This window comes from Schistocerca americana, chromosome 4, assembly GCF_021461395.2.
Source record: "Schistocerca americana isolate TAMUIC-IGC-003095 chromosome 4, iqSchAmer2.1, whole genome shotgun sequence".
NCBI lineage: Eukaryota > Metazoa > Arthropoda > Insecta > Orthoptera > Acrididae > Schistocerca > Schistocerca americana.
This window is the reverse complement of record NC_060122.1, coordinates 124173227-124245315: the sequence shown is the minus strand read 5'-3', so window position 1 is coordinate 124245315 and position 72089 is coordinate 124173227.

Below are 72089 nucleotides of genomic sequence, written 5' to 3'. Positions count from 1 at the left end.
TGCCCCGGCGGCAGGGCTGCCTGTGATTAGCGCGCAGGGCTGCCAACGCCAACGCCGCACCAGTGCTACCGCCCGTGCCTTGCGCGCATTAATTCCTCGGTGGCGCCCGGTAGTTTTGGCGGGAGGGAGGGTGGCAGGCAGCGAAGAGGAGAGGGGTAGGGAGAGGGGGCGGGCAATAGAAGAGCTGGGGGATTTTCGCATGATTGCAGGATTTAAATTAACATGTTGCTGCTGGTGGCGAAGCGTTTGCGCATTTAAATGGACCGGAGGCGACGGCGGCGGCGGCCTCGGTGTCGGTAAATACTGGTATCCGCCAGTACAGTGCACTGTGTGGCGAAGCGCGTTCTGTTGTGTTGTGCATCTGTCCTGCAGGCTGCTACGATCCCTCCTACCGTTGCACGCCACTGTGGTAGCAGAAACTGTCACGTAACAATCGCAATTTAGCACGTTGTGCGATTCAGTATGCAGCACAAGAGACGCATCATTGAGATAAAAGCGAGTGAAAGTTTATTACAGTCTGCACAACTTCCCTCTCATCAATATGTACTGCAATGTGCGTTTAGATAAGTCATATGTTATAGAAAGATTTGGCCGCAGTAGCGTTGCCGACAACATTGCAGCAATGTGGTTGCTATACACACCAATTTAGCATCATAGCCTGGCAGTATTGCTATGTTGCAGGTAGCTGCCGTCATACTGCCGAAGGGCTGCCGCCGTTGTCCACCATGGGTGGACAACATTTTGTATTGCAGGGTAATATCTATCTCTGTCCATGTCTGTAAATGTTTCCCTCTGGATGTCGCCTTTGTTTCCTACTTGTCTCACCGAAAGCACTGCAGTCACGTTGTGAGCTTTCTGAAAAAATATTGTCTGTGTGAGAGAAAACTGAATGTATTGATATTAAAAATACTTTCTTCTCACGTAACGTGCACCTTCAGAACTTGTGGAATTGCTGTGCAGAACTGACTATTGGTTGCAGACGTGAACAGGGCCCTGAAATAAAACTTTAAACTTCATGAAATGCAAAATTTGAAGTAACGGAAATGAATCAAATTAAACGCTGAAGGAAAATAATTGTGTGCTCAATGAAAACTACGTAACTAAAACTCAGTAACGAAGTATGGTATGAAATTTGAGTGATATGAAATGCAGCGTTGGACTAGGAATATCCACAAACATAAATTCCTGCTTTACTCAGAAGAAAATATCTGTTTGAAATTACAAACACTGTTCACTGAAAATTAATGTCCTAGCTACCACGACACCTGGCAATCCTAACTACACATTGTTTGCTCAGTCACGAAGGATGAGATCAGTCCGGAAACGAAAGTGACTTACATGTTGCGTAGCATGTTGTTTTTGTGTCTAGAGTACTGTCGTTCTGGACAGCAAATACAAATCAGCAGATGCAGCAGCTAATGATAAATAATCTACACTAAACTTTTTTTTGTCAGAAACAATCTGTGATTTCGTATGGAGTAAGGAGCAATGCACAGACGACAAAATCTTCACTACATTACTATGTATCATGGAGGTAGGTTTTACCTTAAGCAAAACCGTTTTAAGAGATCAAACTCTGATTACTGACGAAATGAGTGTACAACAAAAGAATATTCTAACAATTGCAAAACTCTCTTTGCAACGAAACTACAAACATCTCTTTAAAATTCCTCCAAAATTTTCTTCATCAGTATAAATAACAACAAAGTATTATTAACGAGATTTCATCTCCATAATAAACTGTTTCAGATAGTTTCTCCCACATTCGCAAACAACAGCTCTTTGTCATTGAAATACTCAATTGCTTCACAACAGACTGACTAACATGTTAACCACAGATAAAGCTGAACACAGAGTCAAGAATCTTATTCAAAACTTATGCAGTGCGCTCATTTATCTCTGTCCCAGTACAGTAAAGGCGAATTATTTACAGTAGCATAAAACATATGAGCACCTTACAACGAGTCTCACCTGCAAGAACATACTTCCGCTTTTGTTCGAAAGATTTTGTGCACAAGTTTTGTAATTTGCTGTATGTTTGTTGTGTTCAGCAATGGACAAGGGGACAAACGAGAAAACTACGAGTTTTATAAATTCCATTGATCTACGAGCAGAATTATGGTACATCGAAAGTAATGTATAAAAGATCGCAACCTGGAAAAAAGACAATTGGCAGGCAGCCTGTTGCCTATGACTTTTGTATAACGTATGATGAAGCATAAAAAAACTCCTAAGTCTTCAGACCTATCCCAAATACGAGGCAAAACAGTTACATAGGAAGACTGCAAGTGCAGGAGGCTCTACATCCACATGGTTTTCATTGAATGCTTTCAGACCTGTATTGGATGATTATAACTGATATGTAGCTACTCACAGAGGTGCAGTACGGGCTGGTAATTATCGAATGGCAGCGAAATTTGGTATGTATTCTAATGTGTTGATGGAGAACCGATTTACACTGAAAAGTAATGTCCAGTTTTGGCCAACAGGCGCAAATCTGGCACTGTGAATGCAAGAAAGCGGTATAAAAATATTTCCATTAGTAAGGGATCACCGCGCGGTATAGACGTGCGGTCTGAGTCTTCTTGTCACGATTCTCGCGTCTCCCTCGGTCAGAAGTTCGAGTTCTCCCTCGGGCATGGGTGTGTGTGTTGTCCTTAGCGTCAGTTAGTTTTAGTTGGATTGAGTAGTGCGTAAGCTTAGGGACTGATGACCTCATCAGTTTTGTCCCATTGTCGCTACCACAAATTTCCAGTTTTGTAAGGGATCTGGAGTGGGATGTGGGCAGAAATGGTCAAGCAGGTGAGAGAGATTTCGTATTGATTTAATTAATAACCGCCACTTACACAATTTGTTCAGTATGAGCACCAGAGACGGCGGTGAGAAGCTGTAATTCGGCAGATTTGTACCTGGTGACGAATATTAGAACTAATTTTGTTCCAGCGTAAGTCGGTTCTGAATTAACCCAATAGAATATCTACCAAGTTTCTTTCATCATTACAGCCGACACTGACCGAGAGAAGCTACATTATAATTAGGGTCACCTGGCACTATCTCTAAATGTACTTGAAGCAGTAACTGATGGTGTAAACAGCAGGTTATACAGGCGAATAAAAATTCAATAAGAATTATATTCTTATTTCAGACTTGCCGTAATGAAATCTTCCCGTTCTTCTCCCAAAGAGCAGCGTATATCTGGTGTCAGGAGACTTACTGATGAATAGCAAAATTTAAACAGGTAAGATACATTAAACTTCTGAACGAAGCAACAGTATCTACACTACTGGCCATCAAAATTGCTACACCAAGAAGAAATGCAGATGATAAACGGGTATTCATTGGACAAATATATTATACTAGAACTGACATGTGATTACATTTTCACGCAATTTGAGTACATAGATCTTCAGAAATCAGTACCCAGAACAACCACCTCTGTCCGTAATAACGGCCTTGATACGCCTGGAAATTCAGTCAAACAGAGCTTGGATGGCGTGTACAGGTACAGCTGCCCATGGAGCTTCAGAACGATACCACAGTTCATCAAGTGTAGTGATTGGCATATTGTGACGAGCCAGTTGCTCGGCCAGCATTGACCAGATGTTTTCAATTGGTGAGAGATCTGGAGAATGTGGTGGCCAGGAATCCAGAAGGCCCGTAAAGGATCTGCAACATGCGATCGTGCATTATCCTGCTGAAATGTAGGGTTTTGCAGAGATCGAATGAAGGGTAGGGCCATTGGTCGTAACACATCTGAAATGTAACGTCCACTGTTCAAAGTGCCGTCAATGCGAACAAGAGGTGACCGAGACGTGTAACCAATGGCACCCCATACCATCACGCCGGGTTATACGCCAGTATGGCTATGACGAATACACGCTTCCAATGTGCATTCACCGCGATGTGGCCAAAAACGGGTGAGACCATCATGATGCTGTAAACAGAACCTGGATTCATCCGAAAAAATGACGTTTTGCCATTCGTGCACCCAGGTTCGTCGTTGAGTACACCATCGCAGGTGCTCCTGTCTGTGATGCAGCGTTAAGGGTAATCGCAGCCATGGTCTCCGAGCTGGTAGTCCATGCTGCTGCAAACGTCGTCGAACTGTTCGTGCAGTTGGTGGTTGTCTTGCAAACTTCCCCATCTGTTGACTCAGGGATCGAGACGTGGCTGCACGATCCGTTACAGCCATGCGGATAAGATGCCTGTCATCTCGGCTGCTAGTAATACGAGACCGTTGGGATCCAGCACGGCGTTCCGTATTACCCTCCGGAACCCACCGATCAAAATCGGAAACGTGATGGTACGCATTTCTCCCCCTTACACGAGGCATCACAACAACGGTTCACCAGGCAACGCCGGTCAACTGCTGTTTGTGTATGAGAAATCGTTTGGAAACTTTCCTCATGTCAGCACGTTGTAGGTGTCGTCACCCTCGTGTGAATGCTCTGAAAAGCTAATCTATCGCACATCACAGCATCTTCTTCCTGTCGGTTAAATTACGCGTCTGTAGAACGTCATCTTCGTGGTGTAGCAATTTTAATGGCCAGTAGTGTATAAAGGAAAGGGTGGTCGCGCGTCAGGTTGTGATTTGTATGCACTCTCTGATACTTGTGTGTGTTGAAAGGATTATACACAGAGCGTTTCAGCTGCCCCTACCGATGTCATTTCATGCAGCCTGCACAAGAATTGAGTCAGGAGCTCTTTGCTGAGTGACGACGGCCCTGTAATCGATATAAGTTCCCTCTCCGAGGTTTTGGTGACTTCACAAACAGAATCATACAGTAAAAAATATGAACAAAGGCTGGCCATGAGTTACATGGTATTTTGCACCAAGATATACCATACTTATGCATACTTATCTAAGTGTCTCCAATATTTCTCTGCGTAGTTTTACATGTTGCCACGCGGGATTAGCCGAGCGGTCTGAGGCGTTGCAATTATGGACTGTACGGCTCGTCCCGGCGGGGGTTAGAGTCCTCCCTCGGGCATGGGTGTGTGTCCTTATGGTAAATTAAGTTAAGTAGTGTGTAAGCATAGGGACCGATGACCTTAGCAGTTTAGTCTCATAAGATTTCACACACAATTTTTTTTCTTACATGTTTTGAACGTCTCGTGCGCTTATTTCCTTTATAGTACTTATTCTTTCGTATATGATTTTGAAACTTTGTCTTGTAAAGAGTGTTCACCGTCGGAAACTACGAAGCTGAATGGAATTATCAAAATGGGGAGTATGGAAGAATCAAGGCAATGAAAATATGAGTATGTGACTTGTCGCATTGATTTGCTAAAGTAGTTTCATAAACAAAATTTGTACGATTGGTCTAAGATGTCTTCGTGTACTTTACCAGTTATTCTGTGACATTTTGACAATGTGATTTACATCTCCAGAGCGAACTGACCGTCATCATAATTCTGTCATATGGGACTGCATAAAACTAAATTGGTAGGGGCAGCTGAATCACCTTTTGTAATGAGAAATTGCTGTTTGTTTAGGATGCTGGCCATTATGTGCGTCCTTGGACGCCCAAAGACGTGAATGTTTTCCTCTTTGGCTAGCAGTCATCGTCAGTGTTCTGCCAAAAGGCAGGTTTTCATATGGCAGCTCTCCAGGTTGTCCGGTCTTCTGCCATCCTCTTCAGGTCTGCATAATTTCCTCCTCCCTTTATGTCGTCTGTCATCTTGTATCTCCTTCTTCCTCTCAGTCTTCTCCCACAAACCAATCCTTCCAAAGCATCTGATGGCAAGCACTTCCTTCTCAATGAATGTCCCAACCAGTTCTTTTTCCTTTCTCTTACAACCTTCGGCAGACATCTTCTGGCACCAACCCTTTCTAATACTCTCTCATTACTCACTCTTTCCATCCAGCTCATTCTCTCCATTCCCCTCCACATCCACATCTCAAGTGCTTCTAACCTCTTCAGTGGTTCTTCTGCTAGAGTACCATCGGCTCCTTCTATTTCCATGTTATTCATCTTTATTTTACGTTCAGAAACTATCTCAGTAGCCAGTGTATACATCATATCATACTTTTCCTCTTTCTCCATTTCTGTTTCATTCTTTTTCCCTTGCTTTTTAAGTTTATCTTCTTAATTCATTATTCAGTTTCCTGTACCTATTTTTGCCTTCTGCAGTTTCTATATTTTTCCACTTTCCCTGCTCTTCCATATTTTTCAACATGTTTTCTGTTATCCATTCTTTCCTGTTACTTTGGGCTAGTAGTACTAGATGACAGAGAGAGTGAATCGGCTGAGAGAGAGTGTGTGCTTTTAGTCGTCAGCGAGTGAGAAGCCTTGATGACAAACGTGTTCATGAGAGAATGCATTTTGAGATGCCCCATAGTGTGTGACTATGGATAAAGGGTGATTTCCGACATGATTTCTTAGAGGGACAACACATTTCGAAAAAGTTAACATGAATTTAGATCTTATTTGCCGCCAGCACTAGCCGACGATTTATTCTAGTGTAAAGATTCCATTTTGTTCGACAGTATCTACATTTCGGTACCCAGGTAGAATTAGCAGTCATGTGTACACAATATTAATTACTATTTGTCACGATCCCCATCTAGTCATAAGTATTTTATGGGAAAAGCAAAGAGAAAATTAGTAACTTAAGTACCGTGTGTGTGAATCATTGATCATTTGTTATGATAACGCAAGAGAAGATAATAGTCTCATGTTAAAATGATTCATTTTCGTCTTATTGAAAGGATCTTAACATCAGTTTAATTCAAAGTAAACTTTTCGTTCATTTGCAAATACGCCACATAGGTTTATTGCCACAGTTTGAATACAAATCGCAACATCAGTGCACAGCCACGCCCTGCACTATTGCGTTGAAAGTGAGTTGCATTTTGGGAACTAGAATGAAATTACGAACTAACGCAATTGGCACCGCTGTGATTTCTTCCAAGATCACGCACTTTAGCACTACATGTTCTTACAGGTAAACAAGATACAGCAGAGCTGAGTTATCGTTCCACGTAAGAAACATTTGTAGGGCCTAAATGTTCTTAGATGAAATAGCAGACAGTATTCCTTTGCAAACTTTTTAAATAATTCAGTGGGTGTCCTTTCTAATAGAACACAGTCTGAATACGTAACACTTCGTATGACGTAATTGTTCGCGGAGGAAGCCATCCTGCGTATCATTGATAGCATATCATTGAATTGTATTTCATTTACAGATAGTTAGATCCAGTTTAGAGCAATTGGCTCCACACACATCGAAAGCAATTTGCGTAATTAATGTTCATGTCCAAAAGAAGGGTAGAAAAGGATATGCAAGAGCAGGATATATATGGGCGACTCTGTAATCGGAACTTAGGAAACTTGACTTCACATTGCTAGCGGTATATTGAGATACTGCATTCTTGTAGAAATACAAAAATAGAAGTTCGTATTACTGCTGAAGTGTACAAACTGTACAGTCATCATAATAAAAAAGTAGTAAGTAGGGGTTTTTGTCACACCAAGTTTAAGATGATTAGTTTCAAGATTTTAGCAATTCTCAGGTGAACTGATAGTACGATATGTTGAAATTCTGAAACAGGTATGTACATTGCGTAAGATCAGTCGTTAAAATTTCTGAACCGTTCCGGTTACTTAAAAAAGAGCGCATCCAGAAACTGCAATTTCCCTTGCTCTTTGTAACCTGATTCCTTATGTGATGTAAAGCTGTAGAGCCGCACTCATTTCCACTGGATCGCGTTCGCTCATTTTGTAGCAATAGAGTGGCCACTTGTAAACACTTCTGGCCCGAAACGCATTGCCGCAAAAATTGCCGGGCTATAATGGTCGGTAATGACATAATACATCTAGCTAAAATTCGTATGGCCGCAATGTTGCAGGACAACACTGTCGGGATGTATACTCAGCAACAATTCATTTTCATGGCACCTGTAAACGCACCTTAACGTCCACAGGGGAGGATCATTTCCATTTGCACTGTAATAATCAAGAAAACTGCTTTATAAATAATTATTTTTAATGATGTTCAAAATTTCTCGCTTAGATTTTTTTAGGAACTAAGATTGTAAAAGACAAATACAAACAGACCAGAAAGAACATTACGACCACCTACTTAAAAGCCGGTATGTCCACCTTTGGCACGGATAGCAACGGCGACGTGTCGCGGCTTGGAAGCAATGAGGCCTTCGTAAGTCGCTGGAGGAAGTTGACCCCACTTCTGCAAACACAAGTCACCTGTGAAACTTACTGGGAGATTAAAACTGTGTTCCGGACGGAGACTCGAACTCGGGATTTTTGAGTAAAATCTGTGAGTAAAGCTGTGAGGACGGGGCGTGAGACGTGCTTGTGTAGCTTAGATGGTAGAGCCCTTGCCCGCGAAAGGCAACAGGTCCCGAGTTGTAGCATCGGTCCGGCACACAGTTTTAATCTGCCAGGAAGTTTCATCTCATCACACACTCCACTGCAGAGTGAAAATCTCGTTCTGGAAACTGAAGTGTTGGCAGAAGAGCCAACACTGTGTTGCTGGAGGAGGCCGAAATGCACGCTTTTAAGCTCACGTAGATTGGCGTGAGGTCTGGAACAAGGTAAAGTAATTATCCTACAAAGAAAAGAACGTAGTTCTTGGAATACTTAACTTTAGTCCACAATTGGAGAACATCGCTCTTGTTTAGACATTAATATAATCTCAATATAACTGGCAATGGCGCCTTACTAGGTCGTAGCAAATGACGTAGCTGAAGGCTATGCTAACTATCGTCTTGGCAAATGAGAGCGTATTTGTCAGTGTAGCATCGCTAGCAAAGTCGGCTGTACAACTGGGGCGAGTGCTAGAACGTCTCTCTAGACCTGCCGTGTGGTGGCGCTCGGTCTGCAATCACTGACAGTGGCGACACGCGGGTCTGACGTATACTACCGGACCGCGGCCGATTTAAAGGCTACCACCTAGCAAGTGTGGTATCTGGTGGTGGCAGCACAGAAACAAGTCACCTGTTTCCCATAAATTTGGGGGCGGGGTGGGATGACGCCATATTCAGTCACATCCCATATGTGTTCGGTCGCGTTCAGATCGGACGAGTTTCGGGGGGGGGGGGGGGGGGAGGGGGGGGCACATCGTCAATTGGAACACGCTACTTTGTCCCTCGAACCATTCCATCACATTCCTGATCTCGTGACATGGCGCATTATCATTTCTGAAAAATACCATTGCAGTCGGGAGACATGATCGTTATGAAGGGGTGTACCTGGTCTACAGCCAGTGTATGATACTCCTTGAACGTCATGAGCTCCACTGGATCCGTGGATGCCTACGTGAATGTTCCCCGGAACATAATGTAGCCGCCGGAAGATTGTCTCCGTCCTGCTGTACGGGTTTCAAAGAGCTATTCCCCTGGAAGACGACGGTTTCGCGCTCTCCCACTGGAGTGATGAAGAAGATATCGGTATTCATCATGCCGTGCAACTCCCTCACTCTCCGCTAACGTCCAGTGGCGACGGTGACGTGCTCACTTGAATGGTAGTTGCCGATGTCGGGGATTTAACATTGGCACATGCATGGGCTGCAGAGGCCCATCCTTAGGAGTGTTGTGTACATTGCGTGTTGAGACGCACTTGTACTCTTCCCAGCTATAGTTCCACCACAGTTCACCGCCTGTCCTATTTTACTAGTCTGCTCAGCCTACGACCTCCGATAACTGTAATGAGGAATGGTCCACCCGTCCGCACGACTTCTGGGTGTGGTTTCACGTACTGAAGACACTACATCACTCGTCGATCACCCGACAATTCGTTAAGTTTCCGAAATGCTCGAGCCGAGCCTCCGGGCCATCACAATCTGCCCACCGTCAAACTCAGATAGATTACGCGCCTTCCCCACTCTACACACGGACAACATTTTCACCGTTACTACACGCACTGTGCGTGTGTTTAACTAGCAGTCATTCCTCCCAAGGTGACGCTGCTATCATTTGATCAGGTTTGATTCGGTAGTAGATCGGTGTTGATAATTTTCTGGCTGGTCGGGGTGTCGCTCTCTGGTATTCTGTTTGTGGCAGTGTGTGTGTTCCAGCAATTGGTGATACATTATTAGTGTGAGGTAGCATTTATGTCCTTCATATGAACAGAGAAATACTGAAAAAGTATCATTTATTAGTCACAAATGCTACGATATACGAGTTACGTGAGGTTCTGCTGTCCTAATATTTGAGTCCTTAAGTTTTACCATCAGCAACCCTATCGGATGTTTCCTTCCGAGAACAACGCGACTGCAGCGAGACGAGAAACGAAACATTAACTCATTTCCACCGAAGTCTGACTGCCTTCATGCAGAATAGCAATCCAGAGTCGCGTGGTTCCCGACTGAAGCGCCTAGAACCGCTCGGCCTCACCGGCCGGCTGATCGACAATCATCTGAGATTTAGGCAAGTAGCTGATCTCATGATATCTATCAAGTCGCCTTAAAAGTAATTATTTTTCTAAAGTGACGATATGCTAACAACCTAATGATGGATTACAAAGGAGAGAAATTGTACCGAAGATCGAATGTTGCTGTGCAAGAGATATTATTGTTTTTCTTCCCCCCGGGTTTAAAGGTTACAAACCAAATAACAGACGTACTTACAGAGACTCAGGTGACCTTCAAGATCTAGACAGCGCCGTTAAAAAGGTGCGTCGGTTTTGAATCGCCAAACAGTTCGAGTCTGCTTCAGTCTCAATTTTTTTCATTTGTTAGTTGTGTATCTAACTATGTGGCAGCTTACTACTGATCTACCTCTGATAACCGTGAGAATATTTTATGAACGCAAAGAAAGTGTATGCAGTATTTGATGTCTTAGAACGATTCTATGGCGCACTAAAACACCGAATGAATCAACAGTTTGCACACATATTGAAAAGTTCAATGAAATTGATTTAACAGTGAAAATTAAGAGTTCTGGTTGCCTCCGCTTTGGCCTATTTGATTAAAAAATTGCTGTTCTTCATCCCATTTTCGCTGTTTATCTATTCTTCGTCGTTTCCAACAATTGGGTATAGGATATTCTTCAGTATGGAGGATGGGCTGTTTCCGTATGTCAAAAATATGGTTCGGATAGTTGTTATTTCGAATAATTATAATATTCAAATAGCACTGCTAATCAATATTCTCCCTGTTATTTTTGTGTAATTAAAGTTTAAAAATCATTCAATTTCAAGGTTTGATTAAGTGATCTAAAATGCCCTATTATTGGCTAAGGCTTTGGTGACGTCACAAGCTAGGACTAAGAGGACGCTATTTATTTTTACAGGAGTGTTAGCCGAAATTACTAGTGTTTTCCGTTCTTTCTCTGCGTACAGCTTGGTTATTTAGTGCTATAACATGCAGGTACAAAAATGGAGAGGAATTTTGTAAATGGTGGTAGTGGAAACCTTCCGAAGGTTATTCCTTTCGTGGTTTCTTCGTTCTTGTTCCAGAAACAAGAAACTCGAAAGGTGCATTGCATGGATACTCGAGCGATAGTACTGTGATACAGCAATAACTTTCTGAATTATCTTCATTCTGAGGAAATCTGGGACTGGATTATGTGCTCGGACCATGCTGAAGAAGTTGTCCGGGAAAATTTGTGAACGTCTGTAGAATAAAACAAGGAGGAAATTTCTTCATTTAGAAGATAATTTCGTTTGCTTGTTGCCAGATCTCCTGCTGTTTTCGTGGCACATCTTTTCTCAATTTTCAGATTTTCAAACTGCGTAATAACTCTCGTGCGGAACTGTAGCGCGTCAGCATGTTAGTTTTCAGTTGCTTTACACACGACAGATTTTCTGTTCCTCTCAGTCATTAATATAAACCACCGCAAATTATGTCTATAGAATACGCAGCTGTCGCAGCGGAACCATAAAGTCCCTGTTGTTCCACTGCTTACTTAACTGCTGCTGAAATACTATGACTTAGAAGTCGCTATGCCAGGCCAACTTTCATTTTATCGTATTGTCTTCGTCTGGTTATATTTCTTCTTAGGTTCCAAGCAATGTTAAATTTTCCTCTTTATCAAAATCTTACAGATTTACAACAGGCTCAGTGTAGACAGCTGGAAGTGGCAAGCCATGGCTTCAACGACTCGTTAGGGAAGAATAACGTGGTCGGCAATTGTTAAATGGTTTCTCATATTCTTCAAAATAAGAGCTACATCATGCATCAAAAACAGGTTCATAATACTATCCTTGAGAATCATCCTAAGCTGATCAGGTGTAAAATGCAGATAATAAACGAAGATACATCTTAAAATGCAACGTGACGTAGAATTTAAAGCCCTTAGGTTGTTGTGTTAGAAATAGAGGAAACATAAAGAGACAACAGCATTAAGCTAAGAGAACGACATAGAAGGTAAAAACCTTGCTCCAAATGAGGATCGATCACGCAATCATTGCGTTAGATGTCCAGCACGCCACCCATTGTGCAACACGCGACAACGCATTCGTGTGAAGTGTTAACTCACATTTAATGATCCTCGCAAAAATAAACGCCTGTAGCGACCACTGTCTCACTTCGACCTCTGTGGACGAGTCGCAACCACATTTTATGTATCCTCTCATGCATTCGATAATAATTTTTTCAGAAGTTTTTACAGATGTGTTTGTACAATGTATATATCGTTTGTAACCCATTTCTCGAAACGTAAATTCCTAACCAAAATATACTTGAATTAGCTTCAAGGAAGTAGGAACAGCGTGCTAGCCACTGACGACAAAGGTATCACATGACTCAAATGCTACGTTTTGGAGGGCTTTCAGATTATTTGACTTTCATTACGGTTTTTTAATACTGTAATTCATGAGCGAAAAACGCATGTTATGAGCGTGAAATGACGTATTAACTGTTTAAGATGATATTCAGAAAACAGTCAAATCTCATTTAGCAGCCTTACAGAATTCAGCTAACGCAGCAACTGAAGGAAGCCCATCAGGAGAGAAGGCGACACATGCTGACTGGTTTCCGAGAAGACGGCAGGAAGACGACGGTTTTGCGTGGAACTTCATCTTTGTTGACGAAGCACATTTCCAATCAAATGGGTTTTTCAACCCACAGAACTGGTGTACCTGGGGATCAGAAAATTCTAACTTTTTTCAACAGAGGAGAATGCTCTCACAGCAAGTGATGGCTCTGTATAGGCAGCATTATCGACTGTGTCAGTAATGGTAACCGATACCACCCGATGAGAGGTTCTTCTTTTTTGTGGCCAAATTTGAGAGGAATTGATGTTCTGGAGTTGTAGCTTCAGCAGGATAGTGTCATCTGGTAAAGTTCCCACGAAACTATTGAGTTACCCATGAGCGATTTCCTGATCGCCTTCATCCGCTGTAACTAGGAGCAACAGTGGCTACCAAAGTCACGTAACTTAACCTCTTGCGCTTTCTCTTCGTGGCTACGTTACATTATTAGTGTATGTCAATAAACCCCGATACATCCGAGAGTTGAAGGAGGAAATTCGCCATGTTGTTTGTGAAATGCAAGTGTAGTATTGTTAGGTAGACATAGCGAACTTCACGGTCAGATTCTTGGATGATAGCACAGCGGAGGAAATCATATGCCGCACATAATTTTCTGTACCCGAAAGGGGAATGTGTGATCAAGGTATAAATGAATTTTGTAAACGTGTTTTGGAAAAATCAAGTCCATAATTTATAAGAACTAAATTGTATCAGTCAGCTCTGAGAAAGTATGGGAAAAATTTCATATTATCGTAGAGCATAACCAGTCATGTAGTTGTAAGTGTTAAGAGGCGCCACTCAGACTATTGAAACGAAAGGAAATCGTGCAGTCTTCACCACTTCTTTTTACAGGGAGACAGGGACACTTAAACGTTTGCATTTCTCAAGTTTATTTAGTTCAAATGCATAACGACATAATGACACATAAAATATCGAGGAAATAATGCCATGTTTAAAAGCGCATTGCGTGACTATCCATGAATTATTTTACTGTGTTATTTATCCTCCTTCTTAGGGTGTAATACGCCTGTAACATTATTTCTTAATTCTAACACTGAAACATTAAGTTTGCGGTTACCAGCCACCCTTTTCTTTATCTCCACGACGCGTTTCAAAGGTTTAAATCTCCATCATCAGGTGGATTTACATTAGTTACTATGACATTTGTGTGTGTGTAAACAAATATGACAGTATACATGTGATGTGTTATGACAGAGAAAGGAACCTGTGACCACTGGAGTATCGTGTTTCTCCACTAAACAGTGCCACAAGTTCCTCCAAAAAATCGTAACACAAATGGTTCAGATGGCACTGAGCACTATGGGACTTAACATATGTGGTCATCAGTCCCCTGGAACTTAGAACTACTTAAACCTAACTAACCTAGGGACATCACACACATCCATGCCCGAGGCAGGATTCGAACCTGCGACCGTAGCGGTCACGCGGTTCCAGACTGAAACGCCTAGAACCGCACGGCCAATCGTAACACAACACACACACACACACACACACACACACACACACACACACACACACACACACACACACGCAAATGTCATACTAACTTAAGTCCACCTGATGATGGAGGTTTAAACCTTTGAAATGCGGTGAACGTAGCTGCCGCCGCTAACCGACCGCGTGGTGAAGAGATTCCAGGGCTGGACTTCTGATAAGTAGTTTTAATTCGACATGGTACCACGGTTTATTAGGTTTTTATTTTAATGTTGACGGTGCCTTACTCTGGCATGTTATAGTAATTTTATGCTTCTGAAGAAGGCTAGATTAATTCAGCCGAAACCTGGCAAAGACCAGAAAATTTGCGCAACTGATCCTGAGTCTTCAAAATATTAGTCTATCACAGTTTCTGATGGGACTGTAATATGCTAGAAATTCTTAGATTCATACGAACACCTAAATGTGCCAAGGAGGTATATCTCACTCACTCGCCAGGCGTACAAATTAGGTCCTTTCATATGACACACGCACTGTAACTAAGGCCGTGTGTGACACACCAGACCTGCTCCCCCGTGGAGGACTCGGTTGGCTTGCCGCCTTGTCATCAAACGTTTGCTGCTCCCATCCGAAAGTCATTTGTTTTCTGCTGCTAATAGAGTAGTTGTGCAGAATCAACGTTCATTATAGAGCCCTTTTTACACCTTGCTGTTGCAAACGGACGTTACGCCCCGTCACGGACACAAATTTGAATTCAGTGAACAGCGAAGAAAATAATAAATAAAAAAGCACGAGAGAGCTTTGAACACGTCTCCTCCGCTTTTCAGTCCACCACCATGACCACTTAACCACGACGCCGTCGCTTTTCGCTTTCCCTTAATGTTTCACTTCTGAAGCTCGGAACGTTCACTGTTTCTACGAGGCTCGTTCAAAAACTAGTGTTCCACACTTTAAAAAAAAAAAAAAAAAACCATTAACGTGCAACGACAAACGTGCTTATTGGTGCTTTACATTTGCTGTTTGTTCTGTGCGCCGGTGAAGTTTCGATTCGTTCTGGCGGATGACAGAGCCGTAGTACAGCGCCAAAATGGAGTCTACATACGACTCACGTTACAAGCAGCATGCTGTTATTGAATTCTTGTATACACAAAAGGAAACCATGGTGAACATGCATAACCGTTTCTGTGCAGCATTATGGTGATGTTGCAGTTCAGACTAGTACAGTTGGGCTATGGGTAAAGAAAGATACAGCTTCAGGAAACGCAGAAACAGAGCCCCATGACCAGCCACGATCGGGACGTCCTGTCACAGACACTGCTTCAGACATGCTGAATCGTGCGAATGCCATTATTCAAGCCGACTGGCGCATCATAACTCGAAAGTTGGCTCTACAGTTGTCGGTCAGTATTGGAAGTGCGTCTGCAATGATCGAGACCCTCAGATATTTAAAGAGGAGCTCATGATGAATTCTACGAATGCTCACAGCGGACCACACGATTCAAAGAAAGGCCATTTCATCTGAATGGTTGGAGCGTTTTGAGACTGACGGAGAGGCCTTTCCTGTCAGGGATCGTTATGGGGGACGAAAGCTGAATGCATCACTTTGCGCCTGAAATAAAAAGGCAGTCGCTGGAGTGACATGATCCACATTCACCAAAAAATAAGATATTCAAGACAACCCCTCTGCCGGTACGATGACATGATACTACAATCCTGAAATGCTGTCTCATTGATAACCGGCGTAACCGGTTGAATGCAAGCATGCAAACGTGGGTGAATTGCGTTGCTCAGGTGGCGGATGTCAGTTTGTGGGGTGGAGTTAAATGCCTTTTGAACTTGGTCAGTCAATAAGGGAACGATTCATGCTGTCTGTGGATGACTTTGCATTTGTCGTCCCATAATGTGACATATGTGATCGATTGGAGACAGATCTGGTGACCGAGCAGGTCACGGCAACATATCACCGATCAGCAGATCATGCTGGGCTACAACAGTGGTATGCGGGCGACGGTTATCCTGGAAACACTCCCTGAAATGCTGTTCCTAAATAGCAGCACAGCAGGGCAACAGTTCGAATCACCAGACTGACATACATATTTTCAGTGAATGGGGGGGCGGTGCTTTAACCACGAAAGTGTCTCCCGCTGTCATACGACAGCAGATCTCAGACGAAAACTCTAGGTGTCGGTACAGCACGTCTAGCACGCAGACGAGGTGTTGGCATGCCCTCAAATAACCTCCTAACCAGCACACGGCCATTATTGGCACCGAGGTACAATCAGCTTTTATCAGAAAATACAGCAGACCACTACACTACCTTCCAATGAGTTCCCACTTGACACCACTGTGTTAGCAAAGGGAGTTGGTTTCGAGTCAGCGGAATGCACGTCACAGGGCGTCTTGCTCGGAGCTGTCCTTGAAATAACACATTAGTAAGAGTTCGTCGTGTCACTGTGGAGCCAGAGGCTGCTCAAAGTGCTGCTGCAGATGCAGTGGGATGCGCTAGAGCAACACGCCGAATACCATTTTTCTTCTCTTCTGCCGCCGGTCGTGTCACGTCGCCGTCCGGAGCACAATTTTCTTGTGAGCGTACATTCTCGTGACCACTGCTTCCAGCAGTTGTTTACGGCGGCCACGTTCCTGCCAGATCTTTCTGCAATCTCGCAGAAGGAACATCAAGCTTTTCGTAGCCCGATTACACCACCTCGTTCAAACTCAGTGAAGCGTTGATAATAGCCTCTTTCCCTGCTCAAAGGCATTCTTGACTAGCAGCTACTCACTACATTCAATATCGAAGGTTACTTGTTCCCACGAACTGTTACAGTTAAACCAAAGCTGATAAGCATCTTCATAGTGCCGCTAATACGCAAAATCTGAATAGACATCATTTTCCAGATACAGAAACACTGCCTCCAACTGTCTTTCACGTCGGAGAATGGCATCTTTGTCTTGCAATTTTCTTACGTCAGTCTATTTCTATGTGGGATTGAAGGAGCTTGCTATCGCTTTCTTTATCTGAACGTTTCATATTTCCGTACGGAGCAAAGGTCCTACTCATGATCGTGAGACGCTGATTTAATTATTCGCCCCTCGTTCTGAGCTACTAGACAGGACTGCCCCCTGATCACAGCAGTGGGCGCTCTTTAGAAGTCGCCAGGGCCGGCGATCCACTTTTCCGTAAAATCATCTCAGCAGTTGAGACGCAACGGTGTCAACGCCACTCCACGAGAGTGCATTCGGCTTGCTGTAGGTTTTTCATACTGTGGCATAGGATCACCTTTGCCCACAGGGTGCTCATGCTTGCCACGGCAGAGCACACCTGTCGAGTAGTCGTCCCTTGGCGTCACACCATCGCGTATTTCAGCTGTTGCATACTGGCGTTCATCTCAAATGAAGGCTTTGGCATGGTGACATGTCTACTGGCAGGCGGTCGATCGTAAAACTGGGCATCTTCTCGTTATCTGGAAGGTAATACCAGCGCTCACAAAATAACAAACGCTGCCAGCAACATGTTCGCCATCGCCTTTGGGTCAACTGTGGAATCCTATACTCCAGATGATACATGACAAAATCAATCCCAGCTACTACATATCGATACCACCCAACAGCCATCACAGCAACAGGATTGCAAGGATTGGCTACACGCTGATGGTGCTCGCGCAGAATCTGGCGGATCCATTGGAGCGCACCTGCTGAATCACACCGGTACTGGCTCTGTAACACGAGCGCCCTCTGTCGCCACAACATATAATGGCCATCGGCAGCGATACAGCCCCACTCATGCATGTTGCCACTTAGCAATGTGATGCTATGCAGAAGCCGCCTGGTCGCAGCTCCATCTTCACTGTTCATGCTTTTGTGCAGAGAGACTTTTGCTTGTAGACATTGGGATATCTGGACTCTGTTTCTTGCTGCGTTGCTTGTAATGAGTCTTTGGTCGTTTGGAGAAGATCATGTGAAATACGTACATCCTCTGTTTGTTGTGTTAATTTGTTCGCTAATCGTCTCTGCTCCTGTTCAGCTTTCCTACACTACTGGCCATTAAAATTGCTACACCAAGAAGAAATGCAGATGATTAACGGGTATTCATTGGACAAATATATTATACTATAACTTACATGTGTTTATGTTTTCACGCAATTTGGGTGCATAAATCCTGAGAAATCAGTTCCCAGAATAACGACCTCTGGCCGTAATAACGGCATTGATACGCCTGGGCATTGCGTGAAACAGAGCTTGGACGGCGTGTACAGGTACATTTTCCCATGCAGCTTCAACACGATACCACAGTTCATCAAGAGTAGTGACTGGTGTATTGTGATGAGCCAGTTGCTCGGCCACCATTGACCAGACGATTTCAGTTGGTGAGAGATCTGGAGAATGTGCTGGCCAGGGCAGAAGTCGAACATTTTCTGAATCCAGAAAGGGCCGTACAGGACCTGCAACATGTGGTGGTGCCTTATGCTGCTGAAATGTAGGGTTTCGCAGGGATCGAATGAAGGGTAGAGCCAAAATGGCTCTGAGCACTATGGGACTCAACTGCTGTGGTCATTAGTCCCCTAGAACTTAGAACTACTTAAACCTAACTAACCTAAGGACATCACACACATCCATGCCCGAGGCAGGATTCGAACCTGCGACCGTAGCAGTCGCACGGTTCCGGACTGCGCGCCTAGAACCGCGAGACCACCGCGGCCGGCTGGTAGAGCCACGGGTCGTAACACATCTGAAATGTAGCGTCCACTGTTCAAAGTACCGTCAATGCGAACAAGAGGTGACCGAGACGTGTAACCAATTGCACCCCATACCATCAAGCCAGGTGATACGCCAGTATGGCGATGACGAATACACGCTTCCAATGTGCGTTCACCGCGATGTCGCCAAACACGGATGCGACCATCATGATGCTGTAAACAGAACCTGGGTTCATCCGAAAAAATGATGTTTTGCCATTCGTGCACCCAGGTTCGCCGTTGAGTACACCATCGCAGGCACTCCTGTCTGTAATGCAGCGTCAAGGGTAACCTGAGCCACGGTCTCCGAGCTGATAGTCCATGCTACTGCAAACGACGTCGAACTCTTCGTACAGATGGTGTTTGTCTTGTAAACGTCTCCTTCATTTGACTCAGGGATCCGTTACAGCCATGCGGATAAGATGCCTGTCATCTCGACTGCTGGTGATACGAGGCTGTTGGGATCCAGCACCGAGTTCCGCATTACCCTACTGAACCCACCGATTCCATAATCTACTAACAGTTATTGGATCATAACCAACGCGTGCAGCAAAGTCGAGATCCGATAAACCGCATTCGCGACAGGCTACAATCCGACGTCTATCAACGTCGGAACCGTGATGGTACGCATTTCTCCCCCTTACACGAGGCATCACAACAACGTTTCACCAGGCAACGCCGGTCAACTGCTGTTTGTGTATGAGAAATCGGTTGGAAACTTTTCTCATGTCAGCAAGTTGTACGTGTCGCCACCGGCGCCAACCTTGTGTGAATGCTCTGAAAAGCTAATCATTTGCATATCACAGCATCGTCTTCCTGTCGGTTAAATTTCGCGTCTGTAGCACGTCATCTTCATGGTGTAGCAATTTTAATGGCCAATAGTGTACATTTGGATCACTTGGAGGCCCTTATAGTTAGTTAGTTGGTACCGTTCTCCATATGGCAAGCGTGAAGGTAATTCCTAAACGTTTTAGCCTGTCTATGGAATGCAATGGAGGCACACTCCCATCCGGAAAACCCCTGTCAAGATTAAAGCACCAGGCCACTTCGGCTATCTGGACATGCATTCTGTCGGAGCCCAAATTTCCACACGTCACACACTACAGTTGCCCTATCCATTAACCTCACTGCTCAAAGCTTCGCTTAATTTCTGCAAGAGGTCGAACGACACGCGAATCAAAGGTATCATCCTTTTCCGACAACGTGCATATACGCTGAGATGACAAAAGTTATCGGCTAGCGATGAGAACACGTACAGTTGGTGGTAGTGTCGCGTGCACAACGTATAAAAGGGCAGTGCACAGGTGAAGAAGTAATTTATGGTCGGGTGCCTCTATCGCGATTTCGGCCACACAACGGAAATCAACAGACTTTGAACGCGGAATGGTAGTTGGAGTTGGACGCATGTTGTTAGGGACTTCAATATTTCGAGATCCACAGTGTCAATAGTATGCAGCGGATACCAAATTTCAGGCATTACTTCTCACCACGGACAACGCAGTGCCAACGGCCTTCACTTAACGACCGAGAGCAGCGGCGTTTGCCTAGAGGTTTCGGTACTAACAGTGCGTGAAATAACCGCCGGAATTAATGTGGGATGTACGACGAACTTATCTGTTAAGACAGTGCGGCGAAATTTGGCGTTAATTGGCCTTGGCAACAGACCACCGACGACAGTGCCTTTCCTAATGGTTTGGTTCAAATGGTTCTGAGCATTATGGGACTTAACATCTGTGGTCATCAGTCCCCTAGAACTTAGAACTACGTAAACCTTACTAACCTAAGGACATCACACACATCCATACCCGAGGCAGGATTCGAACCTGCGACCGTAGCATTCGCGCGGTTCCGGACTGAGCGCCTAGAACCGCGAGACCACCGCGGCCGTCGCCTTTCCTAACAGCAAGACTTCGATTGGGCCGCTCCTGTTGCGCTCGTCACTGCATCAGTTGGACCCTTGACGGCTGGGAAACCGTGGCCTAGTCACATGGGTTTCCAAAATCTTGTACATGGCTGCACGTTCAGAGACCGTGAAGAGTTACAACTGAAAGAAAATCAGCCCTCGGTCACTATTTTTAACAAATTAGCCTGATTTCGACACTGCTAGGAGCGTCTTCCTCATAATTTAAAACGAAGAATGCTTTGTACTCTATAACATGGTCGCAGAATTATGACATATAGGTACTGCCAGTCTTTCACGACTATTCCGTACTTATACTATATCACACATTTTTAGTCATAATTCTGTGACCATGTTATAGAATACAGACCATTCTGAGGAAGACACTCCTAGCAGTGTCGAAACCAGGATAATTTGTTAAAAATAGTGACCGACGGCTGATTTTCTTTCAGTTGTAACATGGGTTTCCATTTCGTTGGTAAGAGCTTATGGTAGGGTGGCGTGGACCCCACGAAGCCACAGACCCACGTTGTCAACAAGGCACTGTGCAAACTGGTGGTGGCTACATAACGGAATGGGGAGAGTTTACATAGAGTGGACTGGGCCGTCTGGTACAACTGAACCGATCAGTGACTGGAAATGGTTATGTTCGATTATGTTGGAAACCATTTGCAGCCAATCATGAACTTCACGTTCCCAGACAACCATGGAATTTTTACGAATGACAATGTGTCATGTCACCGGACTACAATCGCTACCGACTAGTTTGAAGAAGAATCCGGCAGTTCGAGCGAATGGTTCGGGCATCCAGATTGGTCGACATGAATCTTATCCAATATTTGTGGGAAACAATCATTAGGTCAGTTCGTACCCCCAATCCTGCACCAGCAATACCTTCGCAATTATGGACGGCTATAGAGGCAACATGGCTCAATTTTTCTACAGGGAATTTCCAACGACTTGCTACACTATACCGGGAAGAAGAAGGTCCCACACGCTATTAGGAAGTATCCGATGAGATTTTTCACCTCAGTGTATTCCATGTGTGTAGTGTTTGTTCCTTCGGACATGTCCGAAAGAAAAAACACCACTTATATACAAACTTAATAAAAGGTTATATAATGAAAACTGCTTCTTAATTTCTTATTTGTAGACAGTGTAGGTGACCGCTCTGTTAAGTTATTGTAAAACCTAAATTTTTTCGCGTTCAGATATCGGGGCCTCTCTTGTGTGAGAAAACTTAAATGAAAATATATCCAGGTCGACATGGAATGTTTGTAGTTTGTCAGGAATAGAAAGCAAACAAATAAATGCACTACTGTGACGTGAGTGAACGCGCAAAAAATTAGGTAAGCTTCCGATGATAGTACAGGACGACACAGTACCCCGCCCCTCTCCCCCCCCCCCCCTTAAGAACATCAAAACTTTCTTCTCGAGAAACTTTCACGGTGACGTCGCAGTTGGTTCCCTTCCGTGCCCTTGACGGCGTCTGTGAATGCTGCCATTTGAAATGCACTGCGGAATTTTTGATGTTCCGTTCCATCAAGTGTGAATTGGCCTTGACGCATCGTATTAGCTGAAATAGTGGAATTATCGTGCTTGAGAGGTACCGGAACGTCGTGATAGGCACATTTCCGAGATTAATGCTTCCAAACTACACCATAAGCGAAAACCGACGTAAATGTCGATCCTGGGCCTCGAGTAACCGCTAATTGCACAATGCGTGCAAGGTTCGTAAACAGCAAGCAAGTGAGAAAACTAATATTTGGTGGCATTGCCTTGTTACGTCCGGTTCGTGAAGCTTTGTAGCATAGCGTGTGTTCTTTTTTTGTGTGTGTTTCGTCTAAAGCGATCCGCCTTATGGCTTCAGAATAAACAGTCCTACATGCATGCAATCGTGTACCACGTGACAAAGCGCTCGTAAGATTAATTAATAACTGCACGCCAGGACTGCGACTTTGTTTGACACAAAGCGTTAACAGGTGTTGCCTCGCCTACCGTTTTGTGAAACGGTGTATTTTTATGCCCCTTTGACGTTTATAAAAATATTCTTTAGAGTAAAAAAACTGCAGTAGGTACGCTTTTCAAACAAGCTTTGTTGGTGTTATATTGTTACTCTGCAGGTAATTTTCTCACGAGGGCGCACAGTTTTCGTCATGTTGACGTTTAGAAATAAACCACGCAAAGCCTACAGAGCTATGCATGAGAAACAAAGCATTAAGTTTCACAGCAGGGAAACCGTCACACGCCAAACGAAATTTTTCGATATGCATAAGCCTCGAACTAACAGAGAGACGTATTTGGAAACCATTTTTAGCGTCGAATAGCAACTATCACAATATTATGAAAATTTGCGCAGATTCCCTCTGGACCATCCAGTGTGATACGTAGTTATGGATGGTATAAGTGAGCGAATGGGGTGAATATGACATTGTGACCCGTTAGGTACGATCCCAGAAATTGCCTGAAGCGGTATGAGCAAAAGTTTGACAGATTTGTAAATGGGTATCAGACGCCTAACTCTACGCCGTTCCTTTCAAATACGAATGTGATTACTGTCCCTTAATAACTGTGCCCCAAATCGTCCGTCTCCTGTTACTCTCGATGAATATTTCAAGGCTACGACCCCAGTACATAATCCAAGTGCACCTTCTAAGGCTATTTATAATGATATCCTTGTCCCAAAAGATTTTTTAATCCACCTGAACGACTACACTCTAAGGTAGCGACTTTCTGTGTGTGAACTTGTTTATCGTCCGCCACATACTTATATTGTTACTTAGTTATATCTTCATTATCACCATCTTTATTCTAACGTTGTCCTGTGTTTTTGGCGATCGCATTTTACGTATATTTATGGCATGGGAAAATGTATGAGACAGATGAAACTGCCCCAGACATATGTATGAGACAGACGAAACTGCTCCGGGATCAGTTCCATACAAGGCAGGTGCGAATATTACTGAACATCTGTTTTGTACGTCATGGTAGCAAAATGGTAACACTAATTATATACAGAAGATTGGATAGAGAGGTACAGGCTGATCTCACAGAAAATCAGTTAGATTTTCGGTGAAATGTAAAACTAGCAAGGAAATATTAACCATAGTACTTAACTGCGATTGGGAAAATGCGAACTTATATTTACATAATATGTGGAGTTAGATAAACCTCTTGACTAGAACACAATATTCGAAATTGTATGTATGAAATTGGGGGAGCGAAACGTTTTCTACAACAAGTACAGAAACAAGACTGCACTTGTAAGAGTTAGCAACCATTTAATGGATGCAGTAATCTTCCTAGCTTTACATTGATGAAGCTTTGGGGTAATCAAGCAGAAATCACGAAGCGAACTAAAATTTAGAAAGAAGAAATATAAACTTTGCCTCTTGCTGATGACATTGTATTTCTGTCAGAGACAGCAAAGTACTTGGAGGAGCAATTGAAATCAATTTGCAACATGTTTTTATAAGTTTTAGATCCTATGATGACAGCGTAGATCTGGCGAAATCAATTGCTAACCATCTTACTAAACTTGATTCTTCAGAAATAATACTATTTTCATAAGACTGTCTTTTCCTTTCAGTGGGAGGTTACAAAGACACTCTAAATTTTTAAATTACCTTTTCGTACAGGCATGGTTACGATTACCAATACAGATACATAGAAGAATTGCATGTATCGTGAACAGTTTTTAAGATTCAGTTTGTTCTAAAATAGTCGTTTTGACTTCGATACATACATAAAGTTCAGTTCTCTTTTTTTAAACGCTACCATACCACAAAATTAATTATTTTTCATTCACTTCAGTGTTTCATCAAGTGTGAGTGTACAACTTTTTTCAGTATTTGTAACCCTACTGATTTGGCTACTCCCGCTCTCAAGGATGGATAGTATTTACCTCTCAGTTAGTTGTTTGTTTAATTGGTGGCACTATAATACTGAAGTGCAGCCTCGTATTTTGCCTATTATGTTTGTTGTAAATATGATGTACTCGTTTTATTCAGTAAGCATATAGATATTATGTGTTAATTAGAAATGATGTGTGTTCAGTAACCTGTATAAATTACTTTGCGTTCTGGTGTATTATTCTGGGTTAATGCTGGTAGGGAAAGTCAAGAAAAGCAATATCGTTGCTAAAGAGTAGGGGCGCTTTCTGTGGACGCTAGTGTGACGTCACAGCAGAGAGCGCATGGGACTTACTCGGTTGTGAGACGTAAGAGTGAACACATGCAAGCGGCGTGCACAGTCGGGACAGTGTAAGGTCCAGTTGTTACTAGCGAGACACCAAGAACATTACGTTTTCTGTTTTTACTGCAACTATAACTGTGTGTCGTCGTTGCCGTCACTGTTGTTCTAGCTTCTGTAGTTACCTCATCCTGTCTGGCGCCTCGCCCTCCTGTTTCGTGCTTCAGTCTGTTCTCAGCGCTCTTGAAGTAACCTTGTCTTCCAGTTACATGTATTCTAACAAAACATCGAGGGAAAAGCGAGAAGAATTACTGAGTCCGAGTCTCACAAGATACACAAAGAGTCAATAGATCTACGCACCCCGTTCCACACTCAACACGTGTCTTTACCAGATGCATAATGACACAACAAGAAGCATCAACTAACACCTTTCCAAAATACAGTGTCTTGACTTATAGTCAAAAAATTATGCTCCTGCTAAATTAAGACTTCTAATTTCAGAACTGTATAAAATACACAAAAATCTTCACCCATCAGCTTATTAGTATTTTAACTATCCTTCAATTTAGTAAGCAAACACTTACACGGATTCTAAATGTATGAAAACTAAGTAAACAACAATGTTGACATGATGACACATTTTAAACTACAACTTATTGTTGCGTGGCCCCGTGGACCACATTAATAACATTTTCAGGTACGAAGATATATTAAGCTTAAAAAAAAAAGCGAGAAATACATCAATATTCGCCAACCTACTCCCTTCTTTGTTAATATAATACAAAGCACATGAAAATGATATAAAAGCAGCCGTGTATTCGCAAATCACATATGCCTTTACAAAACATTTACTTTTCTTACAATGCTAGCTTATCCACTCCCACACATCATAACATGGTGTACATTCAGCTGAAAGAACTTCAAACTACATAGACTAGTACATTCAAATACCCGAAAAATCAAACAAAACATTGTTATTGTAACAACGTAAACACAGACATTCCAGCGCTGCTAAGTCACTACCTGACAGCCAGACGAACATATTTCTTCCATAATGCCTTTTGTTTCAATTAGTGTCTCCCGAATTTTTATCTCAATATCTTTCTCCTACACTTCCTGCATTTCACTATGAAGATACGATACCAAAACATTACCTGCAATCACCAACATTTTTTTCTGCCATCTCCAGTAATAGTGTCTAGATCTTGTAGGGAATGTACACAGTATTTGTGTATAAGAAAGTGAAAGTTTGTACCCATAGTCATGTTTTTGGAGAGACCTAGATTTACCAGAAAGACTTGTTTCACTACTTCTTCACCCATATTTACGTCTAATACATATGCAGTTTTGTGTAATTATTTTACTGTAACAGTATTAATATACGACCAGTGCCTTTTGTGGTAATGTGCAGAATGAAACAATCTTCTGTGATGAAGAAGGATAGATTATATAAAGTAGGTGGTGGTGTGTTTGTGTCTGTTGATAGCGGTTTATCTTGTAGTGAAGCTATGGGTAGAGGTTATACTCAACAGCTGTAACAAAATAATAATTGGCTCCTTCTACCGACACCCCGACTCAGCTGAACGGTTCAAAGAAAACTTGAATCTCATTACAAGTAAGTACCCAACTCATACAGTTATAACTGGTGGAGACTTCAACCTCCCCTCGATTTCTAGACGAAAATACACGTTCAAAGCCGGTGGTAGACAGAAAACATCTTCCGAAATTACACTAAATGCTTTCTCTGAGAATTACTTTGAACAATTAGTTCATGAGCCCACACGAATTGTAAATGGTTGCGAAAACACACTTGACCTCTTAGCCACAAATAATCTTGTTCTAATAGAGAGCGTCACAGCGGATACAGGGATTAGTGAACACAAGGTCATTGTAGCGAGGCTCAAAACTATATCATCCAAAACCACTAAAAATAAACGCATAATACATCTATTTAAAACAGCAAATAAAAATTCGTTTGATGCCTCCTTAAGAGAGAGTCTCCACTCTTTCCAAGCTACTTATGTCAATGTAAACCAGATATGGCTCAAATTCAGTGAAACAGTATCGACAGCAACAATTATATTAATACCACATAACTTAATAAGAGATGGGACTGATCCACCGTCGTACACAAAATACGTCAGAGCACTGTTGTGGAAGGAACGAAAAAAGCGTGCCAAATTCAGAAGAACGCAAAATCCCCAAGACTGGCAATGTTTCAAGGAGGCTCGAAATTTAGTGCGGACGTCAATGCGAGAAGATTTTAATACTTTCCACAATGAAATATTTTCTCAAAATATGGTAGAAAACCCAAAGAGATTCTGGCCTTATGTGAAGTACGCCAGTGGCAAAAAACGGTCAATAACGTCACTGCGCGATAGCGATGGAAATGTTATCGATGATGATGCCACTCAACCGGGGTTACTAAATACTGTTTTCCGTAATTCCTTCACGAAAGAAGACGAAGTAAATATTCCAGAATTCGAAACCAGAACAGCTGTTAGCATGAGTGACATAAAAGTAGATATCTTAGGTGTTGCGAAACAACGCGAATCAATATCGTCTTTCTTAGCAACCATATACAACCGCTCACTTGACGAAAGGTCTGCTCCTAAAGACTGGAAAGTCGCACAGGTCACACAAAGATTCAAGAAAGGAAATAGGAGTAACCCACTGAATTACAGACGTATTTCACTGATCTCAACTTGCAGTAGAATTTTTGTAGTATATACTGTACTTGAACATAATGAATCACATTAAAGAAAATGATTTATTGATACATAACAAACACGGATTCAGAAAATATCGTTCTTGTGCAACACAGCAAGCTCTTTACTTCCGTGAAGTAATGAGTGCTGACGACAAGGGACCTCAGATCGATTCCATATTCCTAGATTTCCAGAAGGCTTTTGATAGCGTTCGTCACGAGCGACTATTAATCAAATTGCGTGCATGTGGAGTATCGTCTCAGTTGTGTGACTGGATTCGTGATTTCCTCTGAGAGAGGTCACAGTTTGTGGTGATAGACGGTAAATCATCGTGTAGAACAGAAGTGAAAATTGGCTTTCCGCTAAGTAGTGTCATAGGCCCTCTGCTGTTCCAGATTTACATAAATGATCTAGGTGATAATCTGAGCAGCCCCCTTAGATTGTTTGCAGATGACGCTGTAATTTACTGTCAACTAAAATCATCGGACGATCAATTCCAATTTCAAAATGACCTATAGGGAAATTCTGTGTGGTGCGAAAAGTCACAGTTGGCGCTAAACAAAGAAAAGTGAGAGATACTAAAAGAAATCCGATAAATTTTGGGTATACGATAAATCGCACAAATCTAAGGGCTGTCATTTCGACTAAATACCTAGGAATTACAATTGCGAGAAACTTAAATTGGAATGACCACATAGATAATTTTGTGGGGAGGGCGAAACAGACACTGCGCTTTGTTGGCAGAACACTTAGAAGGTGCAACAAACCAACTAAAGAGACAGCCTACACTACACTTGTCCGCCCTCTGCCCGAATTTTGCTGCGCGGTATGGGGTCGTTGCCAGGTAGGATTGACGGAAGATATCGAAAAAGTGCAAAGACGGGCAGCTCGTTTCGTGTTATCGCGCAACAGGGCTGAGAGTGTCACTGATATGATACGCGAGTTGGGCTTACAGACACTCAAGCAAAGGAGGGTTTCCTTGCGGCGAGATCTATTTACGAAATTTCCATCACCAGCTTTCTCTTCCGAAGACGAAAATATTATGTTGACACCCACCTAAGTAGGGAGAATTGATCATCATAATAAAATAAGAGAAATTAGAGCTCGAACGGAAAGATTTAGGTGTTCCTTTTTCCCACGATCCACTCGAGAGTGGAATGGTAGAGAAGTAGAATGAAAATGGTTCGATTAACCCTCTGCCAGGCACTTAAGTGTGAATTGCAGGGTAACCATGTAGATTTAGAAGTCCTGTTGTCCTACAACAGGTGAAGAAACCACAGACTCTTTTCCTATAGACGAACAGTTACGATACTGCTTGTGCGCCCACCTAGCTGCAGGCCCGTGGAAAAACGTATTTAACGAGTGGTCTCTTCAGATTAAAACACGCACTCTTGGGTACTCTGAACTATTTTCAGTGCATGAGACTTATAAGGTAGGTAGGGGTAAAGCCCCACAATTTTCAGTTTTTCAAATATTGTGGTAAATGTGGGGTTCATTTTCCAGGGATTTCAAATGGAAGTCATCGGTTGGGATGTTACCTATAACCCATCCGTATTCTATGTCTGTCTGATTATTAATTACAGCCACATTTAGCTAAAGTGAAAACTGGCGTAAAGGCCAATAGTGCCGTTCTTTTCTCCATCTGGGATAAATATTGATAAAAATGGATGCCTGCATAACGAAAACATTTGAAATAACCCGTTGTAAAATTGTTGCTTTGTACCCCAGTTACCCAACACAACACTGGAAATGTCTCGTAAATTTGAGCACAATGCCTAAAAGTACTTGTACAAAATTAATACTTTCTTCTCAGCGAAGGAAAGATTAGTATACTGAAGCTAGGTTATCTAGGTACGTAGTAAATAGTGTACATTGTTATTTTCTCTGAGCCTTCCTTGATGTCTCACGGTCTTCTTCTTCTTCTTCTTCTTCTTCGGATATTTATTTTCCAAATAGTATGTCCATATCATAATCTGAGGTGCTTCCACAATGTGAGATGTTTGACTTGTTTTAAAGAATAGTCGGCTGGCTGTTTTCACTGTTTTCTTCCTTTTATTGGCAGTGTTGTAATAAAATCTAGTTCACGTCGTTTTGTTCCTATAGCACAAATCTTTTCTTTCTTTGTCACGGTTTTCCTTCTTAGTAACAAGCTTTTAGTTTCCCATGCATCCGTCTTCCATTCTTTATTTATTAGGTGCCGACGTTAGAAGCTCAGATTTCAGCGCTTTCTCAGAACGTTTTCCCTAAATCTTTATTTTAGACAACAGATTATATCTTCAAATGAGACAATCTTACGTAGTGTGTCTTCACTACCCCTTTTGCTGAGTTTGTCATGAAGAATTTCCGTCACATTGTTTTAGCGGTGGGGATTTAATACCTGCGTGGATTTGCCCCATTTCGCCATTTTCTGACAAATGTGCCATTGCTGATTTTGGAAAGCAATTCGAACAGTTATTTTTATGGGAAGCTGAAGATTTAATGCAGTAGTCTCAACGAGTAATTTGTCGATTCTTTGTTTCAAACACTAAATTATGCAATTCTGAAATAAAGTATTAGGGAAGATGCATGTAATTTGTAAGAAACTGACTTACCTCATATTCTCACACCTCTGGATCGACCTGCCGAATTTTCCTGGAACAATAAGACAAACCTACCACCTAGTACTCAACTCCTGAAAAGCTGGCCGTCAGTCCAGAAACTCCGTACAGGATTTTGTCCTACGTGGCGATGTACCCCCAACCAACCCTATTTCGATACTGCAAAACATCCAAGGTGCCAACTATATTAACCACATTCATGTTCGATAATACAGAGTGATCCATATGTGTGGAAGAAACCTTGTAAAACAAAGTAGTATGACTTGGTACAGAGGAGTACCTGTGAGTCTCTGTTGCCAATACGGCAGCCATCTAGGAAGCCGCCACCTTGGACGCAAATCGTAATATTCAAATGGGAAAAGGGGCATGTTACTTATTAAACGTACAGATAATTACACGTGGATCACAATGTTTCGATTCACTTGAAGATAGTGATGTTCACTGTCAATTGAAGATTGATGTTTCTTCTTTAGAACTGAAGTGGAAGCAGGTGGCATGAACATAATATGGACACAGCACTGAGGTCGGCCTGATATCAGAGGAGGAAATCACCCAGAGTTATTGCATGAGATATCAACCAACGTCAGTGAGACACGCCACTAATAACCCACAGTGCGGTGGTGAATATGTAGGACTATATGAGAATAAATTCAGACCAAATGAAACGCACATGTCACAGTTTTGGGGGGTCTAAGCAGTCGCATCAGCAGACAGTGTACCGCCTCTTTGGCGGCAACGCAGGCGTCTATTTTCACATGCAGGCCATCGCAGTGGTGGTGAATGGCATTATGCGACAGACTGTCCAAAGCAGACAGCACATATTGTTGCAATTCGGCAGTGGTTCTTGCAAACCTTAGAGAATCACAGAAGTTCCCACTTCATCCATATGCGTTCTTTTGGGATGCTATGTAGTGCGATTGCTGTCCAGGGCAGTTGTTGTACGCTACGAAGAGGGTGTACCGTCGCAGGAGCAGTGTCCTGCTGAAAAAGTGCATCACCCTCCTGTCGAAGAAATGGATAGAAAAGGTGGGGCGGAATGGACTCCCTGATATGATGGGTGAATTTCAAAAAGCCATCAAAGAAGATTAAATCAGGTTTTTGTTCCTGAGAACTGCATTCAACGCCATTTTATTTTCATTAGGTTTTGAAGATTATATCATCCAGGTGAAAATGGCAAGCGTGCCACATATTGAGTCGCTCAATCAAGTGTTCGAAAACTTTACTCAGCATATCCTGCTTTCGTGCAGCGATGGCATCTTTTAAGTGTCCGCTTAAGAGCTTCCAAGTTTCTTGGTCGAACTTTGCAAACCTCTGCTTTGAGTAATCCCGAAAGAAAAATGTCTTAGGGGCTCAAATCCGGGGAGCGAGGAGGCCATGGAACATCCAATCGTAAGGAGATAAGGCGGCCTGGAAACCCTTTTTACAGAATTTGGCATGGACGACGGGCAGTGTGAGCCATAGCACCAGTCTGTTGAAACCATAAATCTTCTGTATCATATTGCTCACCATAACCTTCCATTTTTGGGAGTAAAAATCACCCAGGAACTCACAATAGCGCACACAGTTCACAACAATAGATGCACTTCTAGATTCAAAAAGTGAGGCCCAGTAATGCCTATAGAGGTAACATGCACCAAATTGTCACACTGGGGCTGTGCGGAGGTCTTTGGTGAAGCTGACTAGAGTTTACAGTTGCCCAGTAACGAAAATTTTGCTTATTTACTGAGCCAGATAGGTGAAAATGTGCTTCATCGCTAGACCACGAAAGAGTGTCGGGTTGCACAGAGGCTAAGATTGCATTGCAAGCATATGTAACTTTCACCCAGTCTTCAGCACGACGTTCTTGAACAATAGCCAACTTGTAGGGGTGTAAATGAAGGTCAGAGTGTACAATTCGCCTTACTATTCTGGACGATATTTCAAGAGCAATAGCACGTTTCCGCGTAGTGCACGATGGAGACTGTTCAGTGGACGCTCTCACTTCCACAATGTTCTCAGGTATCGTCACACATTTAGGTCGACCAACTGGTTTTCTAGAAAGTGCACATCCTTTCACCCTAACACTAGTGATCACTTTCGTAATGGTTTTAACACCAGGAGCCCTGTTATCACGATTCATATCAAACAGTCCACGACACGCACTCTGCGTCGCCACCACACTATCATATCGTTTAAAGAACATTTCTGTGCAAAAGCCTCGATGCTCACCAGACCGTGGCATGGTGACTACTGAAAATGGTCGTTTCCCCCACATAATGCCACTACTTCCACCCCGCTACTGCACGTGCGCGATCTTCAGTGATTGTTTGAACCTAGAGAGTCCATTCTGACCCACCTTGTAATACGGGGATAACAGCGTGTGCCATGTACCCTGCTGAAACACTGCATGCAACAGCTAGTTGCATATGATGGCCCCCAACACTATGAAGTTTGTCATTTGGCAGTGGAAAGTGTTGTGTCTTGACAAGACAGCCTAGACACAATGAGAGGAAGCCGAAAGGCACGCGCTACGCTCACGCAGATGGGCGTGAGGTCTGAAACAGGATACGTAATGAATGCTATAAAGAAAAGTACGTAGCTGCTGGAATACTTAACTTTAATCCATCCTTGTGGTACATCTGGAGATTGTGGCGATACAAGTGAGACTCTTTAGATACATGCAATGTTACTAATGGCGCCATGCTAGGTCGTAGCCATTGACTTAGCTGAAGGCTATTCTAACTATCTGCTCTGCAAATGAGCGAGGCTTCGTCAGTGTAGTCGCTAGCAAAGTCGTCCGTACAACTGGGGCGAGTGCTATTCCGTATGTCGAGACCTGCCTTGAGGTGGCGCTCGGTCTGCGATCCCTGACAGTGGCGACACGCGGGTCCGACATGTACTAGTGGACCGCGGCCGATTTAAAGCTACCCTTAGCAAGTGTGGTGTCCGGCGGTGACACCACAGAAAGTATATATATCATTAAAGACGGCAGTTTTGTTCGAAATTTTTGCCATTACGTGTGTCCTTGAATGCCTGAACGCATTAATAGTATGTTGCTCTTTGGCTACCAGAGGTTGTAATAGGTGCAGACGCCAGAGACAGCGGGAGTCTGTTGCGAGAAAGTGTGCTGAGTTGTCGGTGAGCGAGGAGATCTGACGGCGGACGTGCTGAATATAGATTGAATTTTCTTTGAGTTGCTCCCTTCTATGCCTCAGGATACAGGATGATTTCAAGATGATTTCATAGAAGGACGACACATTTTGGAAAAAAGGTTGATTACTTGCTGGAAGTGACAACTGCGAACTATTGGAGCAAAAAGATTACATTTGTTCAACAGTATCTAGGTTTTGGTATCCAGAGTGAATTATCAGCCAAGCGTTCAGTATCTTGATTACTATCCGTCGCCGTCCATTTTTAAACGCATTTTGTGGGAAAAGTAAACAGAAAATTTGCAGCTTACGTGCAGTTTGTCTTACTTAGTGTTCACCGTTTACGATAACGCAAAGGATGATCATAGTCTCACGTTATATGAGTGCTATCTACTTCTGTGTCATCAAAAGGATCTCAGCCTTACGTCAGTCTCAAGTCTACTTCTCACTCATTTGCTAATATTTCACTGACGTTTAATCTCGTAACTTGAATAGAAATTGCAGCATTACTGAAATGTCACGCTTTGCACTATAGCGTGGGCTGTTAGCTGCGTACTTGGAAAGATAACAAAATTCTCATTCCGAAGGCAACTTCAGATAAATGACTAGGCAGTCAGCTGCAGAGAGGTTTATTTCAGGATGATGCAGTTCAGCACTTCACACTCTTACAACTGAACAAGAGAGACCAGGGCTAACTTATCCATTCCATGTAAAAAACAACCGTAGGGCATAAACGAACTTTCTGAAATGGAATTTGGAACAGTATTCATTTGCAAAATTTTCATATAACTCAGTATACGCATTTTATAACAGGTCATCATTTCAGTACGTGACACTTAACCAGTGTGTTTTGATTTTTTGATGACGAAGCCGTTCTGCGTAGTTGATTGCCATTCTTTGTATTCAGTTTCATTAGCATATAGATACAGTTTGTCGGCCGCAGTGGCCGAGCGATTCTAGGCTCTTCAGTCTGGAACCGCGTGACCGCTACGGTCGCAGGTTCGAATGCTGCCTCGGGCATGGATGTGTGTGTTGTCCTTAGGTTAGTTAGGTTTAAGTAGTTATAAGTTCTAGGGGACTGAAGGCCTCAGAAGTAAAGTCCCATAGTGCTCAGAGCCATTTGAACCATTTAGATACAGTTTAGAGTGATTGGCACGACAGACGTTGAAAGCAATTCACACAGTTAAAGTTTGTACTCATTAATAGGGCAGCAAAGGCTACTCTAGATCACATGTGGTTTTGTAATCGGAATTTAGAACCACTGCTTTCGTATTGCTAGCAGTACCTTGAGACGCTGTATTCTTGTAGAAACATTAAAATGAAAGTTTATACTACTGCTAAATCATATTAGCATATTGTACTGTAATGGTAATAACAAACATTTTGAAGTAAGGGTCCTAAGGCGTAAAGTCAGCGCCAGCGTGATAGTCGTGAACGACAGAGAAGAGAAGGCTGTGAGAATAGGTCAGCCAATCGCACACTGACCGACCTCCCTCCAGGTCGACAACGCGACAGCAGTGGCCCTTACGTGAAGACGACATAAGCGCCGCCCCCGACTGGTGGCAGCCCACTTCGACAGCAGCTTCAACATTATCTACTTCGCTAGCCGACGCGTCGTAGCCACTTCATTAGCGCTCTCTACGGAGCACAGTCACTGCTGTTCAGTTGACAGACTTTTATTAGAAGCGGTCGCAAGGACCAGAAGTGATACTTGTGTTTGTCTATTCTTAAAAAGACTAATTGTTTTGTATGTCGCCCTTTAGCTGTGACGCATCTTGGTAATTGCGCTTGTGGATGATCATGTCTAAAGGACTACAAGAATTCTCAGATCAAAGTTAAGTATTTGTAACTGACTTTTTGTAATAAATCTCAATAATACGAGTTATTCGATTCCTAGGCACAACAAAGAGGTACTGTGACATTCAGTTATCTAGTTTCGGCATGTAACTTTCAACCTGTGCGTCGTGAGTGAATGCACTCTGGAGCAGACAAACCACGAGGTCTACCCTATACACTTGTACGTCTAAACTCCCATACTGACAGAACCTCCTGTCACCACTAAAGATGGTCGAGTGCACATTCCGCTTTCCAGTCAAGTGTTTCACGATACCAGACTAGCCTTGCTCTGGCGGCATCGTGGTGTCGCCGGTAGGGTAGCCAGAGGCAAGTCGTGATCTGAAACTCGCTGCAGACAGTCGGTGCCCAGTAGTTTCTAATGACACAGAAGATGCAACACGCGTCCATATTTTGCCCCAGTATGAGGTTACGTGAGTCACCATCGCTCTCACGATCCATCGCTGATGATAATGATGATGTTTGGATTGTGGAGCGCTCAAACTGCGCGGTCCTCATCGCCCGTACAAAGTCAGAATTTTTACAAAGTCCAATTTTTACTCAGTCCAATCTAGCCACTGTCACGAACGGTGAAGATAATGGTGAAATGATGACAACAACACAAACATCCAGTCCCTGAGCAGAGGAAGTCCCCACCAGGCCAGGACTCGAAACCGAGGCCCCGTGACCCAGAGGCACGATGCATCGCTCTTCGTGTGTGTCTTTACTACGCAGCATATATGCATATATCATACACTGTTGCCACCTAACACAGCACTTGAGAGTGTTGCGTTTTGTTATTTCCGCAGTATGTATTATCATCAGCGTTTTCCTTGTCCTGTGCATAATGGGAATGAACAAAGCTTTGCTCGATTGAAAGACACCACTGTTTTCATCGTGCAATTCTCTGTCAGTTGGATACGTCACTTGAGCCTCTTTCCATTGGAGATACACGAGTTGCGCACAACGTGGCGGCTTCCGAATAGCCAACTATGTCGGTAACATAGTTCAACAGGTTGTCCACGTGGCGTTACCGCAAGGAACCACACTTGCCAGGTTGCAGGCTTCAAATCGGCCGCGGTCCGTCAGTACACATCAGACCCGCGAGTCGCCACTGTCGACGCTAGCAGACCGAGCACCGCCACTCGGCTGGTCTTACGAGACAAGCTAACGCACTGGCCAGTTCTATACCCGACTTTAATAGGAATGGTTCACTTGTTATAGCTTCAGAGATCTCATTTGCAGAGACCCTTGTTAGCATAGCCTTCAGCTAAGTCAGTAGCTACGACCTAGCCAGGCGCCACATGCAGTTTATGCATTGACAAGCAATCAGAATTGTAAAGAAGTATTCGCAGTTCGGTCTATGACTGCACTTGTTAATATTATTGTACAAAGTCAAGATCGACGTTCACTGCTGATGCAGAATTAAAACTAAGTATTTAGTTGTATTCCTGTGTACTACTTTCTAATGACTTAAGATGTTCCAGACACATTCCGTGAAGTATAGTTCATTGATACTCACGTCAGCCTAGTTGATCAATGGGTGCAATTAATGGCCACACCTCCTGATCAGACTAAGAGGCAATTTGCGTGACTCATCCGGGTCACCTTTTTTCCATGGGGCCCATAGATCCGCCTCATACATAAAAGTCCACATCGGCATCTCATAAGTCTTGAACTTAAATTTATATTCATATATTTATTTTCAGATGTGCGGTTTCACACCTACGGAGCACACTGTAAAGGCTTTAAAAAGTATGATATTTTTCTACATGAACTAGTATTGTTGAATACTTGAAGCAAAGTTCCAATAATTATGTGTCCGGAAACAAGACCTCATGATGTATAGGTCGTTTTGTCGGTGAGGGACATACACTTTGATAAACACATTAACAAATAGTGTATATTATCAATTTCTTCAGGATGAAATGCGGTCATTGTTGGAGAACATTACCTTTGCAAAGACACATTGACTGTGTTTTATGCGCGATGTTTTCTACGGACCGTGCGGCCGTATCTCGCTGCAGCGTTTCATGGGGGATATGTTGGTCCAGGGAGTTCGGTAGTATGGCCTGCCCGTTCACCGAACTTGAATCTATAACATTTCTGGCTGTGGGCTCAGTTAGAAGAATTGCTGTTTGCTCTAACCCATCGACAATACGCAAACATTACAAACGCAGGTGTCAGGCTGTGGGCTCACTTAGAAGAACTGCTGTATGCCCAAATCCATCGACAATGTGCAGACATTACAGACTCGCGTGACCAACACATGTGTCGCAATCCGAATGGAGGCAGGTATCTCTGAAAGAGTGCGTGATTCACCACGTACAAGTGCCGTACGATGTGTTGGGATGCGTGACAACCACATACAACGTTTCCTGTAGTGTCTACTTCTTCGTAACAGACATATGTGAAAGGGACGACATATTGGCCCATATCTCAGCATGTACTAGTTGCCGGACATACAGGGTGAATTAAAATTCCTGTCAGAGGCTTTTCGGGGGATTGTAGAGAGACTTAGCAGATCAAGTTTCGGCAAGGACGTCATGTCCAGAAATGGATCGCTTGGATGTAAAAGAAATTTAAGGGTCGGATCCCTTTCAAACATCCCGTCTCACGGCACTCACACAGCGGAGACAACGGACTCTGAGATGTGTGCTGTAGGAACTCAAGTCACTGTCAATGTCTCGTGTGCTTGTCCTCGGATTCAACGTGACGAAGGACGCCCTCCTCAAAATCGAGAGTGCATCGCGCCCGTGGAGTACCACATCCAACTCTCCTACTTTCGAACGTACCGGTTCCTCGCCGCCGCCGTTGCAGACGGAAATGGCGTGTGATGTTACGATTACAACACGAACTGTCGGCGGCGACCTGCCCTCGGTTCGTGTGTGTATTGCGAAGCGGGATATTTGAAAGTGATCCGATCACCAAACTTATTTTATATCCAAATGGTACATTTTCGTAAACGGGTTGCTTATCAAAACTTCATCTACTAAGTCACCTCTAAGACTCGTAAACTCCTATAAGTTTGTAACAGGAATTCTGGGTCACCCAGTACAAAATACAAACCTTTTTCCAGATTTGACCAGTATTCCAACCTGAAAGAATTTTTATATCCCTCTGTAAAAAAGGAATTCTTAGACAATCACTTTGTCATCCGTCCATCTAACAGTGTACCCCTTTTGCTCAGGAGCGACTTAAGTTATCAAGCTGAAATTTATGTAAAATATTGAGATCTGCGGGTCCCTTGACGGTGTGGGAACCTTGTGCTTCTAAGTCAGTGGAATCAAGATATACGGTCAGTTATATCAGCTATTTAGACATTCACCAACTCACTCATGAAAACCTATAGGGACCACCTGCAGTTGACCCAGAGTAGTGAAGTTTGGCAAGAAGCTACGTTTCACAGTACATGTAAAGGAAAAATCAGAAAACGCTAGTTTTTTGTTATTTCACGTAAAAAGGTTTTGCCGTTTGTTGCTTGTCTGTCCGTCTGTTAAGTCCCCTTTTCCTCAGAAATGGATAAAGGTATCAAGTTGAAATTTATGTCGAATACATTGCTTTACGGTCCCTTGGCGGTGTAAAATAATTAAGGTTCTAAGTCAATGCAATCACGAGACACAGCCATTTACGTCATATATTCTGATATTCGCAAACCCACTCACCAAAACTTGCGGTTGAACTATCTATATACAGCGTGACAAAGATTTAGGTTGTGACATGTTCGATATGTCTGCCATCGTTGGCGATGATGTGACGCAGACGAATAGCGAAATTCTGCATGACCCTCTGAAATGTCGGAACATTCAAATCAGCAGTGGTTTTGGGGTTACTGCTGTACACCTTGTCTTTAATATAACTCACAAAAATGAGTCGCATTTGTTCAGATCCAAAGAAAATGGCGGCCAATCGAGGTGGTTCCCAAAGTGCTCCTCCAGGACGTCAAACACTCTCCTGCTTCGATGTGGTCGAGCTCCGTCTTGCGTGAACCACATCTTGTCGAAATCAGGATCACTTTGGATAATAGAGATGAAATCTTCTTCCAAAACGTACCGTTCGGTAAGCACCGTGCCATCAAGGCATATCGCGCCGATTATTCCATGACTGGACACTGCACACCACACAGTCATCCGCTGAGAGTGAAGAGACTTCTCGATCGCGAAATGCAGATTCTCAGTCCCCCAATGCACCAATTTCGCTTATTGACGAACACATCCAAGTGAAAGTGGGATCTGTCGCTAAACCAAGCCATACACGCGCATACTGATTCCCATCATGCCCTGCGGCACAACCGTGCAGTTTGAAAGTCCTAACGCAAACTGTCCAGAAGTTCAGACGGATTTATTTCATATAAGTTAAAATCTTCTGGGTTATTAGGCCGCGTCATGTTTCTTCTAAAATGTTCGACGTTTCGACCCCTCTGCTGGGATCTTACTCAGGATCTTTTGGTGTCCACTACTGCTAAAACACTTTCAGAGACGAGTGTCGCGTCCACTTATAAAGGGAGAGTCTTCTGGCGTTCGTGCTGGAGAAGTGATAGTATTGGTTAAAAAACACTCTAATATATCGCGGTATATACCGCAAATAAGAATGACGAGGAACCGTCTTCTCACTCCGTCAGCTTACCGTTAATTTCTGGGGTTACTGACCGCATAAGCAGAATTTTAAAGAAAAATGGTATTCAGACATCTTTCTCTTGTCAAAACAAAATAAAAGCCTTTTTCCGACGGTAAACGAATGCACCCGATTACCTGCACAATGCAGGCGTCTACCAAGTGTCATGTGGCTGCGGCAAAGTGTATATAGGTGAAACGGGAACAACCTTTAAAGAACGCATTACGGAACACGAACGGCACATGCGGCTAAAACAAAGTGCAACATCGGCAGTAGTGGAACATCACGAGAGCAGTAGCTCTGACATCGATTTTAATAACGTATGTGTACTGGCTAAAGAAACAAACATTCGTAGAAGAAAGGTCCGAGAAGCGGTTGAAATTTCTAAGAATGCATCTAATTTCAACACAGAGGACGGCTATAGGCTTCCGGCATCGTTGCTCCCCGCCATCAAGAAATACGCGACCGCGGGATGAGTGGCATAAACAACGCACTGCTAGTCACTTCGGCGGACAATAATATTTTGGTTACACAATCCCCCTCTCTTGCTCTGTCCGTTTAGAATGTAGCCACTGATGACGCCCAACCAATGGCGTTAGCAGACATTTCAACCAATAAACCTTCTCCAGCATAAGTTTGGACTAGTGCCTTTCTATCCAATGACAATGGACGGCCAATGGTATCCACAGGAGATGAGCTACCAACGTCCCTTCTTCTGAATCAGAGCGGGAATGCTAGCTTATGACTATGGCCCAACAATGGTAGCCATATGAAATTTGCCCAATACTTTCATATCTTCAGAAAACTCTCACATTATAAGTGGACGCGACACTCGTCTCTGTCAGTGTTCTAGCAGTAGTGGACACCAAAAGATCCTGAGGAAGATCCCACCAGAGGGGTCGAAACGTCGAACATTTTAGAAGAAGCATGACGCGGGCTAATAACCCACAAGATTTTAACTTCAGTGACAACGGCCACGAAAGCCTGCAGACTTACATTATTTCATATAGTTAATTAATTGCCACCCAGTACGTAAGGCCTAGTCAGACTTGTCTGGTTTTGTTACTTAAGCACACTTACAGACTCGATCACAATAACAATAAATGGCGACGTAAAACACATTATACACTGCAGTGTAAAAAGGTTGGTTACGACTACTTGTGAGTTGACCGCGAAATCGACTGCGAACTGCTCCTTGCTGGTCTAGAGCGCAGCGCAGCCCAATGCAGATTCTCGCACACCAGTAGGCAAATTGACTTGTCTGAGGCACGGCGCATCGCCAGCCGGCGCCTGATAAAGAGGAATTTGCGAACCAGCCTCTGCCCCTCCTGCCCTTCCCTCCCCACAACCGCCGGAAGAGCCAGCACTCTAATTACTTAACGTCAGCCGCACCTCAGCGGTGAGCAGCCGAGCCGAAGTTTGCACTACACTGAAAATAAACTTCCGCGGTTTCAACTTCCGAGTTGTAATCTTCAGCAAACAAAATTTTTAATTAGTTTCCCCTCCTTTGTGCAATGAGGCGCGCTAAAATGCAGATACAGGCTATAAACTTTCAGGACTCCGCACCGACTAGTTGCCACCTTAGCGCCGCAAAAAATTTATCACTAAAATTCTATTGCTTTCGAAATTGTCCAGGAACAGGTACATAATTCAGGGTGTCATGGTGGAATCAGTACGACAGATAAATAGAGTCTGCAATGGTCGAGTATTGATTATATAGCACTCTTCTCAGATCTACAAACCTGGGGAATTGAAATTAATCTAACAATTAACATCCAGCTACAACTGTTTGACGGAAAGCGATACATCGATTATCAGCGTTGATGACTGCAATCTACTTTAGATTCCTAGTACTGCTAAAAGCTTTTCGCTGATGGCAAGTCTGGTATGGAATGCATTCAGCCTGGTGATGCCAACTGGTGAGCTACTTCACCGATTAGTAACGGCTCCATGGTCTGGAAAGTTGGTAAAACAGCCGGAAGAGCAATGTGCTGTCCCCATGCTCCCTCCATACCACACCAGCGTGCCACTGGAAGATAACTCAACATCTTCCAAACCATTGGATTGGTCCTATCGGCCATGACACCTAATTCCGCATTTGGGCACCTACAAAATCAGTTGTGACACACATGGATTTCATTTTGTAGGATTACGTGAAGGACTTTCTGTATGTGCAATCTTCCCAAGTCCTGAACTCAAGATACGCATTTCAAAAACACTCGCACTGGTCACACATAGTTGGTCGGTCGGTCGGTTGGTTGGTTGATTTGGGTTCATTGGGCCAAATAGTGAAGTCATCAGTTCCATCGGATTAGGGAAGGATGGGGATGGAAGTCAGCCCCGCCATTTCAAAGGAATCATTTTGGCATTTACCTGAAACGAGTCAGGGAAATCACGGCAAACCTAAATGACGGTGGCCGGACGCGGAGTTGAACCATCGTCTTTCTGAATACAATTCCGGTGTGCTAACAACTGCGACGCCTCTCTCGGTCCAACATATGCTCCAGAATGTGTCCGTCTGACAAAGGAGGTCAATGTGGAACATCTATAACATATGCAGAAAAACTGGAGCATTCTCTTACATTTACAATTATTACCAGCCCAAGGTGCCCTAGAAATGTTGCTAGAAACGTTGAAGCGTTGTAGAGGGTCTCTTGACGAACAAATCGAGGAAATGAAGCCATGTTTGGAGACGACATTCAAAGATGCTACGGAGCGTCGAAGTTACAGGCGCTGGCCCATGCCACTATGCCACCCGTTTGGCAGCAAAAATGACTTCCTACGCAGCTGTACTATAGGCGGAAAACCTCGCAATGTTGTTTGTTATTCAGTGACACCGACTGACTGCCACGATCACCAGTGGAGAAGACAGAGTTAACTGCTGCGTAGACAGGCCTTGTCTCCTATAAATGAGATGATCAGATGCCTTGGTGTATGACACTTTCAAACAAAGGCTTTCATCTGTATTTTATTTCTCTGCTGTGTACCGAGAAGCACTGGAGGTTTTAGGGGCTTCCAGGAGAAAAATAAATTTTACATAAAAACCTGTGTCTGAGACTGTCATCCACCAACGCAACTGAACATTTCTTTTATATGAAACAAAGCCTGCCTACGCAGCAGGTGGCTTCATCTCCTCTACAGGCGATCGTGGCAACGAGTCGCGGTTACTGAATAACAAACAACTTTGCGAGACCTTTCGCTTACGGTTCGTCAGCGTACGAAGTCACGTTTGCTGGTGAACGGGTGGCATACAGACAGGCGCCAGCGCCCATAACTTCGATACTCTATAGCTTCCCTGGATGACGGTTACCTGACAGAGGTTCCTATCCTCGAATTGATCCTCAAGACATCCTTTACAATCCTTTGCAGTTTGTCAGTAGATTCCTGGGGTAGCTGTCCTGTACAGTGACCGTTTGGAAAAATTATTGCCTCACATTCAGACAAGGGCGAAATCAAGAAGACAAAAGTCTGACGAGCTCATGACCGATTCCAAATTGTATTAAGAAGCGGACAATTTCTTAAGTCCCTTGGTAATGATTCTCATGCCCGATGGTGGTCCCAAATCAGATGTATATTATGAAGACTCCGTTAAACGTTCTGTTGTGGACTGACAAGACAGCCAGTCCACAGTGACGGGTAACCGAAAGGCACGCGCTTAAACTCACGCAGGCTGGCGTGAGGTCTGAAACAGGATACGTAATGAATGCTATAAAGAAAAGTACGTAGCTGCTGGAATACTTAACTTTAATCCATCATTTTGTATACATCGTTTTGATGAGACATGCTTCATACGATAACTATCAATTGCTATGGCGCCTTGCTAGGTCGTAGCCATTGACTTAGCTGAAGGCTATGCTATCTATATTCTCGGCAAATGAGAGAGTCTCCGTCCGTGTAGTCGCTAGCAAAGTCGTCCGTACAACTGGGGCGAGTGCTAGTAAGTCTCTCTAGACCTGCCGTGTGGCGGCGCTCGGTCTGCTATCACTGATAGTGGCGACACACGGGTCCGACGTACACTAACGGACCGCGGCCGATTTAACGGCTACCACCTAGCAAGTGTGGTGTCTGGCGGTGACACCACACGTTCAGCTGACTGTGACAGTGCCCTGCGTAGCCTCGAAAGTCATCCATCTAGATGAAAACGGTATTGCCAGTTCGCCAGCCAAACTGCTTATATTTCCTCCTCGTAATATGCGTTCGCAGAAATTTGTGCTTGGTTGGATAAGACACTAAAATTGCAATTTCTTATATAACCGATTTCATAGGCCTGAAAATAATTCTGTATACCGAGAACAACATGTGACAGGAACATTAAAAAAAATACTGTGACTCAAGTGACTGAAAAGTAGGCGTGTCGATTCAATGTTTTCAATGTAGATTGTTTTGATACCTGAATGATAATATTTCATTAGTATGTATTGTATTGACCTCTTATGTTATTACTATGAATATCCCACGAGTTATCCACAAAATATATTTATTCAAATATCAAAAAGATGAGATTTACAGAGTAAATTAAAAATCTGAAACAGAAAACTAATATCTGAATCTTCGAGAAAATACTGTTTGATACCAACAAAAGCAACCAGCAGAAAGAATTCCTCATTACTTCTGTTGAAGTAAGATAAAACTTCTACGCGTATTCAACTGTGATGCCATCTACAACAACGTGCTTGTTACTACGTATTGTAGTGTCTGTTCTACCGGGCATGTCTGAAGGAACAGACAACATTCAACGGCCGTACATACACGAATACATGATGTGAGAGAAAGTCAGACGTCAGCCACAATCTGGGTTGAAATAAATACAGTGGCGACCCGTGGAAATCTGTGCCAGACTGGGGCGATACAGTATTTCCTACATTCTGCGAGCAGTCGCCTTGACTGCTTAGGCTATCCGAGAATGCTTCAAGTCAAACCAAAATTCTCAACTTGTCGCACACTATACATGTAGCGCCCTCTGCCTACTATCATTTTCCTCATAGCTTCAGCTGATTACAGCAAAAGTACAAACGTAATGTGCATTCGAACTGGAGATGTCACTATTCGCCGTCAGGTGCGTGCATATTATTAAGTATGTGGTGTCTGGTCTTTGCGACATATCCGAAAGAACTGATACCATCTTGATGGACAGTGAAGCTACGTTTGTAGTGTATGAAAAATTGAGAATTTGGGTTGCACGTGAAGCATGCTAAAAATGTGTTTGCTTACAGAACTTCACATCTGACCACGTAAATGCATGTATTACAACATTTTCATGCTTTCTGCTGTTTAATGTTAACCAGTGTAATTAAAATTGAACAAAATTTGTTTTGAAAGCAGCATTTTTATTATTTCTTTCGGTAAAGTTTAGCCGAGCACCAGTTTTGAAGCAGATAAATGTGGGGAACCTCCTAAAACTACCCAGCCATTAGCGAGCAGAGGCGACTCTGAACAGTTTAGGGTTCACACTAATACACACTGTCGGGCAGCCGTAGAATGTTGACTGCGGGTTTCGTAAAAATGTGACTGCATGTGACGCTGCGTTGCACCTCACATTCTTTCAGAAGGATCTTACATAAGGAGAAGATATCTTTTCAACCGTAAAATTTCACACTTCCTTCCTCTCTTTTTGAAAAATGCTTGTCTGTGCCAGACGCATTAACACACATATATTATATAGCATGGCCGTGTTCTTCAGAGACAGTCAAATGAAAACTAGATTGATGGAAAGAAAGTAAACAAACTGCTTTTTAAAAGTAATCGTCGTAACTGTTAATACATTTGTCCCACTGCACGACGATATGGGCATTGCCTTTATGGATAATTGTTTTCGGTTGCCTACATAACCACGATAGTACTCAGGCTGATTCTTATTATAAACAGTCACATTCAGTATTGTCTGGAGATACGCTGCTTCGTGGTACCTGTAAAGTCCGGGATAACGATTAAGTTTTTCTTCTTCTTTCCATTTCATGCCGCGTCCTAAAGTTTCTTCAGATCTTCCCTTTTCTCTTTCTTCATCACACTTGACAACGCTAGTATAGATCCTTTAATAGTTGAGAACATCTGACATCCACGTTTTGCCAATGTTGTCAATGATTTAGGGGGGTCATCGAAGTGGTAATCAGTTTCTGTTTTAAATTTTGACACTCTTCAGTTTTGACTTTTTTGAAATTATTCTTTTTGCTTAACTGATACTAGCTATCTTTTTCCATTCCTTTGAGAGTTCTTTATAGTTCTTAAGCTGCCAGTCTTTTCCAATTACCTGCGTTTCCCCAATTTCATTATAGATCTGTACATACTTTTCTAGATTCGTAATTTCTAGAATTTGCCGCAGTATTCTCGCAACTCATCCAAACACGCTACCTGTTGGTAAAAAGGAATGCCCTCAAAGTGAAAAATATATATATACACATACCTTGTATATAATGGGGAGCTTTGCAGTAACCAGAATACAACAGCATGAATGAGATGCTGATTTTTATTCTTGCCGTCATACCCATCAGAAAAGTGTCTGAGAGCTATGGTGATCTGGTCAAAGGATGCTTTAGAAAGAAAATCTTTGATGCCTGATGCTATTTCTTCTGGTCCTCTTCCAGCCTGAGCTACATTCCATACATAGGAATCGGGATGTGTGGTTCCTATATTTGTTACTTATAAGCAATAAAATGCAAATTTTCGCCCGTAGTACCAATCTCCAATAGTTTTGGCACAGGCTGCAAGTCAAATGCAAAGTCAAATGGCGATTGCTTCATTAATTTACGAAAAGCTCGAGCATTCAGCCTTTGAGCACAAAATTCAGTCATTAACTTCTTCTTTTGATTTATATCTACAGCACTTTGAATCATTCTAAGGTAATAAGTGCAACTATCATTGGCAGAGGAGCCAAAACCCAAACTGAATTTGGAGTTGTCAAGTCTGGTGAAGAATGATTTTTTAACTTTGAGATCAGTTGGTGCTAAGTCGTTGTATGACTTCAAAAATTTGTTTATATTTAATTCACTCGACAGATAGTCTTTAGCTTTGTTCCTATTGTAATGACTTTCGGTGGCTTTCAATTTTGATAAGAATTCTGCCACATGCAATCTTTCAGTTTTATACTTTCAGTCTTATGTTCACTCCCTCTTTTGTCTATTAGTCCTCCCCCCATATGCAATTCCTTTCGCAGTGGCATTTAATGTTAACTATCCAATACCAAAAAGTTTCCGAAAAAATGCAGCACATGCAGGAATTTTCTCAGCCCCTGATTTCACCTGCACATTACAAAAACCCATGTTGGCATGCGACAGTTCCTTACTTCGGTTTGTGAAATAATAATGTTCTTTGTTTAGATTGGCACGTTGGAGCATTAACTGCATTGGTTCCGGAGTCTGCTTATCATTTCTTGTTTATTATCGCATAAAGATATACTTCATTAAGAAGAAAAATGAAAATGAAAAATTGTGCGAATCTGTATTAGATCCACATCTTACGTGTTGTTTCGCTGTGACAGCTGTTAGTTTTACTTTGACACTTTCTACGTTAATGCGACGACGCTCAGAACTGCTTACATGCAGAAGATAGGATATTTTTTTAACCTTCGTGTTTTTTATTTGGTCTAGAAAACACATTTTTTTTGGTTCTACATAGAACGTTTACTGTGATAGAGCAGCAATTTAAATGACCCTCTCTATGTTGGCAAGGAAGATCAAAATTCACTAAATATGGAACTAGGACAAAAAGAATAAGAAAGTGCTATTTATCGTGGCATTATTTACTGATGAATGTCACGGAAACAAATTCTATTTGCCTAATAAGAAGGTATAAACAGAAGATTTACCTGATTTCAGTCTGCACTTCCCTTTTTGATTTCTTCATTATTCTTTTTCTTGCAACACGATCTTTACGCTCCTCCCCTGTAGTCACACTTTCCTCTTCTAAATCCACTGGACGCAGTAACACAAAGCACAACAGAATTCAGCTGCTAAGCAGTACTAACAATAGCGATGTAGCTAAAACGAAGTCAAACAATACCAGAAGCAACAATGGCGACTAAAGCTTTGAACAGCCGCAGCATTGACAAAAATTAGACCCGACAGTACTGCCAAAGTAGATGAAACAAAAGCAAACTGAAACGTAAATGGTGAACATTATACATTCTGATTCATTCAGTCATGTTGGCAGTATACGATTTGTTTTGGCCTTTCATTTCCAAAATACTTTTTCGGTGTTACAGTATACAGATAGACGCAATCTGATTGGTAGGTCATGTAGAGCACATAAAATACCACCAGAAACTATGTCAAACTCAATTTTGTCCACAGATCGACCACATACGTTTAGACTGGTTGCTTCTCATATCTCGTGAACAAAGTGAAACAAATGGAAATTACACGGCAGGCTTGGCCAAACAGCGCTCCGGCCGCCCTCCTGTCCAGCGCTCCGTGCGTAACGGGCAGTGGGTCCGAGGAGTGAGGAGGAAGAGGAAAACGAGGGTTGCAGTCCGACGCCTTGCCTGCCGAGAAGGCATTTTGCTGACAATACTACCTGCGTTACGTTAGAATTACGTTCTGTCTATGGAGTCTACGCACTTGTCTAAAAAAGAAAAAGGGCAGTAGCGGTATCAGTTAATGCTGCGTGGAAATTGCCTTACTTTTTGTATCGTTTAATGGTCAAGCAGAGTGCTTAATATGCCATCCCACTATTATGAGCTGAAATAACAATTACTGAAACGCCATTACGACACCAGCCACAAAGACTATATGATGCACTTGGTTTGCGACGAACGACTGTGAATGATGGATGAAACTGACGTGGCCATTAGGGAAATAATTGAGTTAATGATAAGCAGAGCGGTGACAAATCTTTTACGGTCGACGTAACCGATTAATAGAAATCACTAAGTACTTAAAGCAAAGGTAGAATCATTTGGGAAGAGATATGGTGGACAAGATTGATGCTATTAAACAAAAGAAAATCCTATAGAAAAATCAGCTTTGAGTTCGTGACATGATACATTTCCTGGAACTCAGCGGAGCCACTAGTGGACCAGACATGACTACGTGGCAGTAACTGAAACATTTCATCATATTTTATCGAAGACATTCCAGTGCATTGCATGACTGTAGCTGGATTTCGATTTATTTGTCAAATCTTTCTAGCTTTTGGTTGCTAACGTACCTCATTACTTCCATCTTTAGCTGACAGACGTGCAGTGTGGCATCCAGCTAAGCATTTTGTAAAATGTTACCCTAAGTGCGAAATCATAGATTGCACAGACAAGTCACAAAAGTACTTTCAGTATTTTGTGGAATACATGTATGTGGACTTTTTTCTGTTATAACATTGACAAAGTCCAGCCGACACTCAGGTTTAACAGATTTTAATTGGTGTAACTACACGTAATTATATTATGAACCACAGTTCCATGTGTACTACATATTCTAAAATTAAAATGTGTATAAATATATGAAGACCCTCATTTAATGTTGAATGCCTGAATATAAAGTGTTTTGTAAGTCTGCTCACCATATTACCACTGTCTAACGCACTTATTTCATCAGGCAATAACAGTTATTGCTTTGGCAGAAAATTTGAAAGTTGAAAATAAATACAGACGAAAATTCCAGCTTATAAAAGTATGCTGCAATGTTCGACCCTTAGAAGTAGTTGTACTCTGTGGCGTAAATGTCTCCGTAAGTTTCCTGTGTGCGCAGCTTCCACATATAGCCATGTCATTCACACACATTCTTCAACTGGAGTAGTGGTGGGTGATGCTGGAGCACTAAGTAGACACATCTGTGCTCGAGGAGCCCAAACACTCTTCAGGAACGTAAATCTTGGCCAGACCTGGGATAACAAGAACAGAATGGGTTTGAGATGGGGAAGATGTAGCTTGGACAGTGATTTTCCAGTCTGACAAATTATTGAAAAACATAGAGAATACTATAGTCTCATAAACATAGCCTTTGTTGACTACGAGAAAGCTTTTGATGAAGTTGACAGAGATAAATTACGGGAAATTTTAGAAAAGAATGGTATAACCCAACATCTAAAAAGTGTAATTCCAACTACATTTACATACATATAACAAAATCAAAGTGCAAAAAGGAAGTCTATTTGCAAGAGACATTTATCTGTGAGTAAGACAAGTGTGTCCTTTATCACGCACATTATTTAATATATACGTAGACGACGTCATAAAGACGTGGCAGAATAGAGTAGTGCACTGTTATCAGCTTAACAATTAACGAGTAAATACACTCCTGCGTGAAAATGATTAAATGATTTAGTGCGTCAAGAAGATGAATTGCAGAGAGAAATTTTGTTCTTGCACTTGGTGGTAAATGATCATGACATGGCAATACCTGAAAGCAGATCGAAGATAATGACAATCCGTCGTAAGAACTGTAACACTACGCTACTGCGCACGATACTTATTAAAGCCTGTACTATGGTAAGTTGACGGGCTTCACCTTATAAGAAAGGATTTTGGTATATATGTTGACCGCGTGTACCAGAATGGAGGCAAAATCAGACTTTCACCCACTCAGTAACAACAATGATTCGTCAAGCAAGTCTAAAGTGCAACTACACGTTAGGACGGACAAGAAACGACACATCAGATGCTACCAAATTGTTAATAATACGGTCGCCAGCCTAATTAGGCATTAACTGAGTTTCTCCCCAGTACAAGTTGATGTACGTTCATACAAAACAACACGTAGTAACACTGCATACTATGGTAAATTTTAAAACCAGAAAATTTACTGAACTAATGATTTCACTTTCTGTACTAATATGGACAAGCCATAAATACACAACAATACACTATAATGTTTACTACAAACTTCGTACTGTCTATTGATCTGATTGAAATCGGGCATAAGTTACCCTGGAAATAGCACTTTCGAAACACACATACAATATCAATTTTGAAAAAGGTAAAACACTAATAAATTTCGGTTTTATATTGACTTTAATTTTGCTGGTCAAATCAGTTCAGTACACTTCAGAATTTAAATGAATAGAAAAGAAAAAAAAAGGGGTGGGGGGGGGGGAAGACCCTGAAACTGTTATGATCACTGTATTGAAAATATTGATTAAAGGATTCATTAAGCACTCAAGATTTCCAATAGGTGAGTTACTACTCTTTTTAGCCTATTTCCTGCTCATTTAATTACCATTTTATCTGCCTCAAATAATTAAACTTCATTACTAAACCAATTTCGACATTATCTTCCAACTTTGCCAGACCTATATATTCATTAACAACAAAGTTCTTTAAACATCATTCTAACATAGATAGGTCTGCAGGTAAGTATTATTGACATAAACTTTAAATCTTCATTTCGGGACACTCGGATTGCACAACATGTGGAAAGGACCCTGTCTAGGTTAGTGATGAGGATGATTAAATGATAGGACAGTTCTGATAAAAGTTAAGTTGTTATTGAACAGTCAGGAACAAAAGTAACACTGGTCCACACGAATACAGTACTAAAAGATTCAACCTGTTCGTATCGATGCGGTGGTTGGCGGGCGGCGAGATGGCGAGGCGCAAAGCACACATACAATCACAGCTTTGGCTCTTGATGTATCGGCACTTTGCTTCTTCTTAGCGTCGCAATACTTTTCCATTTAGTGCCTATGGAACATAGCCATGCTGTATAGTCGTCGGAAACGGCACATCCGAGGCTCAATGAAATCACGTTTTCCAGGAGAGCCTCCTCGATCCAGAGCGTGTTTCTCAGACCGATGCCCAACTTCGACTACTACTGCTGAGCCCGTTATGCCGTGCAGCGCCCGTGTGCATTTTCCCGCGCTCGCCTGCCATCTACCTTTTACCGCTCCCCTACAGACAGGGTATTCACCAAAGGTTTTGCATTCTACATATCCTAATACATTGCGTACGTATGGACCAGGCGCACAATTACAACTTTAACATCTTACAACAGTTTCAACATTTCTTACATTTCCATTTTGTTATAATATTGCTTGCAATTTGACATAAACATTAATATTCACATCGAAAATTGGTTAAAGTTCCTTTAACATCATGGCATGAAAAGAAAAAGAAATGAAATCAGAACATTGATTACACTAATTTAACGAAAATCAGAAGAAAAAAAAAATTATATGTACGGTTGTTGTTGTTACACATGCCCCTGTTTGCAGTAAATTTCACCAAGTGCAAATTTGAGGGGAACACTAATTTTTATATTTATACAGTGGTTCTGAATCTTTGTGTGAATTTCCCATCCAAAAAAATTTATACCACAAGCTTCCTTTCACTCACATTATATAGGTCTACACTTTTAAACATATCAAGAACATTTACTTATCATTTACTTAAGTGCCTTTGGCACAGTCCAATCTCCTATCACAACATTATTTAAATAGCAAATTACTTATTTTTACTAAGTTTCTCAGAGAAATAATTTCAAAATCTGGAACACAAACATTTAACTACAAAAGCAAATGCGAATATCTATATACACCATAAGACAATTTATTGCTGCTTGCATTGAATGGCAGTCCATTTCCTTACTTACAAAAAAAAAAAAAAAGAAGAAACACAATAATATTTAGAAAAATCACTACATATATTTGCTGCCTATTATTCAGATTTTGGGCAGTCCATTTCGCATCATTTTACCACATCACCTGTACCACACTCACAATTCTCCATTGACCATTTATCTGCCCTCGTTGGTGTTTGGCAGTCCTTTATGTTATGGCTCATACACTGCCCACTTTAATTTTTTTACAGTCCCATCGTTTATTTGGCTTGCAGCATTTACCCTTTCTTTTCAGTAAATTTCTCCATACATCTTTACATTTACAGTACATTCGGTAATCTGAAACTCACATAAGTACATTAGCACACTGTCATTGGTATACATACATTTACAAAGATTAGTTACATTTGGAATAAATTAGTTTCAGCATAAGATACAGCATATTTAACGCAAATTGCTCTCTGAGAGTACTTAGGTCACTCACTCCTAGGAACATACAGTGTCAGGTCCACAACATTTCTTACACCTAAAGGTCTCTTGGATTTTGCGTAGATCACGTAGTAAGCATTATCGTGTGGAATGTTCTGTATTATATACGGTCCATTATAAATGAATTTAAATTTGGAAATTTCATGGTTCAGTTCACTAGACTTTTCGTGGGTTCTTAAAAGAACATAATCCCCAATTTTAAATTTTGAAACTTTCAGATTTTTATCATTTCTTTCAGATCTAGATTCAGCTTTTTGCTTTGTCCTTTTTCTGACTAATTCTTTCTTTTGACTCAACCCCAAACTTGTACAAGGTGGAAACTCTAGTTTTTCCTCAATTAAACTTTTACTTCTGCTGCCTAACAAAATTTCTTCCGGTGGGAACCCAGTAGATTCATAATGTAAGGTGTTCATGACATTCTCAAAATCCGATGTAAATCTACCCCAGGCTCTATGGTTATGACTGCAGTACGTTCTACACAATCTCCCGATTTCTCGCATGTACCTTTCAACCGGGTTGCTAGTAGGATGGTAGGCTGCGATATATTTAACCTCCACTTCGTTTTGCTCCATTCCTTCTTTCCAAATTTTGGATATGAACTGAGGACCATTGTCAGATAGTACTGCCTTGGGTTTCCCAATGGTTCTGAAGTATTCAACCATCCTACTAAATAGAGCTTTGGCTGTTGCTTTTTTCAAGGGGTATAATTTCACAAACTTCGAGAATACTTCCAAAATTACTAAAATATATGCACAATTTCCCGAAGTCTTTGGGAGGGGACCATACAAATCTACAGATAATAATTCTAGGGTGTCTTCAGGTAATGTACTTTGCATTGGACCTCTACTAGTTCTGTTCGGTACTTTGGCCTTTTGACAGACATCACACGACTTAATCCGTTCCTTTACCTTCTTTCTGACACTACCAGCAATCACTACTACATTATTCAATTTATCCAAACATTTCTTTGGCCCACTATGCCCCAATGCTAAATGAAAATAATCTACGACATCAGTATCAAACTGGTGTGGCCACCATACTCTCCATTCCTCAGTGACTAAATCTTTCCTCCTATATAAAATGCCTTTAAAAATTTTGTAATATTTCTTAATTTGAGGATACTGCACACTGTCAAAATTTACCTTCACAGATTTCCATGTCGGATCCTCATTCTGATGGTATCTCATATTTTTACATATTTGCTCAATTTTCCGTTTTCCTGAAACCTCTTCCATATACCCGATCTGAAAAGTACCCTCTTCACCATTTTCATTGGGCACTTCACTCATACCACTAGGCAATCGAGATAAAGCATCTGCCACATAATTCTCAGTACCCTTAACATAGCAAATCTCGTAATCAAATTGTTGCAGGTACAAAGCCCAACGAGTTAGCCTACCATTAAGTAAACGACAATCTTTTAGAAAAGTTAAAACTTTGTGGTCAGTATGTATGATGAGCTTATGGCCCCACAGATAATTTCTGAATTTCTTTAACCTCCATATAATGGCTAAAGCTTCCTTTTCCGATATAGTGTAGTTTCTCTCGTATTTTGTTAGAGTTCTACTTGCAAACGCGATAGTCCTGTGTTCGATTTCTTTGCCATCACAGATTTCTTGGAAAACTTCTATACCAATTCCATAAGCACTGCTGTCAGTACTCATGTGGAGAGGTTTTGACAGTATGGGGTGATGCAAAATATTGTCATTCAAAAGTTCACTTTTTAAATTTTCAAAATCTCTCATACACCCTTCAGTCCACACAAAAGCACTATTTTTCTTAAGTAGATTATTCAAATGAGGACTATTAAAAACTTGCCCCTTGACGAATTTTCTATAGAAACCACATAAACCTAAAAAGGCTTTCAACAGTTTTCTATTTCTACGAGCTGGACACCCTGCTATTGCACTTAACTTTTCCGGGTCCTTGCCAATACCGGTTGTAGTAATAATGTGCCTCAGAAACTTTATTTCCGACTTCACAAATTCACATTTCTTCCACTTAAGTGTCATGCCCCCTGCTTGTAGAGCAACAAAAACTTTCTGCAATAATTCACAATGCTCTTGCCATTCTTCTGAAGCAATCAGTAAATCATCTACATAAATGGTTAGCCGGGAACTCAATTCTCTCCCCAATCCCCTGCATGTAGAGCAACAAAAACTTTCTGCAATAATTCACAATGCTCTTGCCATTCTTCTGTAGCAATCAGTAAATCATCTACATAAATGGTTAGCCGGGAACTCAATTCTCTATCCGATACAAAGTCCAGTGTCCTAATAAATACTGCTGCAGAAGTGCTAAGCCCAAATGGCACTACTTTATACTGATAGCATTTCCCAGCGAATAGAAAAGCGGTATATTTACGGGATTCTTTACTCAATGGGATTTGCCAGTATCCGGCGGTCATGTCCAGACTGGTTAAATACATCACGTTATAAAATTTTTGGAGCATTTCGTCCAGATTTTCAGGTCTGTCTATTTCCTTCTTTACAATTTTGTTCAAAGTCCTGGCGTCAATAACTACTCTCACCCCCCCATCCCTTTTATTCACGATGATAAGGGGATATTCGCTGCTACTCCGTTCGATTACATCCCATTGTATCATTTTATCTATTTCCACTTGCACAGCCTGCCTCTTTGATATGGGTACCGAAAACGGCCTTACAAAGAAAGGTTTATGCTCTATTGTCTCAATCTGGTATTCGAAGTTCTCAAGTAGGCCAGGTTTGTCCGAAAATACGGTGTTATTACTTTCTAAAATATCAAGCAATTCTGTTTTCTGATCAGGAGACATCTCCTTCAAATTTTCTACAATTTCTTTAAAATTATGCCCCAGCTTGTCACTCTCATCTATTAACCTCTGGACATGGTACACCTCATACATGTTTGTCAAACCACCATTCCCTTGGTCGATCTCCAACAATAAAGAATCAATTTCTGAATCGAACACCTTCCCGTTTTCCTCAAATTTTAATTCCAAATTTCTAGATGCATTATTAATTTTGATCACTTCCTGGCTACAATCAATAATAACCTTTTCTTTATCCAACCAATCTATTCCCAGAATCATTTCAGTACTCAAGTCTGGCACAACCAAAAAATTGTGTTCAAATTTTTGTCCTTTTATACTAAATTCAACCAAAAACTGGTTCTTTACCGGCTTGCTAGTTTTGCGAGCAGCACCAACAATTTTTACACCCGTCACTGACATAATTACTAGTCCAGGCTTATCACAAATGTGTTCGAAAAACGACTAGGAGATTGCGCTTATCTGAGATCCAGTATCAAGAAGTACTTGCAATTTCACATTATACATTTCAACTGGTATTACAGTTTGTTTAACCGTCGAATGTTTTTCATTATTGTGGTCTTCCCTAAGCAAATCCGGGTCGACGATAACATCGTCCCAAGATATGCTTTTAACATTCACCTCACCTATATCTGGCGGTTTCTTTGGTTCCGGGAGTTCAAAGTCATTAATTACTTGAACTCTTTGTTAAATAGACCCTGAGTCGTCAGGTGGCTCTTTCTTTCTTTGTTCAGTCTCAACATCTGGGTTTTGTTTTGAAACTTCATCATCAATATATACAATATCGCAATTAACTGTATTTCCATTATTTCCACTATTACCGAAGTATTCTTCATCTGAACTATCGTCAGAATCCGACCATTCTGGATCGCCTTCAGGTTCTAACATAAAAGCTTTTCTGAAACAGGCATTAAGTTCTCCCTCTGCATTTTCGTCAGGCTTTGATTTTAATTTAATATCCTCTTTTGGCAAAACGGCCTCATTATCAGCTTTACTCACATCCACTGTTACTTCATATCCTCGTGGACTTCAATTATTTTCATGTAATCACCTGCTTCTTCCCCACGGTGCCTTTCGGTAGCAGCTTGTACTGTTGGCGAATCATTAACGGAAGTTACTTCCTCGTCTATGCTATGGATTTCATTCTCCAATTCCTTTCTATCTTTAACCTTCGACCTATCGGCAGCACGTGTACTTTGCGCGGCGCTATTTACTCTCTCCTCTTTAAATTCGGGCCACGTCACCTTATAGACGTCCCTACTATCTTCTTTTCCACTACCTAACTTCCTTGTCTCATACTCCTTCTTAAAATCCTCCCACTCACATTGCTTTAGGCCCTTGTACAGATCGTCGAACTGCACACGCCAATCAGTTACTTCTGCTAATTCATTCTCGCCATTTACTTCATTGCTAACCCTGCTAACCGCACCTCACTGTGTATCCACAGTTTCATCTATTATCTCCTTCGCCACGGAATTACCACTCGTAATGTATTCACCAGTTCTTACGGCAATGTTCGTACCTAATACTGCCGCATTGCTAGCGGCTTCTCTCTGAACAGCTGCTCCGCTAGGCTGGGCATGCTCCACTCGCCTGTTAACAAGTATCGCTTTGCGCTGCAAAAGATGACTCATTCGCGCTCGCACCTGACGCTTGTTTCGCAACAACACGTTGCGTCGTTCCACGCCTGTCTCTGTCTCAGAACTTTACTGTCGGTCCGGTAACATTTCTTAAATCGGGGCCGGTATATACTGTCCGCTTCCGTTTGGCCCGCAACGCTCGCGGAAATCAGTTTCCCGCGTCGTTATTATTTTGCGCGGTGTACCCTCTACCGCGACCTGGATAACTTCCTCTTCCTCTACCTCTACCTCTCTGTATCATATTGACGCCAAACCCATCGCCGTCATTTCTCTCGTCATTATTACAGTTATTCCTGTTACTAAAATTTTGATGATTGGCACGACTTTCGCGCCAATGGTCATCGTCTTCGACCCTTTCGATAAACGCTTGGAAGCTGCGATGATTGCTTCCCACGTATCTCTTCGAATCTTCTGGAAGCTTGTAATATAGCTCCCATATGATTTCCGAATCGGATATTCTCCCTCTTAAATGCGTCAACTTCCGGTACCAATATTCGCAGAAATCTTTCAAAGAATTCCTGCCCCTGTTATCATGAAGCGTGGCCATGATAAACTCGCGCCATAAATGATCCTGTTTTTGTTTGGACCAGTATTCTTCCGTAAACTTTTGCTGAAATTCTTCGAACGTCATTCGTTCGGTATTCAAATTAATTCCCCAGCGCTTAGCATCACCTGCTAAGGCGCTAATTACTACGTTTATCTTTTCCTGATCAGACAAGTGTTCAGGAAATATCCTCTCGCAATTTTTGATGAAATCTAACGGATGCCATGCGTTATGTTTCTTGGCGGGATCGAAGCGTTCCTCACCTTCTAACAGCTTCGTAAGTGGTGTGCCACTACAGACGACACCAGGTCTATCTTTAATTTTACTCTCAAGATCGAAAATTTTGCCTTGAAATTTCGAAGTATTTTGTCCACATTTTTGTACACATCCGGTAACTTTCTCATCTAAATCTCTTTCAGTGTCTGCAACTGCCTTTTTCAATTGTGAGATTCCGTGTTGACATTCGTTTACGATCTCAGTTTTAAGACCGAAAACTTTTTCGTCTACTTTTGTTTCAACCAGAAGTATCCATATTCTTGTTAATTGTGTCAATTTCAGATTTCATAGTATTTACTACAGAGCTTAAATTACCCACTTTTTGTTCTACCTGTTCTATTTGTTTACTAATTTTAATTCCTTGTTCTTCGACCTGTGCTTTAAGCTGACCAACGTGTGTTTTAAGCTGCTCGTTCTGCGTTTTGAGCTGATTACTTTGTGTTTTGAGCTGCTTGGCAACGTGTGTTTTAAGCTGATTATTCTGCCCTGCAATTTGTTTGGTTAATTGTTCAAATAAATCGTTCATGCTTAAAATTTTCACACTATTTTGTTCTACGGAATCGGTGTGTTCCGATCCTACTTCAAAAGTTTCTTTCGGTTCTTTCTTTATCTGTGGAGAATCAAACATGTCACTGGATTCGTTCACGTACCCACTATCATCTACAAAGTCATCCTCTACTTCCTGTTTTATCCCTTGCTGTGTTCGAGGCACTCTCGACATCTCAATCTGTTCGTTAACATGTTCGTGATATTGTATGTACGCCAATTGTCTACTGCCAACGCCATCTGTTATCTGGCTGCGTACACTCCTGTCATTGCCAGCCGCATTTTCCATTACGCTCGGCACACCTACTGTGTCTACGCTCCTGTCCATACTGAATGCAAATTACACCCCACTCCACCGTACTTGACGTTCACTGCTATTTACTTAACTAAATATTATTGCAATTCGTGCCACTGAACATCCACTGTTCGGTATTCACATTAATTCGTGACCGATAACAACTGGATGTCCTGTCATCGGGAAGCCACTTGTAACACTACGCTACTGCGCACGATACTTATTAAAAATGGTTCAAATGCCTCTGAGCACTATGGGACCCAACATCTTAGGTCATAAGTCCCCTAGAACTTAGAACTACTTAAACCTAACTAACCTAAGGACATGACACACACCCATGCCCGAGGCAGGATTCGAACCTGCGACCGTAGCAGTCCCGCGGTTCCGGACTGCAGCGCCAGAACCGCTAGACCACTGCGGCTGGCTGATACTTATTAAAGCCTGTACTATGGTAAGTTGACGGGCTTCACCTTATAAGAAAGGATTTTGGTATATATGTTGACCGCGTGTACCAGAATGGAGGCAAAATCAGACTTTCACCCACTCAGTAACAACAACGATACGTCAAGCAAGTCTAAAGTGCAACTACACGTTAGGACGGACAAGAAACGACACATCAGATGCTACCAAATTGTTAATAATACGGTCGCCAGCCTAATTAGGCATTAACTGAGTTTCTCCCCAGTACAAGTTGATGTACGTTCATACAAAACAACACGTAATAACACTGCATACTATGGTAAATTTTAAAACCAGAAAATTTACTGAACTAATGATTTCACTTTCTGTACTAATATGGACAAGCCATAAATACACAACAATACACTATAATGTTTACTACAAACTTCGTACTGTCTATTGATCTGATTGAAATCGGGCATAAGTTACCCTGGAAATAGCACTTTCGAAACACACATACAATATCAATTTTGAAAAAGGTAAAACACTAATAAATTTCGGTTTTATATTGACTTTAATTTTGCTGGTCAAATCAGTTCAGTACACTTCAGAATTTAAATGAATAGAAAAGAAAAAAAAAGGGGTGGGGGGGGGGGAAGACCCTGAAACTGTTATGATCACTGTATTGAAAATATTGATTAAAGGATTCATTAAGCACTCAAGATTTCCAATAGGTGAGTTACTACTCTTTTTAGCCTATTTCCTGCTCATTTAATTACCATTTTATCTGCCTCAAATAATTAAACTTCATTACTAAACCAATTTCGACATTATCTTCCAACTTTGCCAGACCTATATATTCATTAACAACAAAGTTCTTTAAACATCATTCTAACATAGATAGGTCTGCAGGTAAGTATTATTGACACAAACTTCAAATCTTCGTTTCGGGACACTCGGATTGCACAACATGTGGAAAGAACCCTGTCTAGGTTAGTGATGAGGATGATTAAATGATAGGACAGTTCTGGTAAAAGTTAAGTTGTTATTGAACAGTCAGGAACAAAAGTAACACTGGTCCACACGAATACAGTACTAAAAGATTCAACCTGTTCGTATCGATGCGGTGGTTGGCGGGCGGCGAGATGGCGAGGCGCAAAGCACACATACAATCACAGCTTTGGCTCTTGATGTATCGGCACTTTGCTTCTTCTTAGCGTCGCAATACTTTTCCATTTAGTGCCTATGGAATATAGCCATGCTGTATAGTCGTCGGAAACGGCACATCCGAGGCTCAATGAAATCACGTTTTCCAGGAGAGCCTCCTCGATCCAGAGCGTGTTTCTCAGACCGATGCCCAACTCCGACTACTACTGCTGAGCCCGTTATGCCGTGCAGCGCCGGTGTGCATTTCCCCGCGCTCGCCTGCCATCCACCTTTTACCGCTCCCCTACAGACAGGGTATTCACCAAAGGTTTTGCATTCTACATATCCTAATACATTGCCTACGTATGGACCAGGCGCACAATTACAACTTTAACATCTTACAACAGTTTCAACATTTCTTACATTTCCATTTTGTTATAATATTGCTTGCAATTTGACATAAACATTAATATTCACATCGAAAATTGGTTAAAGTTCCTTTAACATCATGGCATGAAAAGAAAAAGAAACGAAATCAGAACATCGATTACACTAATTTAACGAAAATCAGAAGAAAAAAATTATTATATGTACAGTTATTGTTGTTACAGAACCATTTAAGAGAAAAATAAGAAATAATGATTAACCGCTAGAATACTCTTAAATACCTGGGACGTGAGGCCTCATACATTAAACACAATGATCAAGAAATCAAACTGCAAAAATGCCAGCAATTGTTAGGTACTATAAATCGCACTCTAATCAAAACAGTTAGAAAAGAGAAGGTACTAAAATTTTATGTCATGGCAGTGCCAGTTCAAATGTATGGGTGAGAGACTTGGACTCAGACCGCCTGTTAAAGAAGGAGGATTGAGACATCAAAGATGAGACTCCTAAAACCTCTAGGTGATTGTATACTCATAGATTGGGCAAGAAATAGTGAAATAAGGAATGACATGTGTATTAAAAGCATACTTCAGAAAACAGAGGAGCACAGAAAATAAATGGTATGAACACGTTCAAAGGATGCTAGGACAGTGAATACCTACTATAATACACAAGTATATGCCTGAAGAGAAAAGCAGTGTTGGGCGTCCTAAGAAGAGAGGGAAAGATCAGCTGTAATCTACTTGAAATTGGACTGAACGAAACCTGGATATGATGATGTCGAGCGCGATGATTCCTGTTATATTGGTTGAATCTGAACTCCATCGACGAACTTTCAGAGGTTTTCCAGCGATACGTTCCCATTATTTTGGTGCGAGGCACCCGAGGTCTCCTATGGCTCGTTCCACAATTATTGCATAGCATTTGCTTTCGTGCGTCAGTTAGCTTTATACTGTACTTGCATTGCACTGAAAACACTGCTCAACAGTTCGAATGATGACGGCCTGAAGGTACCTGCTTTTGGCAAAAATTTCGAAGACTGCAAGAGCCGATAAGTTTGAGAATAATCGCACAATCAGCTAACAGCTCATGCATCCAAGTTGCTGACAACTATACAGAAGAATGGAAAATAAAATTGACGGTCTGTTAGATAAAGATCAGTCTGACTTTAGGCAAGCTAAAGGCACCAAAGAGTGAATTCTTACGTTGCAGTTGATAATGGAAGCAAGACAAAGAGAAAAATCAAGGCACGTCCATAGGATTTGGCGATCTGCAAAAAGTGTTCGAAATTTAAAAGGAGGCAAAGTGTTCGAAATCCTGACAATGGGCGCTAAGCTACAGGGAGAGGTGTGTAGTAGAGAAATGTACAAGAACCAAGAGGGAATAATAAGAGTGGACGGCCAAGTTCGATGTGCTCAGATTAAATAGGGTGTAGTTTTTTGACCTTACTGTTCAGTCTGTACGTGGAAGAAGCAATGATGGAAATAAAACAAAGGTTGAGGAGTAGAATTAAAATTCAAGGTCAAAGGATATCAGTGATACGATTCGCTCATGATATTGCTATCTTGAGTGAAAGTGGAGAAAAATTACATGATCTCCTGAATGGAATGAACAGTCTAATGAGTACAGAGTGTGGATTGAGAGTAAATCGAAGAAAGACGAAAGTAGTGAGAAGTAGCAGAAATGAGAACAGCGGAAAACTTAATATCAGAATTGGGGATCACGAAGTAGATGAATTTAAGGAACTGTCACCTAGGCAGCAAAATAGCCTATGAAGGACGGAGCAAGGACGACATCAAAATCAGATTAGCACTATCAAATAGGGTCTTCCTGGACAAGAGAAGTCTGCTAGTACCAAACATAGGCCTGGATTTGACGAAGAAATTTCTGAGAATAGACGTTTGGAGCACAGCATCGTATGGTAGTGAAACATGGACTGTGCGAAAACCGGAACATAAGAGAATCGAAGGATAAGAGATGTGATGCTACAAACGAATGCTAAAAATTATCCGGAATGATAAGGTATGGAATGAGGAGTTTCTGTGCAGAATCAGAAAGGAAAGGAATATGTGGAAGACACTAACAAGGAGAAGGGACATGAAGATTTGTTAAGATATCCAGGAATGACTTCCATGAGACTAGAGGGAACTGTAGAGGACAAAAACTGTAATGGTGGATAGAGATTACAATACATCCAGCAAATAATTGAAGACGTAGGTTGCAAGTGCTACTCTAAGATGAAGAGGTTGACACAGGAGAGGGACTCTTGGTGGGCCACATGAAACCAGTCAGAAGACTGATGTCTCAAAAAAATAAAAAATTAAGGCCGTCTCTAAATCGTTGCCTTCATAGCCTTGATTCAGTACTGCTCGATTCTGTCTTTATTTTTGTTTTCCGGCAGTGTTAGTTGTGCGTTAACATCGACACACAGCAGTACCATAGATACGTTGACTGAGAAAGAGTTGGCCGATACACAGCACGCGTATCGTTTACTGAATGCCGTGGAATAGCGGTATTAATACGCTGTCCGGAGCTGCTCCTGCACCACGTCACAATATTTCTGCATCGCTCTGAGGGATGTTGCAAAATACTGTGTAACTGTTTTGCATTTTGGGTATTGGATACGCGTGGCTATTACACTGTTGTAAAAGTAACTTCACAGAAACAAGTATGTTTGCGCTAACAAATGAAATAAATCATACACGGTCGAGTGACATTGATGTGACCACTGCCTATGTTCGATGTAAACGTGCAATAACCAATTACCAACGGCAGGTGGTAGCACTTCGGGTGCATGGTATATAAAGCGTCACAAGAGTTAAATGACTACCAGGGGCGGTTCAAGGCCAACATATCAATAATGGTCCATTGCGACGCCAAGCTCAAAGCGGCGGGACAGGTGCTCAAGTGGAAAATGTTTAAAGCTTTTACCAAGTGCTGGAAAAGAACATTGATCAGTTTGGCTTTCGGAAAGGTAAGGACGCTAGAGATACAGTTCTGACATTGTGACTGATAGTGGAAGTAAGACACGTTCGTATGACTTTTAACCTGGACAATGCGATCGGCAGTGTAAGCAGTGAAGAACTCACCACGTCAGCTGCATCGGAACTTTGTGCCGAGGCAGTGTTTAATCAATGTGTCCGCGTAGTGCAGTGGTTAACGAAACTGCCTTGTAAGCAGGAGATCCCGTGTTCGAACCCACATTTTCACTCACCACGGCTGACGCAGAATAAAGTTCCGGTGCAGCTGACATTAACAGATCCGGATGTATAACAAACTTTTTATCTTTTCGGATTCAGTTCTGCAATTTCAATGTTGTTGCATTCAGCCCCTCAGTATTAGACCATTTTCGGTAAGAAGATAACTCGCCAAAGTTCAGCTATTGACATGTGATCTTCCGGAAGTAAACAAAATTCTGGAAATTTGTGTATGCAACATTTCTATGCAATGCTGTGTGACATTGTGCAACACATTGATTCATAAAACAGCGGATAGATGATCTTCAGAACAGATATTATCGACCTGCACGTCTCACTGTTACAAGGAGCTGTATGCTTTCAGTTGTGTGCCACCCATGAGCGTAAAAGTTCCATTGTCTACTGTGGCGCCACAGATGGAGGGAAAATTGCATTTTCACACAATTAAATTTGTGAATTTTAAATGAAACAACTGACGCGAAAAATGTGAATTTTTATCGTGTGAGTCGGATTACGAAATCGCCAGCAAATGGCTGCACATAATTCGCTTAATACAAGCGCCGCGTGGCGTAACAGCAACGCACGATTTCAATTTGCGGCGCGAGCGCTCTTTCACACACCACGCAGTGCGTACCCGCTTTAAAGCGAGCGGCCGTTCTCTGGAGCAGGCGTCAGCTGACGCAGGCCGCATTGTGGAGGTAACAATAAGGCTGGCGAAACAACAGTGCGGCGAAAGCTCGCAGTTACGCGACGCGGGTCGCGGTATTTCGATAGCACGGGACTGGCGTGATGCTGGTTTTCTAGCGATAGACTGCTGTATCCCGCAAAACGCTGATATTCGCTTTGTAGTTCTATCAAAAGGTGCGCGTCGCCAAGAAGTGGTGTGGTCTTCAGACGGAAGACTATATAACTGCTGTAACGTAATATTTGCGGCAGTTCCCAAAAGATGTTACTTGACGATATTTAGTCTAATTTTAAAGCACCAATAACACATGCCACTTGGCCTGCCAAAGACTCTTTATTGACTATTTTTAGCAGCTATCCCAGAATCATCACATCTTTGCTACCAAAGAATAAACAAAAAAAATTAAAGATATTACATCATGTTATTAGTAATGAACTATAACTATTAACGGTCTTGGCAACTTCATAAAATATAAAAATTCCATTTAGATTTCATCACTGTTGCCTTTACAACTACTTTGATGCAGTTCTCCTCGCTACTCTACCCCGTGCAAGTCTCTTCGTCTCCGAATAACCGTCATCCTTCCGAATCTGTTTCTCTCTGCCTCTCTTGGTCTCTCTCTGCGATTTTTACCCAAACGCTTTCCCTCCGTTACTAAACTGCCGATCCCTCGAAGTCTCAGAATGCGTCCTATCAGTCGAACCTTTCTTTTAGTCAGGTTATGCCACAAATTTATTGTCTCCAAAATTCCATTCAGTACCTCCTCATTAGTTGCGTGATCTACCCATCTAACTTTCAGTAATCTTCTGTAGCAACACATTTCGAAAGCCTCTATTCTCTTCTTGTCTGATCTTTTTATCGCCTATGTTTCACTTTGATATATGGCTAATCTCCAGAAAATCTTCAGAAAAGTCTTTCATAACATTTGCATCAAAATTCGATGCTAACAAATGTCTTTTCTTCAGAAATGCTTTTCTTAGTATAGCCAGTATACATATTATATCATCCTATTTCGACCATCATCAGTTACTTAGCTGCGAAAATAGCAAAACTCGTCTACTACTTGAAATGTTTCCTCATCTAATTCCCCCAGCCTCACCTTATTTAATTCAACTGCATTCCATTGTTTTGCTTTCTTTCATGTTCATCTCATATCGTCCTTTCAAGACACTGACCTTTCCGCTCTCTTGCCCCTCCAAGTCCTTTGCTGGCTGTGTCAGAATTACAATGTTCTCGTCATACCTCATAGTTATTATTTCTTCCCTCTGAACTTTAATACTTACACTAAATTTTTCTTCGGTTTCCCATATTGCTTGCTCGATGTAAATACTGAATAACATCGCCGATAGGCTACAATCCTGCCTCACTCCCTTCTCAACCACTACTTCAATTTCATGCTCCTCGAATCTTGTAATAGCCTTTCGCTCCTTGTATTTTATACAGGTTGTATTCAGAATTTTGAAGCGAGTATTTCAGTTAACATTGTCAATATTTTTTCTGCGTCTACAAATGCTGTAAAGTATCGTCAACCTGTTTTCTGATAAAAGTCGCGGGGTTGATACTGCCTTGCGTATTTCCACGTATCTCCAGAATCCAAACTGATCTTCGCTGAGATCGGCTTCAGTTAGCTTTTACATCCTTCTGTATTTGATTAGCGTTAGTATTTTGCAACCATGACTTATTGGAGTGACAGTTCTGTGACATTGACGCCTCTCCGCACCTGCTTTCTTTGTAATTGGATTTATTGCATTCTTCTTGATGTCTGAGGGTATTCGCCAGGCACATACATCTTACAAGTCAAGTAAAATAGTTTTGTCATGGCTGATTCTCCCAACGCTATCAGTAGTTCTGGCGGAATGTCGTCTACTCTAGGGGCCCGCTTCAACTTCGATCTTTCAGTGCTCTGTGTAATTCTTCTCGCAGTGTCGTATCTCCCATCTCGTCTTCATTTAGTCCTCTTCCCTTTCTGCAACACTGCCTTCAAGTTAATCTTCGCCCTATAGACCTTCTGAGTTACTCCTTAATCCTTTCACCTTTCCCCGCCTTTCGTTATTATTGGTTTCCTATCTGAGCTCTGGATATTCGTACAGCTGCTTGTCTGTTCTTCAAAGGCCCCTATAATTTTCCTGTGGGTAATATCTGTTTTACCTCTAGTGATTTATGCTTCTAAATCGTTCCATTTGTGTTCTAGCAATTCCTACTTAGCCATCTTGCATTTCCTGCCGATGTCATTTTTTAGACGTTTGCATTGCCTTTCGCCTGCTTCATTTGTTGCATTTTTATTTTTTCTCCTTTCTTCAGAATTTCCTATGAAAACGAAGAACCCCTAAATTACAGATCACTAAAACTCATGGGTAACTGGCATTCCTCAGGGTTTTCCACATGTTGTTGTATCCCTTTTTGTTGACTGACATTAAACCTCTAACAGCCAATGACTTACGGAATATTAAGGATGAGCAAAATGAAATTGCCTCAGAGAACAGATCACGCACCTTGCGATAGGCAACTAAACATACATCATTTCCGCCAGTTGCGAAAGACAGATGCTGGACTGCCTTCTTTAAAGTGCTTGATTTATTTTCCTTGCTAGATTTATTTTCCCTACCCTGTACATGGAGTGAGTACTGAGATGGGAAGAACGAAATTTTCTCGGCAACATGTATCACCTCTGAGAGCTGCGTGACTATGGCGCAGCACAGGATTTGAGCGTAAGCGGACTGCAAATTTTGAATGTCATTAGTTACTGGTCGAACAAACCCCAAAAACCTTAGTATCATATGATATAGTATGGTTAAATCCTCAGCATACGATAGCACAATGTTAACATCAATTCACAGACGACATGTAGTGTCAACCCAACGAATCTCTTAAAAAATTTACTGTTGTGTATATGATTGTATTAACCGGAGACCTAGAAACGACGGAGAGGTTCCGTCCCTGCCGCAGCCGCAGTGGTCCACAACCCCCCACAACGACTACCGCAGTCCACTTCACCCCTACGGGGCCACACACCGAACCCAGGGTTATTGTGCGGTTCACCCCAGGTGGACCCCCGAGGGAACGTCTCACACCAGACGAGTGTAACCCCTAAGTTTGCGAGGTAGAGTAATGGTGGTGTACGCGTACGTGGAGAACTTGTTTGCGCAGCAATCGCCGACATAGTGTAACTGAGGCGGAATAAGGGGAACCAGCCCGCATTCACCGAGGCAGACGGAAAACCGTCTAAAAACCATCCACAGACTGGCCGGTTCAGCGGACCTCGACACAATCCGCTGGGCGGATTCGTGCCGGGGACGAGGCGCTCCTTCCCTCCCGGAAAGTCGTGCGTTAGACCGCACGGCCAACCCGGCGGGCCAGTGTATATGACGGTGATATATCTAAAACCGTAGCACCGAGTGCAGGTCAAACTTGGATCGTAACTGGCGTGACTGGAAGTAATTTTACATGAATGGTTCCAAAGTGTACGTCTCTGTGGGAGCAGCTCTTTTCGTGACAAAACAGGATGTGGACAATATTTCGTGCTGCCTACTGATCGTCGGTATTAACCGTGTAGTTACACACCATTCATCAAACTATACGTTATACAATCGACTTACAAGTCGACGAGGTCCTAGTTCGTAGAGAATCGATGGGTGCCCTGCAGTATCTTCCGAAGGCATCCGAAGGAAAAACTGTTATTCTTTTGATGCGCGATGCACTACGATGTCTCATTCGAGTAAAGGAGATGAGTCAATGGATTCGTCTACAGTAGATACCGTAACATGTTGGAATTAGGGGCAACCAACGAGCAGGACAACTTGCGAAAATGTGCAGCATGCATATCCCATCGATACTCCCCTATATACAGTGATTTTCGCAGCAGACCCGCCAGACAAGCAAAACGGTAACATCAAAGGCACATGGTACTGAGCGATTCAGCAACAGATTCCACGCCACCATTCGTTTCTCAACTTGGTGCTCACGAGAAGAGAAACTATTACTGTTAACAGCCTAAGGGCAAATCATTAAAAAAGAGACAGTTGTTGATGTTTTCAAACCGTGACTCCTATCTCACTGACAAGGACATTGTACATATATTGATAGCATGTGATAAATACCATCATCCTAGGATAATTAAACTGTACACTATTTTAAAAATTAAGTTATATTATTCTCAAACGGAACGTCTTAGTTCCATGAATAGATCTGTTGCCAAATGTACTTGTCATTTCGTTTGTCTGAGACTAATGTACTTTGTTGGTCCTTTTCTCGTTTAATTATGTTTCATATACAGGGTTATTACAAATGATTGAAGCGATTTCACAGCTCTACAATTACTTTATTATTTGAGATATTTTCACAATGCTTTGCACACGCATACAAAAACTCAAAAAGTTTTTTTTAGGCATTCACAAATGTTCGATATGTGCCCCTTGAGTGATTCGGCAGACATCAAGCCGATAATCAAGTTCCTCCCACACTCGGCGCAGCATGTCCCCATCAATGAGTTCGAAAGCATCGTTGATGCAAGCTCGCAGTTCTGGCACGTTTCTTGGTAGAGGAGGTTTAAACACTGAATTTTTCACATAACCCCACAGAAATAAATCGCATGGGGTTAAGTCGGGAGAGCGTGGAGGCCATGACATGAATTGCTGATCATGATCTCCACCACGACCGATCCATCGGTTTTCCAATCTCCTGTTTAAGAAATGCCGAACATCATGATGGAAGTGCAGTGGAGCACCATCCTATGGTACGTTTAACTCCCTGCTTGCTTTATTCGTCGACTTCCGCGGGCTACGCGTGAAACTTGCCCGCACGCGTTCAACCGTTTCTTCGCTCACTGCAGGCCGACCCGTTGATTTCCCCTTACAGAGGCATCCAGAAGCTTTAAACTGCGCATACCATCGCCGAATGGAGTTAGCAGTTGGTGGATCTTTGTTGAACTTCGTCCTGAAGTGTCGTTGCACTGTTATGACTGACTGATGAGAGTGCATTTCAAGCACGACATACGCTTTCTCTGCTCCTGCCGCCATTTTGTCTCACTGCGCTCTCGAGCGCTCTGGCGGCAGAAACCTGAAGTGCGGCTTCAGCCGAACAAAACTTTATGAGTTTTTCTACGTATCTGTAGTGTGTCGTGACCATATGTCAATGAATGGAGCTACAGTGAATTTATGAAATCGCTTCAATCATTTGTAATAGCCCTGTATTTTTATGGTGTTAGGCCAATGTCTTGTTTATATGGACAGATTCCATTCAAAAGTACTGTCCTTACTGCACAAGTGTCTCTTAGCTATCTTAAAAAACTTCCATTTCATATGAACAATGAACATGGCTTATAGCTTTGAAGACAAACGCAAAAGCATTTCGCTAGTTTGACTAATGTCATAGCTCAGATTTCCGTATCTTTTTGTTCTCTTTACTGGAAGGGAAGGTATAAAGCACTTCTTAATTCTAGCCTTGTACTAAATTTTATCGTCTTGTCGAATCTCTGTTTTAGCAAGGTATGCTGCAGTGGTATTGGAAAATGCCTTCCAAGTGCTCCAGTTTGAAAGTATACCGATAAACGTCGAAGTTGGAGCTAAGACGTGCAAGGAGTGAGCAATTTATCACACTCTGAAATACAGGATGACGATAAAATATTTTCATGGTGGGAAAAATCTATTCCTGAGGAGCTGTGTAACTGTGCTGCATACAAGCAATGCGGATTTTTGCAATTGGTAGCTGTTATACCGGAGCCAAGGTAGCCCTTGAGGGCCGGCTACCCATATAATACCACAGAGGAAGAGGTTGTCTATGTCCAAGGCGTACCCAGAAAGCACCATGGTAAACACCGGCTATTTACATACAAGATAATGGAAACAGACATGCCGATCACTACTTCCTGCAGCGGGACCTCGAGCCTGCAGGAAGTATCACTACGCCAAAACCTGATTTAGGGGCTAGAACCAGGCCTGAAGTTGGTTCACGCCGGTTGCCGACCTCGTGTACTGCGACCGTGGAAGATTACGTCTTCGTCTCGGAATTGGACTGTTAATAGTGTTTGAGTGTGTTACAACGAACCTTTGTGAAAAATTAAAAGTGAACTTTTGTATGCCTCAATTAGGACACTTTTCTCGTTATTGTTACCTTTCGTTTGTATGATCATTCATCAACCTTGTGAACTTACACCAATAAAAGTTGTGTTTGTGAAAAAATTGCGATTTGTCAGTCACAACAGTAGCCTATGGATTGCGCATTAAGCTTAAGTCTACCAAGAAGAGTGAAGACAGATAAGACTCACAAACAAGGAATCTAGTCGCAAATTCGGTGAACTTGTAAGACCAAAACTTCACAAGGTATGGGACCGAATGAAGAATGTCGATTCCTCGTCACTTCCGACATCACAACAATCGCAGAGTGCAAAACATCCTTAGATATCGCAGCCCACACTACAGTTAATTGAAGAGAAAAGCCATCTGAAGGAAACTGGTATCCACACTACCCAGGATCAAGACAGATGCAAGAACCTCTGCAGAGTAATACAACAAAATTACAGAAAGGACAAAACATATTTCATTAACGGTATCTGTAATGAAATAGAACAGCATCATAATCGTAATCAGTTACGTGATCTCTTCTAGAAAATCAGCATCATAACCAGTGAGTTTAATCCTCGTACGTGGGTGGTAGATGAAGAGAATGGTAACCCTATCTGAGACGAGGAAGACGTTGTTGCGAGGTGGAAACAGTACTGTGAAAATCTGTACTCTGGAATTAACAACAGTACGGACAATCAAGCAGTTGAACAGATACAGAATATGCGATTCAACTTCTCAAGAATTATAAAGCCCCTAGTGTAGACGGTATATCGTGAGAAATAATCAAAGAAATGGTACAGGAAGGTATTGATGTGCTACATCCATTGTGTAAAGGAATACTGGAAACTGGGGAGTGTCCGGATGACTAGTCAAAGTCTCTCTTCATCCCACTACACAAGAAGGGGTCTATCAGGAACTGCTCCAGCTACTGAACTATTGCCCTCATATCTCACGCAAGTAAGATTTTGCTCTACATCCTGAACCAGCGTTTAAAGCCGTACATCCAGCCTAACATATCCACCGAACAAGCATGTTTTATTG